The sequence below is a fragment of the Triticum urartu genome, chromosome 3A (assembly GCF_056163025.1).
Source record: "Triticum urartu cultivar PI428250 chromosome 3A, HENAU_Tu73, whole genome shotgun sequence".
NCBI classification, from domain to species: Eukaryota; Viridiplantae; Streptophyta; class Magnoliopsida; order Poales; family Poaceae; genus Triticum; species Triticum urartu.
The window spans coordinates 334,554,628-334,626,716 of record NC_141875.1 but is presented as its reverse complement, the minus strand read 5'-3'; the positions used below and the strand labels follow the sequence as shown (position 1 = coordinate 334,626,716).

The window sequence follows — 72,089 nt, the reverse complement described above, 5'->3', positions numbered from 1 at the left end:
CCCTAGGTCGGCCACCTCCTCCCCTCCTCCTTTATATACGGGGGCGGGAGGCACCCCAAAGACACATCAATTGTTCTTTAGCCGTGTGTGGTGCCCCCCTCCACAGTTTACCACCTCGGTCATATTGTCGTAGTGCTTAGGCGAAGCCCTGTGAGGATCACATCACCAACACCTTCGCCACGCCGTCGTGCTGGCGGAACTCTCCCTTGATCCTCTACTGGATCAAGAGCTCGAGGGACGTCATCGTGCTGAACATGTGCTAAACACAGAGGTGCCGTACGTTCGGTACTTGGATCGGTTGGATCGTGAAGATGTTCGACTACATCAACCGTGTTACATACCGCTTTCGCTTTCGATCTACGAGGGTACGTGGACACACTCTTCCGTCTTGTTTCTATGCTTCTCCTAGAGAGATCTTGCGTGATCGTAGGAATTTTTTTGAATTACTACGTTTCCAACACATACATATTAGGATATTTTGATGCATTCCATACTTTGCATGATTCCCATGATAGTGTACACCATATGCATTCCATGAATCACAATGCTCTAGATGTTACTAGGGATGCATTACACAATTTGAGTCTCCATTATGTTATACATAACAACAAACCTATCATGATGGATGACATGTTTCTATATCACACATCTCATTTATTTGAGCATTGGATATTTGGTGCTAACCAACAAAAGCATGTGCGCATCATAATGGACGATGTGTACATATACCACACACGCACAATTTTCCCTTTGTATTTGTTTTGTGTAGGTACTTATGAACACTCGTCAACCTCACAATCCCATGAGTTGACGAAACGGGCTCTTGAGAGCAACGAAGATTTGGGATTCCATGGATTATCCTTACCACCGCTCTCTTCGCGCAATGACTTCGCGCATTCCTTTTACTTGGCTCTCACACGGCTATGGGCTATATATTACTTTTCACATTATGCCCATTTTACCATGTTCAGTTTGCATGTTATGCTTGCTTCTATGCTTTTGCCATGCAATTGTGACCCTTGCTTGCACTTACCCATGATTCACCATTATACTACTCCTATGTCTATTTGCATGCTTGGTGGAGATACTTGTTGTTATTGCCATGTTATATACATGCTCTATGCTATTGTTGATTCTTGTGTTGGGAGAGTCATGATGTTCCATTGCTATTTACATAGGACTTCTTGCCAATACAATGAACTTACTTTGCTCTTATCTTGCTTTCATGCTTGTGCTATGTCATGTGAATTATTCATGCCCAATATTTGCACACATGACATGATTGCCATGATTACCTCTAGTACATTGCATCTTCGCACTACTAGCTTGGACCACTTGATCGCTATGATTGTTTTCCTTGTCGCATCACCCATGTTCCATTCTTACTCGCTTTCTTGGGTTGATGACATATATGTGCATGCCTCTCACATGATATATCTTGATCATTGTCGCTTGTCTCCATTAGTTGCAACTCTCATATCCACTTGTAGTGAGTGAAACCATGCTATGCTTATTGATCTTGGAGACTTTGGCGCCTTACTTGTGATGCATGCTTGTTTTATTGAGCCTATTGTATTTGGTTGTTCTCGCATCATATGCCTCCATACTATGAAATGCTCCCTTGTCCTTTCTTATGATGAGCATGATGCATACACTTGTTGGGTATCTTACCACATGAATCATAGGTTTTGCACTCCCGCTAACCTCATTTGTTTTTCCGAGTGTTTGTCATGTTCTTTCGGATTCACAAGGTGGTACCATCACGAGACAACTTCGTCATGTGAAGGCATACACGATGCGTGACACCAACATTTTCGACATTCTCATAAAGGTGAACTCCTTCCCTTTGAGCCATCCTCAAATACGCATATTGGATGGGTCATTCTTTCATTGTTGTTTCCTTCTTGTTGTCTACATGATACATCTCACTAATGGAGGAGTGACATTGGAGATGGACTCTATGGACCTTCAAGTTGAGGAGCGCTCGGACTTATTGGATGCACCTTCGAACCTCCACTCATGCCACGACATCGAGCATTGGGACATCAACACTCCTTTGGCACATTGCACCAACACCCCCATATTTGTTGATTGTGCTCACACATGTCATGCTCAATGGACATATCATACTCGCCACAAGTTTGCACCCATGCATGGATTGACTCACATTGTGCTTGCCTTGTTGCATCTTGTATTCCCATGTCATCCATGATATATGAGCTTGTGCATTTCCTTAGCAAATTTGTTGTGATCTTCCTTGATGGCATATTCATACATAATGATCACATTGCCCGCTATCAATTGCATGATAACATAATAGCATTGAGCACCAGTTACCATGTTCATGCTTTTGATACACCATCCCATTATGACATCATTTTGCACAATGGTAGAATATGTAGCTTTTGTGCGCCATGAAAAGCACCATACCAGTGAGTGCACGCTGAATGAATTTTCTCTGATGAATACATTACATATCATTCTACATCTTTTGGATAAGCATCATGTGTCTTGCCACGCACAATCTTGCCAAACGGACTCATACTTACATGATGGACACTTTGTGTGCGCTAACCATTGTATTTCCAAGTGTACTTTGTGTTTGCTCATTTTGCATGTACCACATACCGGAGACACCTTGGAATACTTGGATTGCGCAATATCTTCATCTACGTTCAACTACAAGTTCGTCCACGACAACCATTTCCATGGTGATGAGGATCACGATCCGAGGTCAGATCTTTCCCAAGGGGGGGAGATGGTGCGGAGCATCCTATGGTCATCCCCATGTACACTACGTCTACTCTTCAAGCCCCAAGAGGACATAAGACGAGACCTCAAGTATACGCCATTGGACACAAGGTTAATTCGCTCCTCTTTGAACCTTCACTTTCCACATGTGAGACATGTCTACTACCTCAAACATATGTGCTATGCTTGACTAGGAACCAAGAGGAAGACCATGAAGCGGCTAGGAGCATTCGACAAGACGGCGAGGAGTCGGAGCAAGAGAAGGAGCTGCCTGCAAGCTACAGCTCTCTGACATCCGATAGCCACCGGACGATCGGTCCATACCGAACGTCCGACGCCTGGAGTTTCCACCTGCCAGAACACCCATGGCTGCTAAAGTCTACAGCGTCTGGACGACCGACCAAGGCCGGACGTCTGACGACCATCAGCCATCGGACGACCGACATTGTTCAGAAATCTGGCGCCACCTCATCCGAGCCGAAACGTCAGAAGTCCAGCCTCCTCCGAACGACCAGACGCCGGCAAGCGACCGGACGATCAACACCCGTCGGACGTCCAACGTCTGTCTGCGCACAGTGTATCAAGGCCGAGGCCCATGTACCCCTTCGCCCCTCACTTACCCCTTCGTAGACCTAGACTATATATACTCCTCCACCTCCTCCATTTTAGGGGCAACAAAGGATTAGCTCATTTGAGAAATAGAGCTTTGCTCATCCACTTGGTTACTTCTCCATTGGAGTTCACGACCTCTTTGGAGAAGATCCCCCAAGCAGATTCAAGACCCCTCACGAGAAGACCCCCTTAAGGCCTCCGCACAGAGATGAACTAGTTACCCTATGTATCGTCCTTTGTTGACTTTGGATTGTGTATCTCTTTGTGTTTCTAGGATCTAGCACATGTGTAGTCCAATCTTGTTCGTTTGAGTGATTTCTCGCGTGTTTCTCTTCGTGTTCTTCGTGTTCTTCGTAGGATCCACTCCATTTCGTGAAAGATCGGGCATCTAGGGTTCTACCCTACATCAAGAATGTTCCATGTTTGCTATGTTCGAGGCATGTGACAGGTATGTGGATAGCATATTCGGATTCTTCTTATATTTCTGATCATTTTTCATATATAAATTATTTTCATCCGAGTTACAGATTATTTTATATGTTCTTTCAAAGTTTTAAACAATTTCTAGAATTCCTGGATTATTCTAAATTTGAAATTAAAAATAGAATATATTTTTTATACCCACTGTGGGCTACCCATAGTGGATGGCAGGTGGGCCACCGCTTAGTTAGCAACCTAGTCAGCAGTCCAATGGGTTGACTGTTGACCTGGTCACACTTACAAGCGGGGCCCCACTGCAAGTGACTCAATTAGTAAAACAAGGTTTATCTAGTTGATTAATTAGGTTAATTAGGGGTGGTCCCCGCAGTCATTGCAACATTTTAAAATGAAAGGATTATTTAGTCGGTGGGGGTCCACCTATCAGTGAAAGTTTAGGGGGGTACTTAGGCTTAGCCTAATCTTTTGTTAGGCCAGGCCCGCCGACACGTGGGCCAGCCAGCCAGTTTAAACACGCACGCACATAGCGTACGCCGGCGGCGAGCCCGACATGGTGGTGGCTCACCGAATTCGCTCACGGTGACCAAAATGGGCAATGGCGATAGTTAAACGCATGCACGCGAAGCGACACATCCACTGATGCTTGTAGGGTAAGCCGAGGACAATGGAAACGACGGCGGTGACCCCGCTTGACGATGGCCGGAGCACATGAAGACGAACTACATAGCTGAAGCTCGGAATCAAGCTTGAACCTTAGGGGAAAGATGCACTGGCTCACTTTGAGGGGGGAGATGAGCTCGGGGAGGTCCGGGGAGAACGAGGCGGCGTAGACCAGCATCGCATAGTCCGGTGGAAAGACCCGTCGATGTAGTCGTGGTGGTGCAGCCCTTGGCAAACGGGGACTCGGAGGAGAAGCGGTGGTCGATGGTGGTCCTCCCGGACAAGCTCCGGAGGCGTAGGGAGGCTGGTGGCTACCCGGGCGAGCAGGCAATGGCGGCGGCGCACTCTCAGACGGTTGCGGGGGCACAAGAAGAGGAGGGGAGAGAGAGTTGCGAGAGGGGAAAGTTTGGGAGGCGGCTAGGGTTCGTCTAGGGTCTCCGGGAGATGATTGGAGGCAATCTTATCCACACCCACGGTGGTGCAGTGCGAGGGTCGCAGCATGGCACTCGGGCGGCCTTTGCCCAGGCGGCGGCGGGAGGTAAGGGAAGGCCGGCTTCCGCGGGCTAGGCTGAAGTGTAGTTGCTTAGGGCCCAACTGTAGAGTAGGTTTCCCCCTTTTTCCTTCTTCTTTTCTGCTTCCTATTGTAGCCACTATTTTGCATTTTGTTTTGCCATCAAATGATTTTTGTAAAATGTGAAACTTGTCACATAATTATATTGTATTATTCTGGATTGGTACAAATTGTTTGGGGCCAATATAAATCCACATAAATTATGTTTTTAAATAAATGGTGTGGTTAAGTATTGTTGATCCACTATTTTAATAACCAGTGCATGAAATAATAGAGCGTTCGAGGAGTTTTTCAACTTGTAACATTGTTCATGGGTTTAGGAGCTCGAATGTTGATGAGGACATGACTACCTTGGATACGACCAAAAATATTGCATACATGTATATTTGTGAGGTGGATTCTAATGCAAACTATGCAATAATTTATTTATATCATCCAGGACAAAAATATTTCACAGACTTTTGTGAAATGTCAAATTGCAGGTGTATGGGACATTGCATCAAAAGATCAGGCCCCTCGCCTCTATCAAGTGGTATCAATTTTCAGGTTGCTTGGTGAGAATTTCCAACTTTCCCTAGATTATATTTATTTTCTTCCTTATTGTCCAAGAAAAAGCCACAAAAAGAAGTTAGATCTATTCATCCTTTGTCCAAACCAGTCCGAGCCTTTGCGAATTTCTTTTCATTGTTTGCACTATTGAATTATCGGTTGCATCGTCGTGTCGAGTTGCTGGTCTTAGTGTCTAGTTCCTTTAGAGTTTCAAGTTTTGTTCACATTAGTCACGCCGCCACTGCATCATTTTCCCTTCCACTGTCCACCATCAACTTCCGCCACGTGCTACCCACTGTTCATTGTCACAATCATAGTTGAGGTCGTTCACATCTTCCTTGATCCAATCTGCATCTTATCTAGTTGTTTTGGAAAGGGGGGAGAAAAAAAGAGAGAGAGAAAAAAGTTTAAAAAAGACAGAGAAAAAAAGAGAGAAAGAAAAATAAAAAAGTGTAAGAAAAAAGGAGAGAATAAAGAAAAACAAAATTCAGATCTATCTAGACTCAATCTCGTACCTGAATTCGGATTGGAATCTGTTTTGCGCACTGTTCAGTAAAACAGGTATAACTTCCTCGTACAAAGTCCATTTTGGCTCCGTGAGTACTCAAATTAAAGCTAGTGATGAGCCGCATCTAAGTAGGTTTAGAAGCTAGTTCAATATTTGACACCTCAAAATCGGCTTCTAAATAGGTCTTTTTTCCCTCCGAAGTTCGCAAACACAGCTTGTTCCAGTTTTTTAGACCAGTTTTAAAAAAAATTGACTCCTCATATCAACTCAGAATTGAGTGATTCTCTTTGCGTTTGAAATCTTGAGTCAGTTCCATTCTTGAGAAAAATTATCAGAAAATTGACACGGACTTTTCTAGAGGAAAGTTGGAGAGAAAGGTGTTGGTATATCCTGCTTGGCAGTTGTTTCACATGATTATCTTTACTGCCGTTGTTATCTTCACTTATATCTTGCTGTGCAGAGCTATTTTTATCCTTTATTGATGCTAGTTGTGCTACATCGTGGCCTCATTAGTGTTCTAGGCTCGCGTCTCTAGTCCGGTCTAGCCTAGGACCAGCACAGTATCGTCGTTGAGCGTTTATTCAACATTGCATCTCTGAATTGATTAGTGCTAATCTTTTGCTACCATATACTTAAGCATTCCAAGCTCCACATATTTCTACACCGGGTATACGTACGTTCCCCTGGCAATCGCTATACTCAATCTTCGGAGTTATTTGACACCGTTGATTGCCTGTCACTGCCTGGTGCATGGTAAGAACTTGTAAGATATTGATATTCGCTATACTGTGAGTGTTTTACCACCACATCCTAGCAGTTCATAGGAACATTATTCTCGGATTTTGTTTCTTGTTTTCTACTAACTATGGCAGGTTCCGGAGTTGTTAGTTCTTGGGCTTCATCGATCGTGGGAGATTTGCCATCACCTAAGAAAATACAACAACCGTCACAAGAGGAGCAACAACATCAGAATGCACATAATCAGGTTAATGTTTCTATGCCACCATTTACTGGTCGTTTAAGCCTGATTTATATATTGAATGGGAGTAAGAAATAAATGCTATATTTGCTTCTCATAATTTTGACGAGCATGGAAAATTTCAAGCTGCGTTTATTACTTTGAGTAGCTTTGCTTTAGTTTGGTGGAGTGAATACTGTCGGTTAAATCCTGATTTTGTACCTACTACTCGGGATGATTTAAGACTTGTCATGAGAGATAGATTCGTTGATGTTTATTATACTCGTGGCATGATTAAAAAATTACAACATTTAAAACAAGGCACTAACACGGTAACAAAATATTGTGATGATTTACAAACTACATTGTGGCACTCATTTTTAGAAGAAAGTGAAGAAGATTTTATGGATAGATTTTGGAGAGGATTAAACCGAGATATTCAAGAGATACTAATTCATGATGAGTGTTATCCTATGGATCATTTGTTTTGTCTTGCTTGCAAAGCTGAACAGGAAATAAAACGACGTGTTGCCCATGAGGAGAACAAGCGTGCGGTGCATATTCCAAGAGTTGATATAGATGTTTCTTCAGCTACTAGGCGTACTACGACAACCGCATCCATTGTTGCGAGGACTACATCATCTCCACCATGTGACACATCACCACCAAGAGTGCCTACATCGTCTGAGTTGATCATAAGAGGTAATGACAAAGGCACAGATTTTCCACTTTCACATGAGAATGATGCATGCCTAGTTAACTTGAATACATCATGTGTTGAGTTACCTATTGATTTGAGCACACCAGCTATTTTAGAGAATCATGTTACTATCATGAATGTGTCATGTGATCAAACAGCTAAAATACCAACAATTTTGAGTGCACCCATTGAATTAATTGTTGATGCAAAAGAACCAATGTTTAATCATTTTGATATGACCTCTAATCTTGGTGATGATTCTGTCTCAAATGACTTATTGCATGTTTGCTTATTTAAGCATGTTGTAGCATGTAAATTTGATGCTAGTAAGGTTTATTCACCAATGTTAGGATGGTTTAATGATGAACATTGTCAATCCTTTGAGATGAATAAGAGCTTCACTTATATGTGCAAATTGAGTTGCAATATTTTCATGCCTTCTAATACTTGTGATAATATTTTGGCTTTACATTTTATGAACTATGAAAGTTACTCATGTATACATGTGTCATATGTGGAAAAATTAAGGAAAGTAAAAATGGATGACATATACATATAAAACATATACACCTTATCTCTTTTGTTAGCCACATTTCAAGATTAAGCAACACCGAGGACGGCTTTGTTTTCAAGAAGAGGAGGATGACGAGCACATGACTACCTTGGATATGACCAAAAATATTGCATACATGTATATTTGTGAGGTGATTTCTAATGCAAACTATGCAATACTTTATTTATGTCATCCACGACAAAAATACTTCACAAACTTTTGTGCCATGTCTAATTGCAGGTGTATGGGACATTTGTGCAATCCACATATGAAGATAAGGGAAAGAGAGAAGTTCATATGTTGTTCAAAAATTCCTCTCACGTCACTTTTGGGCAAAGAGAAGATAGAGTCCAAGTCTCTCACGCCGTCAGGGGAAAAGTCAAGGTTTTCTTCCCCGACTCGCCTCCCACCCCCCTCCCCCCCGCGCCCTCGGCCGCTAGTAGCTATATCCCGGCGCCGCCCGCCGCCTTTCACCACTAGATAGCCATTCCACGCCAGAAAAATAGCAGAGCTTCGCCACGGCAGCCCCTCCAACGGCAGCTGGGCGTTTCCGGCCGCGGAGGGGCAGTTTAGCGGTGGGTACACGCCCACCGGGCGCAAGGTGTTCGGCGATTTGCCTGCCTCGAGGATGGACTCGGATGATGAGGAAGCGCTCGCCGCGCTGCTGGAGGAGGAAGCCAAGGCCGACGCCTAGGAAGAAGAGCATCTCATGGTGCTCGTCACCCTCGCCCAGCTGCTAGCGAGCAATGAAAAGCCGCGGCGAGGTGGCTCGGCGCCGGGGCGGGTGAAAGCAAAGAACCGACATCGTCTCGAAGGCTACTGCATGCTCTACTCCGACTACTTCTGTAACGCCCTCGATGCGGCTATAGCTCCCACGTGTCGAGGCACGACTTAGAGACATAACCGCATTGAAAGCAATGTCGCAAGTTAGGAAATCATCACAAACATCCCATGTAATATAAGTAATAAGGGGAGATACATAGTTGGCTTACACTCGCCACGTCACATCAAAGTACATAAATAACATCCATCAAACAAACACTCATGGCCCGACTACGGCGCCAAAATAGAAAAGAACCCAACATGCGACAAGGCCCTGATCGAACCCCAACTAGGCACCACTACTGATCATCAGGAAAAGACACGTAGTAACGCTGCGAGTCCTCGTCGAACTCCCACTTGAGCTCGTAATCGTCACCTGGAGCGGAATCACCTGGACCTGCATCTGGAGTTATAGTATCTATGAGCCACAGGGACTCAGCAGTCTCGCACCCTCGCGATTAAAACTATTTAAGCTTGTAGGAAGGATAAGGCAATGTAAGTGGAGCTGCAGCAAGCGACTAGCATATATGGTGGCTAACTTAAACGCAAAGGAGAGCGAGAAGAGGAGGCAAAGCACGAGCGAGATTCTAGAAGAACAACCTGCGCAAGCATAACTCCAACACCGTGTCCACTTCCCGGACTCCGCCGAGAAGGGGCCATCACGGTAACACATGCGGTTGATTCATTTTAATTAAGTTTAGTTCAAGTTATCTACAACCGGACATTAACAAATTCCCATCTGCCCATAACCGCGGGCACGGCTTTCGAAAGTTTAATCCCTGCAAGGGAGTCCCAACTTAGCCCATGACAAGCTCTCACGGTCAACGAAGGAATAGACCTCCACCCAAGACACACCGATCAGACTCGGTATCCCGGTACAATAAGACGATTCGACAGGTTAAAACAAGACCAGCAACACCGCCCGAATGTGCCGACAAATCCTGATAGGAGCTGCACATATCTCTTTCTCAGGGCACACTCAGATGAGCAAGACGTCGGGTAAGCCAGCCCAGAGTTGCCCCTGGTAGCCTCGGACATCGCTCAGTGGGACCAACACTCAGAAGAGCACTGGCCCGGGGGGGTTAAAATAAGATGACCCTTGAGTCTGTAGAACCCAAGGGAAGAAAAAGGCTAGGTGGCAAATGGTAAAACCAAGGTTGGGCATTGCTGGAAAAGCTTTAATCAAGGCGAACTACCAAGGGGTTCCCATTATAACCCAACCGCGTGAGGGACGCAAAATCCGGGAACATAACACCGATATGACGGAAACTAGGGCGGCAAGAGTGGAACAAAACACCAGGCGAGAGGCCGAGCCTTCCACCCTTTACCAAGTATATAGATGCATAAATATAACATAGCAATATAGTGATATCCCAACAAGTAAATAAATGGTTCCAACAAGGAACGGCTCCAATCTTCACCTGCAACTAGCAACGCTATAAGAGGGGCTGAGCAAAGCGGTAACATAGCCAACCAATGGTTTGCTAGGACATGGTGGGTTAGAGTTTCAACATGGAAATTGGGAGGCTCACAAGCAAAAGGTAGGCATCATAGCATTGCCATAGCAAGAGCGAGCAAAACTAGCATAGCAAAGATAGTAGTGATTTCGAGGGTATGATCATCTTGCCTGCAAAGCTGTCAGAGTTGTCTGGACCCTCACAAGCAAACTCAACGGGCTCATCATTAGCGAACTCGTCTCCCGGCTCTACCCAACAAGACAAACAAGCAACAAGAATACAATCAACCACGTGCAAGCTCGAACAATAAGATGTAAAGATGACATGCAATGCGGGATGCGATGCGGGATGCGAAATGCAAGACGTGACAGGAAAATCATGAACCTGGCCTCAACTTGGAAAACCAAGTGTGCACTGGATAGAGGGGATGAAATCGCTTGAAAACGATATAAAGATCATTGGAATCGGAGTTACGGTTTGGAAATGGCAAGCGTTTTACGAAATGAACCGGTCTGCGATTTACAGCAAGTAGGCATCTAAACGCAACGAAATGAACATGCTACAGCCACCAAACATGACAACAAAACACATGGCAGTGATGTACACAAGATGCTTAACAAAACACTAGCACTGAGCCATGGCCAAATCAACCATTATGAGGTTCAAACAAGCATGGCAAAAACGAATAAGCAAAACAGATTTCAGACTTAGTGAAATCAACACTAGTCTGAAATTTCAGACCATGATGCTCTCATCGGAGCGGCGAAACAACATGATACATAACCTCATTATGAAAAGTAAGAACATGGCATGGAGCTACTCAACAATCTTAACAAAAGTCCCAAAATGACCTGGGGCCAAAAGGGATCACAAAATATACTAACGAGCCCACGAACATAGATAAAACACAATCAGTTTTCAGACTAAGTGAAAACTGAGACATGCTGAAATATAACTCACGAAGGCATGTAAACGAGCTCGATGCACTCACTACGGTGCAAGTCATGACAAGGCAAGCATACATCCATTAAGAAGGCACAAAATTCTAGCTAGACATGGCAAGAACAATGGCATAGCATGCACGGATCAACTACAATAGCACCGGCAAAATCGCAAAAGAGTTAACGATCTGCCCAAATTCACAATGATGCAAAAGTAGAGCTCGATTGACTCAAGCTAGGGTGCACCAAACTTTCAAGTAAAGACATAGATGGATAGAGCATAACATGATTAACAAAAGTCCCTTACTGATCATCCTCAAAAGAGGCACGAATCAATAGGAAATAAGCTGAACATATGGCATCGCGAACTAAAATATCCTAGACTTAGTGAAAACAACTAAGTCCCTGAAAACTAATTTACCGGGTGCCTCACTTTGCAAGCTTGCACAAGTCACCACACACATCCTAAAAATGCATGGGTTGCACCTCTGGAAAGAAGACAAAATGCTTAACAAATCACGTCAAGGACTCACAGGCATATCATGCACACATTAATCATGGCAAAAATGACAAAAGTCTAGGATGAACTAATGGATCTGACATTTCGGGCATTAATATGGACTCAAATGAAAATGATGCAATGGAATGAAATTATGTACTCGTCGAGGCGAACATTTTGATATACTATATGTCCAAAACGGAGCTACGGATGCAAAGTTACGGGGCCTCGAACATAGGCATATGGATCAAGAATTCTGGGACTTAGACGAAATTTATACCCTGCGCAAAAAGTCAACGGGACGAGGGTATCCCGGGACGGCGGGATCCGGGCGGCGGGGCTGCGTTTGGATCGGGGAGTGGGTGGATCTGATCCCACTCCCGATCGGATCCGGTCCGGGGACGAGGAGGCCGGCGATGGCCGACGGTGGTGGCGGTGCGGGACGACGCCGGCGACCCGGCCGGCGAAGTCTGGCGGGTGCGCGCGGTCGCCGGTGCGCCCAGGCGGCGGCGAGGAGTGCGGGTGGCGCGGCAGCGGCTAGAGGCGGCGGGCGGCGCGGCAGCGGCTGGAGGCGGCGGATCCGGCGATGGGGCGGCCGGTCGGGCGGCGGACCGGTGCGGCGGCGACCGGCGATGCCGGCGGCGGCGGATGGCGAAGGAGGCGGCGGGGAGGCGCTGAGGGAGTCGGGCGGCGGCGTGGGCCTTGGGGGCCGGCCACGGGCCTGCCGGGCCTGACGGCGGGGATGTGGTCCGGCGCCACGTGGCGCGACCCGGGTGGCTGAGGCGGGCGGCGGCGGACGTTGTCCGGCCTGGCGCGGAGACGTCCGTCGGCGCGGAAGGATTTTTTTTGGGGGGGGGGGGTAGGGTTTGGACGGGGAAGACGAGATCCGAAAATGGAGGGGGGTATATATAGGCATAAGTGGAGCTAGGAGAGTCCGAATGAGGTGCGGTTTTCGGCCACGCGATCGTGATCGAACGCTCTAGGACATGGAGCAGAGTTTGGTGGGTTTTGGGCTAAATTGGAGGGGTGTTGGGCTGCAACACACACGGTGCCTTTTCGGTCCCTCGGTTAACCGTTGGAGTATCAAACGAAGTCCAAATGATACGAAACTTGGCAGGCGGTCTACCGGTAGTAAACCAAGGCCGCATGACAAGTCTCGGTCCAATCCGAAAATGTTTAAACCCCACACACGAAAGAAAGGAAGAAATGACCACCGGAGGAGAACGAAGCGCCGGAATGCAAAACGGACAACGGGGAAAATGCTCGAATGCAAGAGATGAACACGTATGCGAATGCAATGCACATGATGACATGATGCGAGATGCATGAAAACGAAAACAACACACGGAGACAAAGACCCGAACCCGAGAAATAAATATAACTTAGCGCCGGAAACGGCAAGAGTTGGAGTACAAATTGGGAAAGTTATCTCCGGGGCGTTACAACACTCCACCACTACGAAAAGATCTCGTCCCGAGATCTAGGACTGAAAGAACGCCGGGTACTCAGAACGGAGGTGATCCTCGCGTTCCCAGGTAGCTTCACGGTCGGAATGGTGAGACCACTTGACTTTGAGAAATTTGATTGACTTGTTGCGGGTCTTTCGTTCAGTCTCTTCAAGAATGGCAACTGGGTGCTCACGATAGGAGAGATCTTCTTGGAGCTCAATGTCCTCGAAGTTGACGGTGCGGTCAGGCGTCTTGAAGCACTTTCGAAGCTGAGAGACATGGAACACATCATAAACATTTGCAAAGTTTGAAGGAAGCTCGAGTTGATAGGCGAGGTCGCCTCTTTTGCTGACAATCTTGAAAGGTCCCACGTATCTAGGGGCAAGCTTCCCTTTGATACCGAAGCGACGAGTACCTTTCATAGGAGAGACGCGGAGGTAAACATGATCTCCGATCTCGAAAGCCAAATCACGGTGCTTACTATCATAGTAGCTCTTCTGGCGGGATTGGGCTGCTTTGAGGTTATCACGAATGACTTTGCACATTTCTTCTGCCTCTGTGATTAAGTCATTACCTAGCAGCTGACGTTCACCGGTTTCAGACCAGTTGAGAGGGGTGCGGCACTTCCTGCCATACAGAATTTCAAATGGGGCCTTGCCCGAACTTGCTTGAAAACTGTTGTTGTACGAGAATTCAGCATAAGGAAGACAATCCTCCCACTTCATGCCGAAGGAGATCACACAAGCCCTGAGCATATCTTCAAGAATCTGGTTGACACGCTCGACTTGACCGCTTGTTTGAGGATGGAAAGCAGTGCTGAAGCGGATGTTGGTGCCCATGGCCTTCTGAAAAGAATCCCAAAACTTGGAGGTAAAGATGCTGCCACGGTCTGAAGATATCACTTGAGGAATACCGTGCAGAGAGACAATACGAGAGGTATAGAGTTCCGCCAATTGAGCTGCAGTGATCGACTCTTTGATAGGCAGAAAGTGAGCCACTTTGGTGAGCTTGTCGATGACAACGAATATAGCATCATTGCCACGCTTGGACTTTGGAAACCCAGTCACGAAGTCCATTTTAATGTGGTCAAACTTCCATTCTGGAATGGCAAGAGGTTGGAGGAGACCTGCTGGGCTTTGGTGTTCTGCCTTCACTCTTCTGCAGACATCACACTCGTTCACAAATTGAGCGATCTCGCGCTTCATTCGAGTCCACCAATAAGCTTGCTTGAGATCCTGATACATCTTCGTACTCCCAGGGTGGATGGAGAGGAGAGAATTGTGAGCCTCGTTCATGATCACTTTACGAAGGTCACCTTTGGGTACAACAATTCGATCCTCAAAGAAGAGAGTGTCCTTGTCATCAAGGCGGTAGCAGTTGTACTTGGACTGACTCTTGGCAATCCCAAACTTCACCTTTTTCACCATAGCATCAAGTAGCTGGGCTTGGCGAATCTGGTCTTCTAAGGTAGGAGAGACTTGAAGGTTGGCGAGGAAACCTTGAGGAACAACTTGCAGATTCAGTTTGCGGAAAGCTTCACAAAGCTCGGGTTGATAAGGCTTAAGAATCAGACTGTTGCAATATGCTTTCCTGCTCAAAGAGTCAGCGATCACATTTGCCTTGCCTGGAGTATACTCGATACTCGGATTATACTCTTGAATCATCTCAACCCATCGAGTTTGCCTGAGGTTGAGATTAGGCTGGGTGAAGATGTACTTGAGACTCTTGTGATCAGTGAAAATGTCCATTTTTCTTCCCAATAGAAGATGTCTCCAAGTCAACAAAGCATGCACAACTGCCGCCAACTCGAGATCATGAGTGGGGTAGTTCTTCTCATTAGGCTTCAACTGGCGAGAGGTATAAGCAACAACTTTCTTCTCTTGCATCAAAACTGCACCGAGACCTTGGAGAGAGGCATCACAAAAGACCTCGTACGGTTTGGATTCATCAGGCGGAGTCAAGACTGGAGCAGTGATCAACTTCTCTTTCAAAGTGTTGAAAGCAATATCACACTCCGGAGACTAAACGTACTTGACGTGCTTCTGAAGAAGATTTGAGAGAGGCTTCGCAATCTTGGAAAAGTTTTCAACGAATCTTCTGCTATAGCTTGCGAGATCGAGGAAACTACGGAGTTGCTTCACATTCTGAGGAGGTTCCCAATTCACAATTGCAGACACCTTCTCAGGATTCACGGCAATGCCCTTGGCAGAGATGATATGACCAAGATAAAGAACCTCATCGAGCCAAAATTCACACTTGGAGAACTTGGCGTAGAACTGATGTTCCCTGAGCTTATCAAGAACCAAACGCAAGTGCTTGGCATGATCTTCCTTGTTCTTGGAGAAAACCAGAATGTCGTCGAGATAGACCAAAATGAAGTCATTGGTGTAGGCGTTGAAGATGAAGTTCATCATGCGAGAGAACGTCGGAGGAGCGTTGACGAGACCAAAAGACATGACAGTGTATTCATATGAACCAAAGCTTGTCCTGAATGCTGTCTTGGGAATATCTTGCTCACGGATACGAATCTGATGATAACCCATACGGAGATCAAGCTTGGAGAATACTTGGGCACCCTTGAGTTGTTCGAACAGCTCATTGATGTTGGGAAGTGGGTACTTGTTCTTGATGGTCTTCTTGTTCACTAGACGGTAATCAACACAAAGTCGTTCCGAACCATCCTTCTTCTTCACAAAAAGAACACCACAACCCCACGGAGAAGAACTAGGCCGGATGAGACCCAATCTTTCTTGCTCATCGAGTTGTTTCTTCAGCTCCTTCAACTCTTCAGGTCTGAGCTTGTAAGGACGTTTCCACACAGGTTCCGTGCCGGGCTCAAGATCAATCACAAATTCGACTGGCCGGTGCGGAGGCATTCCTGGGAGCTCTTCTGGAAAGACGTCTTGATACTCACAAATGACTGGAATTTGCGAGATAGCATCGAGTTCACCCTTCTCATTGAGAGAAAACAGACGGATGGTATCATCACGAGCGGCAAAGACAATTACATCCTCAGACAAATGAGTCAGTTGAATCTTCCTGGCTGCACAATCAAGCTGAGCCTTGTGCTTAGACAGCCAATCCATTCCGAGAATAAGATCGATATCCGAGTTACCAAGAACCATAGGAGAAGAAAGAAACTTGTAGTCGCCCAATGTGATAGAAATATCCGGAGCCATCATTTTGGTGTTCATGAACAAACCCGGAGAAGAAACCGCTATCGGCTTAGGCAAATCAATAGTATGCACGTCATGCATGGATGCAAAAGGCTTCGATAAAAATGATAAAGATGCACCCGTGTCAAAAAAGAACTCTTGCGGGAATGTCATTAACAGGAAGGTTACCCATGATCACATCTGGTGAGTCCTTTGCCTGAGCTGCATTCAGCAAGTTGACCTTGGCGGACTTGGGATTATGCTTGACCACAGCTGTACTTACCGATCTCACAGGAGGAGGAGGAGGAAGACGCCTCTGGTTGGTACACTTGTTGGCATAGTGACCCTTCTGTTGGCACTTGTTGCACGTGACCTCTGAAAGCGGACGGTGGTACGGAGCACTCGGTCTTGGAGGTTGATACGAAGACTTGTTCTGAAAGCCAGGGTTGGGTGGGTGGGAAGAACCAATGCCACCTTTGCTCTTCTGCTGATACGGCTGACGGAACGGAGGAGGAGGAAGCCAAAACTTCTGCTGCTTGGTCACTTGAGTAGAGGAAGAAGGAGTAGCATCTCTGACTTGCTTCTTGGAAGCATCACACCTCAACTGAGTAGCCTCTTGCTTCAGTGCCATGTTGTAGAACTCATCGTATCTCAACGGCTCAAAGAGGACAAGAGCGAGCTGAATTTCTTCACGAAGACCACCCCTGAACTGATATATCATGCTCTTCTCATCAGGAACATCCTGCTTGGCAAAGCGGGCGAGCTTCTGGAACAACTTGTTGTAGTCATAGACAGACAAAGAACCTTGCTTCAGATTGCGGAATTCCTGACGCATACTTTCAACCACACTTTGAGGGATGTGATGAGCTTATCTTGATGGAAATCATCCCAAGTGATCAAGCGTCCACCTCTGGAATCCTTGTACTGCTGGAACCATTCTGCTGCCTGATCTTTGAGCTGGAAAGAAGCGAACTTGACGAAATCTTCAGGCCTGACGTTGCTGCATTCAAAATGCTTGCCCAAATCCACAAGCCAATCATCAGCATCGGAAGCCTCAACACAACTGTTGAACGTCTTTGGACCATTTGCGAGGAACCGGTTCAGTGCAGCAAAGTGGTGCTGATTGTTGCCTTGATTCCCTTGCCTTCCTTGATTGTGCTCTTGGAGGATTTGCATGATCAACTGTGTGTTTGCATTAGTAGCGGCCATCACAGCTTGCCATGCTTCCGGAGGAGGAGGAGGAGGTGGCAGATCAGGATTCAGAGTCGTGCGCGTTGGAGGATCCATCCTGAAGAGGTTGACTACCATTAGCACATTGATAGACAAAATATTGAAGCTGAATCCAACGAAATGAAAATTGCAACATAAAGTCTTCACATCCGAACAAAATGAACGAATGTATTTCTCTTGAAGTGGTCACATATCCCTAAATTGCAAAGCCACGAAGAATAAGGTAGAAGAATTAAATCAACAAGGATACGGCTCAAGAACGAGTAATCGATAAGAAATCCCAATCTCAAACCAATATCCGTGGAAGAAGAACTAGAGCTACAAGAATTCCCACCTATGAAACTCCCGAAATTTTCCGGTTATGCAATCAGGTGTTGGGGATACAGGGGAAGCATAATATCTCACCCAAACTAGCAATACCTACATCCAGCTGTATCCATCCTTCAACACATAACCAAGAAACCTTCGGAAACCATCTACCTCAACCTTCGAAAAGCATCCGTTATACAAGTTATGGCGATACTCCCGAACTCCCGCCCCGGTACTGGGTGGCGTCGAGGTTATCTCACCAACGAACTGCATAAAAGAGATTTTCGATGTCGGCGAACATATCTCAAGTATTCCAGAATTGCAACGATAAAATTATGATGACAACACCTCAGAGCTCAACTCCCCGGGACACTTCCACTAAACCCCTGACAGGAGGCACCAAGACAGTATTCTCATCATAAGCCATTGGAACAAATCCAAGATACTCGCGTGATCCTAAAAAAATTAGTGAAATTAGAGAAGAGAAGAGTCAAAACTCTACGTCAGGATGCCTTACCAGAGCGATGAGGAGACTGGGAAGTAAAAAGAATTCCTAAGCTCTCCGATATATAATTCCTAAATGACTCAAAACATTTTCTAGACACAACTCGGCTGCTAAAAACGATCAAGCAATGGGGCTCCTAAGGTCGGGGAAGGCTCTGATTACCAACTTGTAACGCCCTCGATGCGGCTATAGCTCCCACGTGTCGAGGCACGACTTAGAGACATAACCGCATTGAAAGCAATGTCGCAAGTTAGGAAATCATCACAAACATCCCATGTAATATAAGTAATAAGGGGAGATACATAGTTGGCTTACACTCGCCACGTCACATCAAAGTACATAAATAACATCCATCAAACAAACACTCATGGCCCGACTACGGCGCCAAAATAGAAAAGAACCCAACATGCGACAAGGCCCTGATCGAACCCCAACTAGGCACCACTACTGATCATCAGGAAAAGACACGTAGTAACGCTGCGAGTCCTCGTCGAACTCCCACTTGAGCTCGTAATCGTCACCTAGAGCGGAATCACCTGGACCTGCATCTAGAGTTATAGTATCTGTGAGCCACAGGGACTCAGCAATCTCGCACCCTCGCGATCAAAACTATTTAAGCTTGTAGGAAGGATAAGGCAATGTAAGTGGAGCTGCAGCAAGCGACTAGCATATATGGTGGCTAACTTAAACGCAAAGGAGAGCGAGAAGAGGAGGCAAAGCACGAGCGAGATTCTAGAAGAACAACCTGCGCAAGCATAACTCCAACACCGTGTGCACTTCCCGGACTCCGCCGAGAAGGGGCCATCACGGTAACACATGCGGTTGATTCATTTTAATTAAGTTTAGTTCAAGTTATCTACAACCGGACATTAACAAATTCCCATCTGCCCATAACCGTGGGCACGGCTTTCGAAAGTTCAATCCCTGCAGGGGAGTCCCAACTTAGCCCATGACAAGCTCTCACGGTCAACGAAGGAATAGACCTCCACCCAAGACACACCGATCAGACTCGGTATCCCGGTACAACAAGACGATTCGACAGGTTAAAACAAGACCAGCAACACCGCTCGAATGTGCCGACAAATCCCGATAGGAGCTGCACATATCTCTTTCTCAGGGCACACTCAGATGAGCAAGACGTCGGGTAAGCCAGCCCAGAGTTGCCCCTGGTAGCCTCGGACATCGCTCAGTGGGACCAACACTCAGAAGAGCACTGGCCCGGGGGGGTTAAAATAAGATGACCCTTGAGTCTGTAGAACCCAAGGGAAGAAAAAGGCTAGGTGGCAAATGGTAAAACCAAGGTTGGGCATTGCTGGAAAAGCTTTAATCAAGGCGAACTACCAAGGGGTTCCCATTATAACCCAACCGCGTGAGGGACGCAAAATCCGGGAACATAACACCGATATGACGGAAACTAGGGCGGCAAGAGTGGAACAAAACACCAGGCGAGAGGCCGAGCCTTCCACCCTTTACCAAGTATATAGATGCATAAATATAACATAGCAATATAGTGATATCCCAACAAGTAAATAAATGGTTCCAACAAGGAACGGCTCCAATCTTCACCTACAACTAGCAACGCTATAAGAGGGGCTGAGCAAAGCGGTAACATAGCCAATCAATGGTTTGCTAGGACATGGTGGGTTAGAGGTTCAACATGGCAATTGGGAGGCTGACAAGCAAAAGGTAGGCATCGTAGCATTGGCATAGCAAGAGCGAGCAAAACTAGCATACCAAAGATAGTAGTGATTTCGAGGATATGATCATCTTGCCTGCAAAGCTGTCAGAGTTGTCTGGACCGTCACAAGCAAACTCAACGGGCTCCTCGTTAGCGAACTCGTCTCCCGGATCTACCCAACAAGACAAACAAGCAACAAGAATACAATCAACCACGTGCAAGGTCGAACAATAAGATGCAAAGATGACATGCAATGCGGGGTGCGATGCGGGATGCGAAATGCAAGACGTGACAGGAAAAGCATGAACCTGGCCTCAACTTGGAAAACCAAGTGTACCACTGGATAGAGGGGATGAAATCGCTTGAAAACGATATAAAGATCATTGGAATCGGAGTTACGGTTTGGAAATGGCAAGCGTTTTACGAAATGAACCGGTCTGCGATTTACAGCAAGTAGGCATCTAAACGCAACAAAATGAACATGCTACAGCCACCAAACATGACAACAAAATACGTGGCAGTGATGTACACAAGATGCTTAACAAAACACTAGCACTGAGCCACGGCCAAATCAACCATTATGAGGTTCAAACAAGCATGGCAAAAACGAATAAGCAAAACAGATTTCAGACTTAGTGAAATCAACACTACTCTGAAATTTCAGACCATGATGCTCTCATCGGAGCGGCGAAACAACATGATACATAACCTCATTATGAAAAGTAAGAACATGGCATGGAGCTACTCAACAATCTTAACAAAAGTCCCAAAATGACCTGGGGCCAAAAGGGATCACAAAATATACTAACGAGCCCACGAACATAGATAAAACACAATCAGTTTTCAGACTAAGTGAAAACTGAGACATGCTGAAATATAACTCACGAAGGCATGTAAACGAGCTCGATGCACTCACTACGGTGCAAGTCATGACAAGGCAAGCATACATCCATTAAGAAGGCACAAAATTCTAGCTAGACATGGCAAGAACAATGGCATAGCATGCACGGATCAACTACAATAGCACCGGCAAAATCGCAAAAGAGTTAACGATCTGCCCAAATTCACAATGATGCAAAAGTAGAGCTCGATTGACTCAAGCTAGGGTGCACCAAACTTTCAAGTAAAGACATGGATGGATAGAGCATAACATGATTAACAAAAGTCCCTTACTGATCATCCTCAAAAGAGGCACGGATCAATAGGAAATAAGCTGAACATATGGCATCGCGAACTAAAATATCCCAGACTTAGTGAAAACAACTAAGTCCCTGAAAACTGATTTACCGGGTGCCTCACTTTGCAAGCTTTCATAAGTCACCACACACATCCTAAAAATGCATGGGTTGCACCTCTGGAAAGAAGACAAAATGCTTAACAAATCATGTCAAGGACTCACAGGCATATCATGCACACATTAATCATGGCAAAAATGATAAAAGTTTAGGATGAACTAACGGATCTGACACTTAACTCACGAAGCCTCCTTTTAACAGCATTTCGGGCATTAATATGAACTCAAATGAAAATGATGCAATGTAGTGAAATGATGTACTCGTCGAGACGAACATTTTGATATACTATATGTCCAAAATGGAGCTACGGATGCAAAGTTACAGGGCCTCGAACATAGGCATATGGATCAAGAATTCTGGGACTTAGACGAAATTTATACCCTGCGCAAAAAGTCAACGGGACGAGGGTATCCCGGGACGGCGGGATCCGGGCGGCGGGGCTGCGTTTGGATCGGGGAGTGGGTGGATCTGATCCCACTCCCGATCGGATCCGATCCGGGGACGAGGAGGCCGGCGATGGCCGACGGTGGTGGCGGTGCGGGACGGCGCCGGCGACCCGGCCGGCGAAGTCCGGCGGGTGGGCGCGGTCGTCGGTGCGCCCAGGCGGCGGCGAGGAGCGCGGGCGGCGCGGCAGCGGCTAGAGGCGGCGGGCGGCGCGGCAGCGGCTGGAGGCGGCAGATCCGGCGATGGGGCGGCCGGTCGGGCGGCGGACCGGTGCGGCGGCGACCGGCGATGCCGGCGGCGGATGGCGAAGGAGGCGGCGGGGAGGCGCTGAGGGAGTCGGGCGGCGGCGTGGGCCTTGGGGGCCGGCCACGGGCCTGCCGGGCCTGACGGCGGGGATGTGGTCCGGCGCCACGTGGCGCGACCCGGGTGGCTGAGGCGGGCGGCGGCGGACGTTGTCCGGCCTAGCGCGGACACGTCCATCGGCGCGGAAGGATTTTATTTTTGGGGTAGGGTTTGGACGGGGAAGACGAGATCCGAAAATGGAGGGGGTATATATAGGCATAAGTGGAGCTAGGAGAGTCCGAATGAGGTGCGGTTTTCGGCCACGCGATCGTGATCGAACGCTCTAGGACATGGAGCAGAGTTTGGTGGGTTTTGGGCTAAATTGGAGGGGTGTTGTGCTGCAACACATACGGTGCCTTTTCAGTCCCTCGGTTAACCGTTGGAGTATCAAACGAAGTCCAAATGATACAAAACTTGGCAGACGGTCTACCGGTAGTAAACCAAGGCCGCATGACAAGTCTCGGTCCAATCCGGAAATGTTTAAACCCCACACACGAAAGAAAGGAAGAAATGACCACCGGAGGAGAACGAAGCGCCGGAATGCAAAACGGACAACGGGGAAAATGCTCGAATGCAAGATATGAACACGTATGCGAATGCAATGCACATGATGACATGATGCGAGATGCATGAAAACGAAAACAACACACAGAGACAAAGACCCGAACCCGAGAAATAAATATAACTTAGCACCGGAAACGGCAAGAGTTGGAGTACAAATTGGGAAAGTTATATCCGGGGCGTTACAACTTCGTCGATGCTTCACTTCACGGCGAGAAAACATTTCGGTGTCATTATCGGATGAGCCAAAAGTTCTTCCTCGGGATTGTGAATTCCGTCCGGGAGTTCGACAACTACTTCAAGTGCAAGATGGATTGCACCGGCGCCCTTGGATTCACCTCCATCCAGAAGTGCACGACAACGATGAGGATGCTTGCATACGGAGCTCCCGGTGATTCAGTCAACGACTATGGGCGCATGGCCGAGTCCACCAGCATAGAGTGTTTCTACAAGTTTTGTCGGGCAGTGGTGGCTGTGTTTGGACCGCAATACTTGAGAACACCCAATGCGGAAGACACTACTCGGATCCTAGAACAGAATGCAACAGGAGGATTTCCTGGGATGCTTGGAAGCATCGACTACATGCATTGGAAACGGAAGAATTACCCATTTGCTTGGAAGGGGATGTACAAAGGCGCAAAAGGCGGTTGCAGTGTGGTACTTGAGGCGGTGGCCACACAGGACCTCTGGATTTGGCACTCCTTCTTTGGTATGCCAGGAACTCACAATGACATCAACGTGCTGCAATGCTCTCCTGTCTTTGCCAAGCTTGTTGAAGGTCATTCTCCTCCGGTGAATTTCGAGATCAATGGGCGGCACTACAACAAGGGGTACTATCTAGCTGATGGCATCTATCCGAGATGGTCAACATTTGTGAAGAGTATCTCAAACCCTGTGCCAGGAGGCAAGAACGCCTGGTTTGCGAAGGTTCAGGAGGCTTGTAGGAAGGATGTCGAGCGGGCATTTGGTGTGCTCCAATCTCGATTTGTTGTTGTCTGCTACCCCGCTCAGACCTGGTCGAAAAATCAAATGTGGGAGATTATGACTTGTTGTGCCATCTTGCACAACATGATCATCGAGAGCGAACAAGAAGACCCAGTGTTTGACATTGAACCATACTACAGGCAGGGTCCTCTAGCCGAAGTTGATCACCAGCTACCGGCAACCTGGACTGCCTATCTCAGTATGCGTCAGGAGATCCGAGACCCACAGGTGCATCATCAACTGCAGCAAGATCTGATAGAGCATCTATGGAGGCTCAAGGGCGACGTCGGGCACGACATGTGATGAAATATGAGTTTTTATTTGTTGAACTATATAATTTGTATTGAACTATTTGTTGTTGTACTATTTTCTTGAAGTATTTGATATTTCTGTGATGAAATATGTGCATAATTGAACGCCGAACAACGGCGAACCACGCCGAATATGGGCCTATTGTCGCCCATATGGGCCCTTTATTCGCCAAAATGGGGCTGAAAAGTGAGCCTATATCGGCGCCTGGGGGCGACGACTGGGCGCGAAACCGCCCCTAGCGCCGATTGTATCGCCGGCTCGCCCCCAGGGGGCAATTTTTATGCGTCGGGGGGCGGCTGGAGATGCTCTAAGCATGCTTTAACCCTTGGGTTTGGATGCCATGTCTGGTTAGGCCAACCAGGGGAAATTCTTTTCATAGTTGTAAACGCTCTGGAAGGTTAATAAAGCTTAGCAAGAGTGTCTCAAAAAAACTTTTTTCCATTTTTGTTTATATTTTTAAATATTATACATACATACATACATATATAGAAAGAAAATTCATCCTACTACTGGGTGTAGCTACACCCATTTATCATATACTACCATGTGGTAGTATATAGTCTACTTCATTATTTTTATTATGTTCATATACTATATCTAAGATACTTCAAAGTAAGTTATATGAAAAAATTACAGGTGAGCTCATGGTTTTATTGTATTTGTGAAATACATACATATTTGTACGTGAAATAGAGTATGCATAAAATATGATGCATACTACCAAAAAAGTAGTATATATACTACCTAAACATTCTTATATACTACATACTACATGTACATATTCTCCGATATGATAGATACTATCCAGAACGTATGCAACAAAAGTAGGAGTAAATACACCCGGTAGTAGGAAAAATTAGTTAAGGGTCGCTAAACTTTTAACGGTTTAAAAGTTATCAAAAAATATGAAATAAATATGGGAGCATCTTTCTAATGTAATAAGATGATCCAACGGAGGGATTGTCAAAATATGCATCTATGTGTCCTCGGTAAAAATAATAAGAATTTCAGCTCACTCTATATATGTATGTATGTATGTATAATATTTAAAAATATATATACTATTCGTCACCCAGGATGAGAAATAGTTATTCTTCACCCCCCTCTATTTTACCATCAATGCACCGTAATTTTACGTTCCGTAAGTTTTTGTCTTATTTCCGACGCAAAGAGAGATCGTAAGAAAATATATAATCGCCGTAAAAAATATTTTATGTGATGTAAAATTACAAACGTAAAAACATAGTCTAAAATACACATAAACTACAAATTTTCTTGTCTTATGACCTATATTTTTATTTTCTTATGTCAAATTTTACGTAGTGAATCAATAGAAATGTAACTATTTGAATTCCAAACGTAATTTAATTATGAAATGATCGTAAGATTACCTCAGGTGAAGAATAACTTATTCTGCACCTTGGGTGATGAATAGTAACACTATATATATAGACACACACACACACATACATACATACATATATACATTCGAAAATATTAACCAAGCTTTTAAAAAAGGTTATGTATAAAGAAAATGTTTCTTATGTATATAAAATGTAAAATATGTATGAAAAAGTTGATCATGTCTTAAGAAACAATGATGATCAAGTATTTAAAAAATGTTAAATGTGTATAAAACTTAAAAGAATAATAGCTATTATTTCGGAAATCGTCAATACCGGAAAAGTCCATAAAATTTAGGAACATTAGAATTTTCATTAAAATAGACTTTGTCAGTATATGGAAATATATACAAAATATAAAATGTGTATTTTTTGAAAGATGTATAAAAAAGTTTCGGGTGTATATGAAAAAAATAAATCATACATTAAATAAAAGTAGACATCAAACAACATATATTTTAAAAATTGAATTATTTATTTGCAAAATTTAAACATGTATGTAAAAAAATTCCTGATGTATATGAAAAAGGTACTTTGTGTGTGAAAAATAATTGTTTGTTACAAATTAAAAATGTTCACCGTGTATTGACAAAATGTTGACCATATATTTAAAAATATTAATCTTATATTTGAAGAATGTTAAACATATATTAAAAATGTATTGTATATATACCAAAAATGTATTGTATGAAAAAGATAGATAAACAATTGTTTTCAAAAAATCTTACTCATGTGTTTCAAAATGATAAGCATGTATAACAAGTGTTTATGATGTGTAAGAAAATTGAATGTATACTGAAAAAGGTTGACATGTGTTGAAAAAAAGCAACTGATGAAAATCGCCAAAAAAAATAGAAAAATGAAGAAACTCAATAAAAAAAGAAAAATATAAAATTAAAACTGATGATAATTAATGGAAAAGAATGGAAACAATAAAAACCGGGAAAGAAAGAAAAACAAATAAAGCTGAGAAAATCAAGCCAGTAATGAAGAAAAATGAAGAAGGATATAAAAGCAAAAGGAGGAAAACCGAGAAAGAAAGAAAAAACTAGTTAAAGCCGTGAAAGAAACGAAGGAAAACTGGTAAAACGAACAAAAAGATGAAAAAGAACATGTGTAAAAACAAAAACAAATGAAAAGGAAGTCGAAGCGATCAAGCGATCAAGCGAAAGCGAACGAATCGTTAGAAATAGAGAAAAAGAAGACGGAAATGTGATGTCCCGTAGCTACACATGGAGGAAACCCTTCAGGGTAAAGCGAGATATAGTCGTCGAGCGCCTCCCTGTCTCACTTTACACGAGACAGAGGGAGGCCTCGCGTGGGGGGACGCATGAGATGGTCCAGTTCAGGCGCACAGGAGGCCGCGCTTAATTTTTTGTTTGTTTTTGTTTTTCTTTATTACTTATTTTTTACTTTTGTTTATACTTCCAAATATTCTAAATGAATATATTACAAAAAACACTTTACATAAAACATTTGAAAAATATTAACCAAGCATTTAAAAAATGTTAAATGCGTATAGAGAAAATGTTTCTCATGTATACAAAAAATACAATATGTATGAAAAAATATGATCATGTATTTAAAAAAATCAAACATTTGAAGAAATATTAAACAAGTATTGAAAATGTTAATTAAGCATTTGAAAATGTTAGACGTGTATATAAAAAATGTTGACCATGTATTAAAAATATATTAATAAAGCATTTTAGAAATGTGTATAGAAAAAATGTTGATCATGTATTGGAAAAACTGTTAATCTTGTTTTCGAATAATGTTAATGAAGCATTTGAAAATGCTAAATGTGTATCTGTCGATGTATTAAAAAATGTTAATCTTGCATTATAAAAATGTAAATTAAGCATTTGAAAATGTTAAAAATATGTATACAAAAAATATTGATCATGTATACAAAAAATATTAAATGTATATTTGAAAAATGTATTACTCCTAGATATATACAGGAAATGTACAATGTTTATAGAAAAAAGTAGACATAAAAAATATAAGATTTCAAAAAATATTAATCATGTATTTTGAAATGTTAAATCTGTATATATAAAATGTTTCTGATGTATACAAATAATGTTAAATGCGTACTGAAAACCAAGAAAAACTGGAAAAAAAAGTAAACAAAGAACAAGAAAAACCGAAGATAACCGAGAAAGAAACAGAAAAACTATAGAGAAATAGAAAGAAAAAAACCAATGAAAACCAGGAAGAACCAAAGAAAACCGGTAGAAACAATTAAAAATGATCAAAATGATGAAAAAAAAGAAAACCGAGAAACGTAAAGATAAATAGAAGAAAATAAAAAAAACTCTACTACTTAAAAAGAACGTAAGATTCCCATTTCATCTTTCTTCGCACCGCCCCTTGGTCTAATCTTTCATGTAATATGATAATTAATCACCTTAATTTACTTAAATTCTGAATCAATTCCAATTTACTTACCAAACTTCTAATTAAAATATAAGGTAATTCACGATTAGAATATAATGAACATTTATTTACACAATCGTATTATTACTGACAGGTAAATCGCAAGCTAACATATTAAAATATTTATATCCCGTTGCAATACACATTGTTCCGGTTCTTCAAAAATATTATAGAAGCCTTGGAAAGTTGTCTGCAGCTGGATGACCTATCTAGGAATCACGAGTGAATCACAAGAAACCACTACATCGAAAGCTAGGTTAGCAAAAAAGCACAACCATACATATTTTTTTGGCAAAAAATACCATGTCTATCGTAATCTATCTCTATCTCTTCTCTACCATCTCTATACCATTTAAAAAAGAACGTAAGGTTCCCATTTCATTTTTCTTTCCACTACCCCTTCGTCCAACCTTCCATGTATCTCTACTCCTAATGTCTCGGTTGGTAGTCCGTGTTCCAGGTTTTATTCTCGTCCCACCTCACCCGGTCTTTTTTGGTACTTCTTTGGTACTTGCTCCCACCTCTCGCTCAGCCCTGAAAAACCGAAGAAAACCCCGTGATCGAGTGCCAAACACTCCCAACCTCCCATCGCAATTGTACCACCTAGTTCAAAAAAACCATCGAAAACAAACCGGCGAAAAATAACCAGCGACAAAAAAACGCCCAAATCTGTGTCCGCCTCCGCCCTTCGATCGAGGTCTCCTGTTCCTCGTGCGAGGAACAGTGGCCCGACTCTGCCCTCCTTCGCCCGCCGCCGCCTTTCGATCCTTCACCGCCACCGCTCCATCCCTGCGTCACCGCACGTCAAAACCGCCGGACTCCACTAATCCGGCGCTGGTCCCGTTCAGGACCCTCCACTGAACGCTTACAGGATCCGGCGCCGATCCCTAAGAGGACCCGTCGCCGAAGGCGTCAAGGATCCGCCGCAAAACACCGCAAGGGTTCGGCGCTGATCCTGGACCAGATACGCCGCCGGCCTCCGTCCCGAACACGTCCGGGATCCGATATACAGGTATTATTAGATACAGCAGTCACATGTCATACATCATTCGCATCTCATACATCTCACATCTCGTACATCCATCGCATGTCGTACAGCCATGGCATTATCATTTTACTCCTCATGCGAGTGCTTTCACGGAGATGCTTTCACATAGTAGATGCAAATTTCATGGCTTCCATAAGTACTTTATCTCTAATCACCACTTGAAGACATCCAAAAGCTTGTGCTTCTGCCATACCAAACGAAATCAGTTAGAAATCTTCCAGCTTATTAAGAACACTGCAATACTGCAAGTTTGTTTTCTGTTCTACACATCTTAGGGTTTGGAATTGGCAATTAGGGTTGTTTTTCGTGATTTGTGACACACTGGGGCACAAGCCAATTTGTTCAACAATAAATGGCACAGAAGCAAACACAAACAATAACTCACCTTGTCTGCAACAAGTATTGCATGGTGCTAATCGTGTGAGATATGAATTCCTGGGACTAAACCTTTGTTGACTTCCACCTGTGCATACTAAAGAGATCCTATTGTCAATACATTTTTGCAACTTAACTATATACAGTATGTCAAATAGCCTATTTTTAGTTACATAGTACAGCAGAATAATACAATGCAAACGCGGTTACCTATAATGCATGAAGCAAGCCAAGCACTCCATGGGAATATGAGAAAGGACCCTGCAGATGAAATGGTGCATAAGCAACCGTGACTAGGAACAGAATGATAAACTATGAAAGCGTTCAAGTAATTTACCATATTGTGCATGCGCCATCTCTCTTGCTTTCATCTTGAATCTACCATCTCCATCCGAGTCAGGTTTCCTTTATGTGTCTTCCAGGCCTCAAGACGGAGGTAGCGGTCATTCCAGTTGCGAATGGGTAATGCAAAAAGCAAAGCCGGTGAACATCAAAAGGAAGAGGACGTAGCTACAGGTATTAAGCACTGCACTAGTTTTACATGCATTTCTGACAGTAACAAGCTTTTTGCATAAGAATGTACAGGTCAAGGGAGTGAACAAAATGTAGAATACAGTCCAACCTTGATACCCTTTGATGAGAAACATGAAGCTATTTACGCGACGCAACATGGTATATAACTGTATGAAATAAACTGGCTGGTATTGCCTGACGTGCATATCTGACAATGTCATGCATCATGCTTAATGTTCCGCAGCCCCTACGAACGAGACAAATCTGGAAGAATATAATCAAAGCAACGTAACCGTGGCTGCAATTGTTGACCCAATATACACGACTGAAACAGGTAGCTACTTCATACAGTTAGCTACTTCATTGAAGATATAATTTTTTTCTGCATGCATACGAGGCATACATTGGTTTTGTAATCATGCTGACTCGAGCTCTACATATGGATCAGAATGGGTAATGCCTGGACAACATGATGCAGACAACACAGCTTTCGAAAAGGCTGAAACTGGATCTTTAATTAATGAATGTAAAAAATACGCTGAGGAAGCAAGGGATCAGTACAATGCACGGAAGCGTGCTGCTTATCGGAAGAAAAAAGATAATGATATTGTTAACTTACAAGATAAGAATCAGCCTATACTTGCTAAATCTGGTGAGTTGATTAACGTGATGTTGCTGGCTGCTCTTAGTTTGATGTTCATATATATATTTTGCACATGATACGTTGTATTAACCTACATCCTTGATTAGAGATGATATGATGCTAATACTATGTTGCACATCAGATCATAGGGATCTTATCAACGCTCGTAGGCGGGCGGCTTATCACAATATCAAGCCAGGTTGTTTGGATAAACATAGTTTCAATGGGCAGTCAGCCTGTTGCCAATCTCTATGTGATATCACAAATGTTCTCGAAGACAGGGAGATAAGTAAACCCAGACGAGATTATCATGGTTGGTAAATTGATCCACGTCCCGTTTGTGCTGTGTTTGCACGAAGGTAGTCACTTTTTACGCAACTTAAATAATTATTACCGACCTAGCTTGTTGAATCATATAATTCAGCTAGCTCGGACTATACCTCAGTCTCGCCTAATGATGCAACATACCCTCATGAAGCTACGGGCGCATCCGATGCCCGTTGTGTGAGAGATAAAGAAGGTAATATGATATCATAATCTCCATGTTCATTAGATGCAAAGTCTTTGTTTTCTCATTTGGCTTTAGAGATAATGACATGAATGGCATCGTTATGTGACTTTAATGGCACCAAACTATATACGCGAATGACAGAAGTTTTTTGCAAAATAGACCAAATAAACGCACTGGAAATGGCTTTTAGTCGGCGTAAAAAACATCCTAATGTCCGAGATGAAAATGCACATGCCCTTCATTCATCAGGTGAGCTTATATTGTTTTAACATGAGGGTCCGTACCATCTAAACCGTTAAGCTGACATATGATTGGACATCCGCGTTTAACCAGACAACCCAACTAGCTCTAACTATACATCAATCTCGCATGACGCGTCAACATTTCCTGGTACAACTACGGTCACTTATGGTCTCATTAATGACATAGAGCTACAAGGTAAACATATTTTGCCTACTCATTCAGCAATGCCTCTCATGTATCTGTTATATTATCTAATATTGGGGTTTGCCCTGTATGACACCAGATGCAAATGTAATCTTGAATGAGACCAGACGTACAGAGCATAAAATGGAAGAAGAGCGCAAGAGAGACCATAGAAACGCATTGAGGAGGGCTTCATATCGGCGGAAAAAACAACCCAATGTGCGAGATGAAAATGCACTGACCCTTCTTTTATCAGGTACTCCCTCCGTAAACTAATATAAGAGCGTTTAAATCACTATTTTAGTGATCTAAACGCTCTTATATTAATTTACAGAGGGAGTAATTTTAAAATGTTAAAACATTGTACTCAGTACCGTCTTAACCACTAAGCATTAATATGTTTTGTAATATCTGGTTCACCAGACAACCCAACCAGCACTACAACATTTCCGAGTTCAAATGTTGTCTCATCTGGACTAATCAATGACAACGAGCTTCAAGGTAAACATTGCTTGCATGTATCTGTTTTATTATCTAATTTTCGGGAATGTTCTGAATGACACCAGATATGAGTGTAATCTTGCCTGACACCACAGAAACAGAGCAACAAACGGAAGAAGAACGCAAGAGAGACCATAGAAACGCTCTGAGGAGGGCTTCCTATCGGCGGAAGAAACAACATAATGTCCAAGTTGAACATGCACAGACCCTTAATTTATCAGGTAAGCTTATTATGATTTAACCATTATGGTCAGAACCGTCTTACTAATTTAGCATTAATATGTTTGGATTAATTTGGTTCAACAGACAACCCCACTAACTCTAACTATACCTCAATCGAGTATGAGGCGTCAGAATTTCCTGATACAACTACGGTATCATCTGGGATCTTTAATTACAACGATCTACATGGTAATCAATCTTTTTCCTACTAAAACAGCAATTGCGAAAATTTGATTGGTATGATCACTAATTTTCGGGATTGTGTGAAATGTATCCAGATGTGAATTTGAATGACACACAAGTAACAGAGCAGAAAACAGAAGATGAACGCAAGAGAGATCATAGAAACGCCCTGCGGCGAGCTGCTTATTGCAGGAACAAGGCTAAGCGTATCGAAGATCAAAACAAACGTCCATCTGATACTTCAGGTATACGCTTACGTTCAGTATCCCTTTCGTTGTCAGGCCCTACTAATCAAGATGGCACTCCTCAGAGCCGATAAATCAAACTGGTCTAACTATGTTTTGAAAAATATGATTGAACCAGATGATATGAAAAGCTCTAGCGTTACAGAACCAATGAATGAGGGAGCAACATGTCCCCCTTCAACTGTAGACGCGTCTGTCATTCAGGACACTGTTCTAGCAAGGAGGCAAAGAGACAATGAGCGGAAACGTAACTTAACAAACAAGCAAAGGGAGCAGAAAAACGCAAGTAGGCAGAGCATGCCATCAGAAGAAAAATGACAATTTAACGGTGGAGGTCAGAGAAACAATGAATGAAAATATACGAGTGAAGCGCATGCAGCGCCGCAAAAGCATGACGGTGATTGAGAAGGGGGAGTCAAGTGCACATAGGAAGGCCAATTATGAAAGAAGGAAAAAAAACACCATGCAAAGATGCATCGCAATCCCCCTTACAGGCCTAGCAAACTCAACCTCTGAATGTCCCACTTCCCCAATCCACGCATCACCCGTCTCCCGGGCCGCACTAGATGATTCATCTGATGGTGATCCCGGGACGAACATGCCGAGATACACTGCCGGTGCTGATGGTATGAAATTGCGATTGTCAGTTTCTTATGCTCTTTCTCACCATGTCGTTCTAACATGATCCTGTCTTTTGCCGCATTCTGTACGACGACAATGCAGAAGAAGTTGATGCATTCCAACGTGGCACCATGGGCGATGAGCAGGAAACACACGACGTGATTGATGAGGAGTACTACATGTTTTGCAACGAAGGTATTGCCAACTCTACGCCATGACACTGTGTAGATTTATTGTTGTGTCCTGTATTATTTGTTACTGTTTTCAACGTGATTTTTTAACAATTGCCCATAGGATCCGATAATGACATGTTGGATGATGACGAGGAAGCGAGCATGTCTAGCGCTAAACCTAGCAAGATTGATCCATTTGACGTTGTCTACTCAAACATTCCAGACCGCACTCACATCCTGAAACTTGACGAAGATTGCAAACACTGCAATGCCAGGAAGTTTGAGTCTGAGACTGGCGGCTTCTGCTGTCGCAATGGCCAAATCCAGCTTAAGCAGCCGGAACCAATCCCAGAGCTTATGAGGCTATGGTCCAGCATGGATGCAGATTCTAGACATTTTCGGGATAACATACGGTTCTTCAACGGGCATTTCGCCTTCACAACCCTTGGCGTCAGCCTAGATGAAAACTACACGAACATGAAGTCTGGGGTGTACACATTCCGAGCACACGGTACCATCTACCACAATGTCCATTCTTTCGGGCCTAGCTCCCGTCCAGAACATCTACAATTGTACTTCTATGACGACGACCCTAACCTAAATCATCGTAAGGCGGCCACCAAGCAATTAGACCAGGATGTCGTCAAGAGGTTAGTAGACATACTCAAAGAAAACCCATACTCCCAGCAATTTAGGAGTTTGGGTTCCCACAAGGACAACCTTGATGATTATAGGATAGACCTAAACACCGATAAGAGGCTTGACCAAAGAAGATATAATAGACCGGTGTCATCTGAGGTCGCTGCTATTTGGGTTGAAGGCACTGAGCTAGCAAAAAGGTTTGACCGCAGGATAACACTTTGTGGTAACAACAACGAAAGGCATAGTATACGTGTGACCTCAGGGGCATATGACCCGTTGTCTTATCCATTATTCTATCCAATGGGGGAGCTAGGTTGGCATCCGAAGCTACCTAAACGTAATGTTTCTTGGGAGCTTGTACAAAATCATGGCTTGTGTCATGATGATGAGGATGATGCAGGTATGTCTTTTGTGTATCAATTTGTTACAAATAATTTCTTGTTTCTAAAAATAATGCTCACGCGATGGCACTCAAACTTGTGCAGAGGGGAAATAGCAGGTTATGCGTCTCCGTGAGAGACTACTACTGTTACATGCTGCAAACACGGCCTGCGATCTTCAATCCAATACTCTGTGGAGCACGCCTACTGCAGCAATGGGCGGTTGACATGTACATCAAGATTGAGAGCTGTTGGTTGAGGTGGTACAGGAAGAACCAGACGCAGATCCGTGCTGATTTGTATAAAGGAGTTGTTGATGCGATCACATCGGGGGAGACGCGAGCAAGCGCTGTTGGGGTGAGAATAGTGCTCCCTGGAACTTACCCTGGTGGCGATCGCGACATGAAGAAGAGACAAATGGATGCCATGGCAATTGTCCATACATACGGGAAGCCTGACATCTTCTTGACCATGACTTGCAACCCTAAATGGGAAGAGATAACAAATGAGTTGCTTCCTGGACAGACGGCGCAAGACCGACCTGATATTGTGTCTCGCGTGTTCTATGGCAAACTAGAGGCTATGAAAGACTTGTTGCTCAAGAAGATGGTCATGGGTGTTGTTGTTGCTTATGTTTACGTAGTCGAGTTCCAGAAGAGAGGCCTCCCCCACGCACATTTTTTGTTGATCATGGATTCAAATTATAAGCTTCTTGTCCCAGAGCAGTATGACCGGCTCATTTCCGCAGAGCTCCCAGACAAACAGAAGTATCCGGAATTGTATGCAATGATGGCAAAACATATGATGCACGGACCATGCGGTGCTCTCAACCCGAAGAATGTTTGCATGCAAGATAATGAATGCAAGTGCAGATACCCGCGGCCGTTCAATGAGAACACGATACAAGGCAAGGACTCATACCCAGTTTATCGGCGTAGAGACGATGGTAGACGTGCTAAGGTTCGAGGGAAAATGTTGGACAACCGATGGGTTGTGCCATATAACCCTTACCTTCTGCGGATGTTTAATTGCCACATCAACGTCGAGGTCTGCTCTAGCATAAAGGCTGTAAAATACATTTATAAGTACATTTATAAGGGACATGATAAGGCTTCTTTCAGCATCGACCAGCCAGACGCTGATGGCAACATTGATGAGATCAAGAGATACGTTGACGCAAGATGGGTCACCCCTCCGGAGGCTATGTGGAGGATATTTGGTTTCCCACTGTGTGCCAATCACCTGCCTGTCTTGCAGTTGCCTCTTCATCTCCCGAATATGCACAAGGTTGCATTCAATGCACAGGCTGACTTGAAGAATGTTGTATCCTCCGAGAATGCTTCAAAATCCATGTTAACGGAGTATTTCAAGGCAAACGAAGAACACCCTTGGGCAAGGCATATATTGTACAAGGATTTCCCCGGAAGCTTCACGTGGGAGAAGAAAAAGAAGTTCTGGAAGAGGCGGGTGGAGCGTTTTCAAATAGGTCGTATCGTGTCTGCCAATCCTGCCGAGGGGGAGCGATACTACCTTCGTGTGTTGTTGAACCATGTTCCGGGGAAAACATCATTTGAGGACTTGCTCACTGTCGACAGCGTGGTATGTGGGAGCTTTAGAGAGGCTGGTGAAAGGTTGGGACTCATCGAGGCAGACAACACGCTCGACGACTGTCTTACTGAGGCGGAGCAGTGGGCTATGCCATGTTCTCTTAGGAGGCTCTTTGCAACAATATTGGTGCACTGCGAGCCAGGCGACGTGCGCGGTTTATGGGATAGACACCTCGAGCCTATGTCCGATGACTACCATCGGACACGCACGTCCCCGAACAAGGTGGAGCAGATGGTGTTGCTTGACATTAGGGGTATGTTGCAGTCTATGGGTAAAGACATTATTGATTTCGCTCTTCCAACGATTGATGATGCGTTTGACCCAACCGAGGGCGAGGCCAAAGAGATCATCGAGGAATCAACTGTTGAGTTTGATGAAAGTGACACTAAATTGTCATCTTCCCTGAATTTTGAGCAAAGGGCTGCATACGACGAAATACTAGCGGCTGTTGAACGCGGTGATGGGGGTATATTCTTTGTTGATGGCCCTGGAGGTACGGGGAAGACCTTCCTCTACAGGGTGATGCTCGCCAAGGTGAGGCGCGAGGGCAAGATTGCTATCGCTACCGCGACGTCGGGCGTCGCTGCTTCTATCATGCCTGGCGGCAGGACTGCCCACTCAAGGTTCAAAATCCCACTGAGTTGCGATGATGGAGCGTCGTGCAGCTTCACCAAGCAGAGTGGGACCGCCAAGCTGCTAAGGATGGCCTCATTGATACTATGGGACGAGGCCAGCATGACTAAGCGACAAGTGGTTGAGGCATTAGACAATAGCATGCGCGACATCATGGGAATACACGACCTACCCTTTGGAGGAAAGACTGTTGTTTTTGGCGGGGACTTTAGGCAGGTGCTTCCGGTCGTCAGAAGGGGGTCACGCGGCCAGATAATTGATGCAAGCCTCCGAAGTTCTCATCTATGGAAGAGTATGCGGCAGCTTCGGCTCATCACCAACATGAGGGCTGGTAATGACACGTGGTTTGCAGATTACTTGCTCAGGGTCGGTAATGGCACTGAGGAAGCCGACGACCAATGCAACATACTACTCCCTGATGATATTTGTCTGCCATCTACAGGCGAGGTTGACGACCTGGAGAAGCTGATTGACCACGTGTTTCCAAGTCTAGATGAAAACATGGCAGATTCGAGTTACATGACATCTCGCGCAATCCTTTCCACGACAAATGACAACGTCGACAAGATAAACATCCGCATGATAGAACGTTTCCAAGGAGATGAAGTAATCTACCATAGCTTTGACAGTGCGGAGGACGACCCATATGGCTACTATGCTCCTGAGTTTCTAAACGGATTGACTCCCAATGGTCTTCCTCCGCATGCACTCAAACTAAAGCTGAACTGCCCTGTGATACTTCTAAGGAACATTGATCCAGCTAACGGTCTGTGTAACGGGACTAGGCTTGTTGTTAGAGGTTTTGAGAGGAACACCATTGATGCAGAAATCGTGATTGGACAACACGCTGGTAGGAGGGTCTTCCTTCCTCGAATACCTCTATGCCCATCTGACAACGACATGTTTCCTTTCAAGTTTAAGAGGAAGCAATTTCCTATAAGGCTTAGCTTTGCTATGACGATTAACAAGGCTCAAGGGCAGACCATCCCAATTGTTGGTGTGTATCTACCTAATCCAGTGTTCTCTCATGGTCAACTCTATGTTGCTTTGTCTCGAGCCACCGCGAAGAGAAACATTAAAATACTTATTCAGAAGGAGAAGCCAAAGGATAAGGCCAAGAAGCAACTTAACAACCCGAAGAAGTGTAAAAGACCGACCGTGTCCTTGCTGACCTCAATGAAGAACATCGTCTACAAGGAAGTACTTACAGGCTGAAGTCTGTTCTTATAAGACCTGCTGTATTTATATATGCAATTTACTCTTCCGATGGTCAAGAATTGCTGTAATTCGGTTCTATGACATATTTTTTCATTTGGTATCTTGGTTGTTAGAGGTATACACCAATCAGTTCAAGTAATAACTGCATTTCAATAAATGTATATTGTGCTATGTGTAATCTGACATTGTACATGTCACACATGTTGGGGAACGTAGCAGAAAACAAAAATTTTCCTACGGTTTCACCAAGATCCATCTATGAGTTCATCTAGCAACGAGTGATCGGATACATCTACATACCTTTGTAGATCGCGAGCAGAAGCGTTCAAAGAACGGGGATGATGTAGTCGAACACGACGTGATCCAAATCACCGGAGATCCTAGCACCGAACGGACGGCACCTCCGCGTTCAACACACGTACGGTTAGCGTAACGTCTCCTTCTTCTTGATCCAGCAAGGGGAAAGGAGAGGTTGAGGAAGATGGCTCCAGCAACAGCACGACGGCGTGGTGATGGTGAAGCTGCAGTACTCCGTCAGGGCTTCACCAAGCACTATGGAGGAGGAGGGGTTGTTGGAGAGGGAGAAGGAGGCAACCAAAGGCATGGATGAAAAGCCCTCCTCCCCCCACTATATATAGGAGGGCCAAGGGGGGGGGCGCCGGCCCTAGGAGATCCAATCTCCTAGGGGGGCGCCGGCCAAGGGAGGTTTCCCTCCCCCCCAAGGCACCTAGGAGGTGCCTTCCACCAGTGGGACTCTTCCCTTTTGTGAACCCTAGGCTCATGGGCCTATTGGGGCTGGTGCCCTTGGCCCATGTAGGCCAAGGCGCACCCCCTACAGCCCATGTGGCCCCCCGGGGCAGGTGGCCCCACCCGGTGGACCCCCTGGGACCCTTCCGGTGGTCCCGGTACAATACCGATAACCCCGAAACTTGTCCCGATGGCCGAAATAGCACTTCCTATATATAATTCTTTACCTCCGGACCATTCCGGAACTCCTCGTGACGTCCGGGATCTCATCCGGGACTCCGAACAACATTCGGGTTACTGCATATACATATCCCTACAAACCTAGCGTCACCAAACCTTAAGTGTGTAGACCCTACGGGTTCGGGAGACATGCAGACATGACCGAGACGACTCTCCGGTCAATAACCAACAGCGGGATCTGGATACCCATGTTGGCTCCCACATGCTCCACGATGATCTCATCGGATGAACCACGATGTCGAGGATTCAAGCAACTCCGTATGCAATTCCCTTTGTCAATCGATATGTTACTTGCCCGAGATTCGATCGTCGGTATCCCAATACCTCGTTCAATCTCGTTACCGGCAAGTCACTTTACTCGTACCGTAATGCATGATCCCGTGACCAGACACTTGGTCACTTTGAGCTCATAATGATGATGCATTACCGAGTGGGCCCAGTGATACCTCTCCGTCATACAGAGTGACAAATCCCAGTCTTGATCCGTGTCAACCCAACAGACACTTTCGGAGATACCCGTAGTCTACCTTTATAGTCACCCAGTTACGTTGTGACGTTTGGTATACCCAAAGCACTCCTACGGTATCCGGGAGTTACACGATCTCATGGTCTAAGGAAAAGATACTTGACATTGGAAAAACTCTAGCAAACGAACTATACGATCTTTATGCTATGTTTAGGATTGGGTCTTGTCCATCACATCATTCTCCTAATGATGTGATCTCGTTATCAATGACATCCAATGTCCATAGTCAGGAAACCATGACTATCTGTCGATCAACGAACTAGTCAACTAGAGGCTTACTAGGGACATGTTGGTGTCTGTTATTCACACATGTATTACGATTTCCAGATAACACAATTATAGCATGAATAAAGACAATTATCATGAACAAGGAAATATAATAATAATGCTTTTATTATTGCCTCTAGGGCATATTTCCAACAGTCTCCCACTTGCACTAGAGTCAATAATCTAGTTACATTGTGATGAATCGAACACCCATGGAATTCTGGTGTTGATCATGTTTTACCCTAGGGAGAGGTTTAGTCAACGGATCTGCTACATTCAGGTCCGTATGTACTTTACAAATATCTATGTCTCCATCTTGAACATTTTCACGAATGGAGTTGAAACGACGCTTGATGTGCCTTGTCTTCTTGTGAAACCTGGGCTCCTTGGCAAGTGCAATAGCTCCAGTGTTGTCACAGAAGAGTTTGATTGGCCCCGACGCATTGGGTATGACTCCTAGGTTGGTGATGAACTCCTTCACCCATATTGCTTCATGTGCTGCCTCCGAGGCTGCCATGTACTCCGCTTCACATGTAGATCCTGCCACGACACTCTGCTTGCAACTGCACCAGCTTACTGCCCCACCATTCAAAATATACACGTATCCGGTTTGTGACTTTGAGTCATCCAGATCTGTGTCGAAGGTAGCGTCGACGTAACCCTTTACGACGAGCTCTTCGTCACCTCCATAAACGAGAAACATTTCCTTAGTCCTTTTCAGGTACTTCAGGATATTCTTGACCGCTGTCCAGTGTTCCTTGCCGAGATTACTTTGGTACCTTCCTACCAAACTTACGGCAAGGTTTACATCAGGTCTGGTACACAGCATGGCATACATAATAGAACCTATGGCTGAGGCATAGGGGATGACGCTCATCTCTTCTATATCTTCTGCCGTGGTCGGACATTAAGCTGAGCTCATTTTCACACCTTGCAACACAGGCAAGAACCCCTTCTTAGACTGATCCATATTGAACTTCTTCAATATCTTATCAAGGTATGTGCTTTGTGAAAGACCTATGAGGCGTCTTGATCTATCTCTATAGATCTTGATGCCTAATATATAAGCAGCTTCTCCAAGGTCCTTCATTGAAAAACTCTTATTCAAGTAGGCCTTGATGCTGTCCAAGAGTTCTATATCATTTCCCATCAAAAGTATGTCATCTACATATAGTATGAGAAATGCTACAGAGCTCCCACTCACTTTCTTGTAAACGCAGGCTTCTCCATAAGTCTGCGTAAACCCAAACGCTTTGATCATCTCATCAAAGCGAATGTTCCAACTCCGAGATGCTTGCACCAGCCCATAAATCGAGCGTTGGAGCTTGCACACCTTGTTAGCATTCTTAGGATCGACAAAACCTTCCGGCTACATCATATACAATTCTTCCTTAAGGAAACCATTAAGGAATGCCGTTTTGACATCCATTTGCCATATTTCATAATCGTAGAATGCGGCAATTGCTAACATGATTCGGACGGACTTTAGCTTCGCTACCGGTGAGAAAGTCTCATCGTAGTCAACCCCTTGAACTTGTCGATAACCCTTAGCGACAAGCCTAGCTTTATAGATGGTCACATTACCATCCGCGTCTGTCTTCTTCTTAAAGATCCATTTATTTTCTATGGCTCGCCGTTCAACGGGCAAGTCAGTCAAAGTCCATACTTCGTTTTCATACATGGATCCTATCTCGAATTTCATGGCTTCTAGCCATTTGTCGGAATCCGGGCCCGCCATCGCTTCTTCATAGTTCGAAGGTTCACCGTTGTCTAACAACATGATTTCCAAGACAGGGTTGCCGTACCACTCTGGTGCGGAACGTGTCCTTGTGGACCTTCGAATTTCAGTAGGAGTTTGATCAGAAGTATCTTGATCATCATCAATAACTTCCTCTCTAGTCGGTGCAGGCACCCCAGGAACATTTTCTTGAGTTGCGCCATTTTCCGGTTCAAGAGGTAACACTTCATCAAGTTCTACTTTCCTCCCACTTACTTCTTTCGAGAGAAACTCTTTCTCTAGAAAGAATCCATTCTTGGCAACAAAGATCTTGCCTTCGGATCTGAGGTAGAAGGTATACCCAACAGTTTCTTTAGGGTATCCTATGAAGACGCATTTTTCCGACTTGGGTTCGAGCTTTTCAGGTTGAAGTTTCTTGACATAAGCATCGCATCCCCAAACTTTTAGAAACGACAGCTTAGGTTTCTTCCCAAATCATAATTCAAACGGTATCGTCTCAACGGATTTCAACGGAGCCCTATTTAAAGTGAATGCGGCAGTCTCTAAAGCATAGCCCCAAAAAGATAGCGGTAAATCGGTAAGAGACATCATAGATCGTACCATATCTAATAAAGTGCGATTACGACGTTCGGACACAGCATTACGCTGAGGTGTTCCAGGCGGCGTGAGTTGTGAAACTATTCCACATTTTCTTAAGTGTGTGCCAAATTCGTGACTCAAGTATTCTCCTCCACGATCTGATCGTAGAAACTTGATTTTCCTGTCACGTTGATTCTCAACCTCACTCTGAAATTCCTTGGAACTTTTCAAAGGTTTCAGACTTGTGTTTCATTAAGTAGATATACCCATATCTACTCAAATCATCAGTGAGGGTGAGGACATAACGATAGCCACCGCGAGCCTCAACACTCATTGGACCGCACACATCAGTATGTATGATTTTCAATAAGTTGGTTGCTCGCTCCATTGTTCCTGAAAACGGAGTCTTGGTCATCTTACCCATGAGGCATGGTTCGCACGTGTCAAATGATTCGTAATCAAGAGACTCTAAAAGTCCATCTGCATGGAGCTTCTTCATGCGTTTGACACCTATGTGACCAAGGCGGCAGTGCCACAAGTATGTGGGACTATCATTATCAACTTTACATCTTTTGGTACTCACACTATGAATATGTGTAGCATTATGCTCGAGATTCATTAAGAATAAACCATTCACCATAGGAGCATGACCATAAAACATATCTCTCATATAAATAGAACAACCATTATTTTCGGATTTAAATGAGTAGCCATCTCGAATTAAACGAGATCCGATACAATGTTCATGCTCAAAGCTGGCACTAAATAACAATTATTAAGGTTTAAAACTAATCCCGAAGGTAAATGTAGAGGTAGCGTGCCGACGGCGATCACATTGACCTTGGAACCATTCCCGACGCGCATCGTCACCTCGTCCTTTACCAGTCTCTGCTTATTCCGCAGCCCCTGCTTTGAGTTACAAATGTGAGCAACTGCACCGGTATCAAATACCCAGGAGCTACTACGGGTACTAGTAAGGTACACATCAATTACATGTATATCATATATACCTTTTGTTTTGCCGGCCTTCTTGTCCGCTAAGTATTTGGGGCAGTTCCGCTTCCAGTGACCACTTCCCTTGCAATAAAAGCACTCAGTCTCGGGCTTGGGTCCATTCTTTGACTTCTTCCCAGCAGCTTGCTTGCCGGACGCGGCAACTCCTTTGTCGTCCTTCTTGAAGTTCTTTTTACCCTTGCCCTTCTTGAACTTAGTGGTTTTATTCACCATCAACACTTGATGTTCCTTCTTGACTTCTACCTCTGCTGATTTCAGCATTGAAAATACCTCAGGAATGGTCTTTTCCATCCCCTGCATATTGAAGTTCATCACAAAGCTCTTGTAGCTTGATGGAAGCGACTGGAGGATTCTGTCAATGACCGCATCATCCGGGAGATTAACTCCCAGCTGAGTCAAGCGGTTATGTAACCCAAACATAGTAAGTATGTGCTCACTGACAGAACTATTTTCCTCCATCTTACAGCTGAAGAATTTGTCGGAGACTTCATATCTCTCGACCCGGGCATGAGCTTGAAAAATCATTTTCAGCTCTTCGAACATCTCATATGCTCCATGTCTCTCAAAACGCTTTTGGAGCCCCGGCTCTAGGCTGTAAAGCATGCCACACTGAACGAGGGAGTAGTCATCGACACGTGTCTGTCAAGCGTTCATAACGTCTTGGTTCTGTGGGACGGGTGCGTCACCTAGCGGTGCTTGTAGGACATATTCTTTCTTGGCAGCTATGAGGATGATCCTCAGGTTCCGGACCCAGTCTGTATAGTTGCTGCCATCGTCTTTCAGCTTGGTTTTCTCTAGGAACGCATTGAAGTTGAGGACTACGTTGGCCATTTGATCTACAAGACATATTGCAAAGATTTTTAGACTAAGTTCATGATAATAAAGTTCATTTAATCAAATTATTCAATGAACTCCCACTTAGATAGACATCCCTCTGCTAGTCATCTAAGTATAATATGATCCGAGTCAACTAGGCCGTGTCCGATCATCACGTGAGACGAACTAGTCAACGTCGGTGAACATCTTCATGTTGATCGTATCTTCTATACGACTCATGCTCGACCTTTCGGTCTTCTGTGTTCCGAGGCCATGTCTATACACATGCTAGGCTCGTCAAGTCAACCTAAGTGTTTGCATGTGTAAATCTGTCTTACACCCATTGTATGTGAACGTTTGAATCAAACATCCGATCATCACGTGGTGCATTGAAACAACAAACTGTCGCAACGGTGCACAGTTAGGGGGAACACTTTCTTGAAATTATTATGAGGGATCATCTTATTTACTACCGTTGTTCTAAGTAAACAAGATGCAAAACATGATAAACATCAAATGCAATCAAATAATAATAGTGACATGATATGGCCATTATCACATAGCTCCTTTGATCTCCATCTTGGGGCTCCATGATCATCTTGTCACCGGCTTGACACCATGATCTCCATCATCATGATCCCCATCATCGTGTCTCCATGAAGTTGCTCGCCAACTATTACTTCTACTACTATGGCTAACGTGTTTAGCAATAAAGTAAAGTAATTTACATGGCGTTTCTCAATGACACGCAGGTCATACAAAAAATAAAGACAACTCCTATGGCTCCTGCCGGTTGTCATACTCATCGACATGCAAGTCGTGATTCCTATTACAATAGCATGAACAACTCATACATCACATATATATCATTCATCATTCATCACAACTTTGGCCATATCATATCACAAAGCACTTGCTGCAAAAACAAGTTAGACGTCCTCTAATTGTTGTTGCAAGTTTTACGTGGCTGAATTAGGGTTCTAGCAAGAACGTTTTCTTACCTACGTGAAAGCCACAACGTGTTTTGTCAACTTCTATTTACCCTTCATAAGGACCCTTTTCATCGAATCCGCTCCAACTAAAACGGGAGAGACAGACACCCGCCAGCCACCTTATGCAACTAGTGCATGTTAGTCGGTGGAACCGGTCTCACGTAAGCGTACGTGTAAGGTTGGTCCGGGTCGCTTCATCCCACAATACCGTTGAAGCAAGATAAGACTAGTAGCGGCAAGAAAGTTGACAACATCTACGCCCACAACAAATTGTGTTCTACTCGCGCAAGAAGAACTACGCATAGACCTAGCTCATGATGCCACTGTGGGGAACGTAGCAGAAAACAAAAAATTTCCTACAGTTTCACCAAGATCCATCTATGAGTTCATCTAGCAACGAGTGATCGGATACATCTACATACCTTTGTAGATCGCGAGCGGAAGCGTTCAAAGAACGGGGATGATGTAGTCGAACACGACGTGATCCAAATCACCGGAGATCCTAGCGCCGAACGGACGGCACCTCCGCGTTCAACACACGTACGGTTAGCATAACGTCTCCTTCTTGATCCAGCAAGGGGAAAGGAGGGGTTGAGGAAGATGGCTCCAGCAACAGCACGACGGCGTGGTGATGGTGAAGCTGCAGTACTCCGTCAGGGCTTCGCCAAGCACTATGGAGGAGGAGAGGTTGTTGGAGAGGGAGAAGGAGGCAACCAAAGGCATGGATGAAAAGCCCTCCTTCCCCCACTATATATAGGAGGGCCAGGGGGGCGCCGGCCCTAGGAGATCCAATCTCCTAGGGGGTGCGGCGGCCAAGGGAGGTTTCCCTCCCCCCCAAGGCACCTAGGAGGTGCCTTCCACCAGTGGGACTCTTCCCTTTTGTGAACCCTAGGCTCATGGGCCTATTGGGCTGGTGCCCTTGGCCCATGTAGGCCAAGGCGCACCCCCTACAGCCCATGTGGCCCCCCGGGGCAGGTGGCCCCACCCGGTGGACCCCCCGGGACCCTTCCGGTGGTCCCGGTACAATACCGATAACCCCGAAACTTGTCCCGATGGCCGAAATAGCACTTCCTATATATAATTCTTTACCTCCGGACCATTCTGGAACTCCTCGTGACGTCCGGGATCTCATCCGGGACTCCGAACAACATTCGGGTTACTGCATATACATATCCCTACAACCCTAGCGTCACCAAACCTTAAGTGTGTAGACCCTACGGGTTCGGGAGACATGCAGACATGACCGAGACGACTCTCCGGTCAATAACCAACAGCGGGATCTGGATACCCATGTTGGCTCCCACATGCTCCACGATGATCTCATCGGATGAACCACGATGTCGAGGATTCAAGCAACTCCGTATGCAATTCCCTTTGTCAATCGATATGTTACTTGCCCGAGATTCGATCGTCGGTATCCCAATACCTCGTTCAATCTCGTTACCGGCAAGTCACTTTACTCGTACCGTAATGCATGATCCCGTGACCAGACACTTGGTCACTTTGAGCTCATAATGATGATGCATTACCGAGTGGGCCCAGTGATACCTCTCCGTCATACAGAGTGACAAATCCCAGTCTTGATCCGTGTCAACCCAACAGACACTTTCGGAGATACCCGTAGTCTACCTTTATAGTCACCCAGTTACGTTGTGACGTTTGGTATACCCAAAGCACTCCTACGGTATCCGGGAGTTACACGATCTCATGGTCTAAGGAAAAGATACTTGACATTGGAAAAACTCTAGCAAACGAACTATACGATCTTTATGCTATGTTTAGGATTGGGTCTTGTCCATCACATCATTCTCCTAATGATGTGATCTCGTTATCAATGACATCCAATGTCCATAGTCAGGAAACCATGACTATCTGTCGATCAACGAACTAGTCAACTAGAGGCTTACTAGGGACATGTTGGTGTCTGTTATTCACACATGTATTACGATTTCCAGATAACACAATTATAGCATGAATAAAGACAATTATCATGAACAAGGAAATATAATAATAATGCTTTTATTATTGCCTCTAGGGCATATTTCCAACAACACATCGTACTGTGTTATGTGTAATACTAGAATCAGAAATAATGATTGGCTTCATGAAGATCTGCATCATGTTTAATTATTATTTTTACCTTTATCACTGTTATTTGCTTTCCACTATCGCAATGTTTCTGGCAATGTACATGTCACACAGCGTACCGTGTTATTTGTAATCTGAGATTCCGAAATAATGTGTGGCTTCATATAGAGCATATTCCGAAATAATGTTTTAGTACATACAGGATTAGGTCATAACAATGTATTTTTAATGATCATATCTTTAAATGTCACATGAAAATAGAACATATCCTAACTTTTCTAACCATTTTCTGTTATTTGCTTGAGGAACAAGCAACATGAATATTTGTATTCAAGCTCCCAACAAAGTTACTACTGTTGTCACAGAAATATAGTTCTGTTGTGTGTATACTTAATTTCCCAAGATGTAGATTTTATTCTTATCTTACATGTTAGTTTTTTTCTTTTTCTGCTTGTGAAAAACTCAGTTTAAAAAAATAGGTCCTCATTCTAAAGGAGTAACTTCTTGAACCAGCAGTAGATATTGTGTCGGGAAGGACGAGGAGCAGGAGCATTGGTTCAGATTTTCTCTGCTGGCCTTGTGTTTGTTTACCGATTATTGGCTTGACATGAAGATTGATCAGGTGTGTGGATGTCATGTGCATGTTCTTCTTAGTTTCAATACACTTTAATTGGATTATACTTCAAGTACTCCGAGTACTTGCTCTTGTAAACTGACAACTACGTTTTTGTTTGCATTTTAACCCTTGTCAGTATGTTTTCCAAGCTACATGGCATGTTGCAACGCTCTTCGGAGTCAAACCCTTGGGATGGTCCCTCAAACATGATGGGTCTAGCTATTACAAATTAACCAAGATCAGCAAGACTAAGAAAATACATGTTTGACACTATTTGAGATGGTCCCTCAAACAGCCACGCCGCCACACCTGTCGACCCCTACGCAGCACACCCACCCCTGCGGTTGGCCAGCGTGGCGGTGGCGGCCCGGCTCCAGCGCGCCGGCGACCGCGGCGGAGGCCCCGGAGGCGGTCGTCGGGGCGGGCGGTGCGAGGTGGGAGCCGATGGGCGCGCGGGAGTACTACGACTACCGGCGGGCCATCTACGGCGACATCACGCACAAGGCCATCCTCGTCGACGCTGCCGGCACCATCCTCGCCCCCACCGAGTCCATGGCCCAGGTCGGCCTACGCCCTTCCCCCATATACCGCAACTCCAATTCATGTTCCTCTGTTTGTTCCACTCAATTCTGCTGGTCGTTCCCATGGTTGACGGAGGCTTGCATGTTTTCTATGCGGTGCACATGCTGAGACAATGCGTGGCATTTGGATCGACCTGATCCGTGCTCCCATAGCCCGTTCCGTTCGTGTATGTTCGTAGATTCGGGTTGTGAGAACCTGGGCAGATTTGTTTCTGCTATTCATTTCTGGGTTGTGTGGATTTGTTTCTTCATGCATAACGAATTACTGATAAAGATCTCCCTTTCCTCTGTTAATTGGGTATGCATATGGTGGTTTGATTAATATGGCTTGTGTTCTAAATGTTAATTCAGGTGTACAGAACAATTCAGGTGTACAGAACAGTAGGCGAAAAGTATGGGGTGAAGTACTCGGAGGACGAGATCTTGATGAGGACCTCGAGGCCTCGGAGAGCCCCTCCGAACAAGACGCGCACGGGAGCTCTGCCTTGATGGGGAAAGCAGCGGAGTTGGTGCAGTGGCGAATGTGGGCGGGGTCGGCCGTGGAGGGAGACTTGCTGGTTGGAGCAGTAGGAGCAAGAAGGTTGAGGCGGTTCAGGTTTGTCTCTATCTTCCTCCCCCCCCCCCCTCTTTCCCCCCTTGTCTCATGGATGAGGTCGTTGGTGCACGCAAGGAGTGGGTCGAACACGAATCGTAGCAAGAGCAAGGAGCTAGACGTGGTTCATGGTTTACCTTTAGTTCCTCTCTCTCTAGATCTCTTGACATGGGTCTTTTTGTCCATATAATGAGCCATGAAGTTGTAAGTTCATGTTCTTTATATTTGTACATATATTTAACTGCATTAGTGAATGTTCTGGGTCTGATACAGTAGCTAAGCTTAGGTGATTCCTCATGTTCTATGTGGATCGCATAGAAAATAGAAATCCTAATTTCTGAAAATAGACTGAATCATGTATATATTTGCAGGGCAAGACAAGAACATTTAGTTGGATCCAGAGTATTGAGATTGCAGAGGACTCAACAAAGGGTCTGCACTTATTCTATAAATTCAGTATCACGTTAGTGCCTCTGTTTAGTGATTATATAGAACTACCTTTTGAACTTGCAGAAATTGAATGCATATAAGAATCGAGGACCTTTACTGTGGATGCATGATGATGATCATCCACCGAGCAGCACATCATCTTGGAAAAGCATATGCGAATTTCTGCTAGGTTTGCTTCTCCGGTTGTCCCTCCCATCAACTCTCTCAGCTCCCAAACCATTAACCCCGTCCTGGTTGTTCCTATATTTTCTTTTTGTTTTGTTTTTACCAATGCACTTTTCTTGACATGTTTTAATGTGTTCCTTCCTACGGCCAGCTCGACCATTTGCTCCGCAGGGAGTTTTTAGCTCAGAAGGAGCAAATAATTTGAGAATGCATTGGTCTTTTCTGCGATCTATTGTTCCTAAGTCATAACTTGTTCCTTTTCTTTTTCTTAGCTGCATGTTTTCATCCAAGTCAGAATTTTTATGTGCACTTGATAACTAACCATGCTTGTACAGAGACACATAATACAGCACATTCGTTCCATAGGTAGGTGTAGGGTTAACCAATAATAATTGCCTCCATTTTATTTTCTAAAACTTACATTCAAAATATGTCCCTTTAGGGGATCCCCTAGAGTGTACAACATACCAGTATGCAAGGACTAATCAGTAGTCTTGTATGCTTTTTTTTGTGCTTACATGTCTAAAATTTGTTAAGATGGATGTCAAGCATGCTTTAGTTGTAGATTCCCTAAGTTCATTGTGTCACACCCTAGTTTAGTTCAAGCATTAGAGTGTGCATCATGTTTAATTTTCTCCAAAATTTGAAATGGGGAAGACAGAACCCCCAACACCCCCCTCCCCGAAACAACTAGGGTTTACTAAAATTATTTTCAATGAACCTGAAATGCCCTTCTAAAAAGTTCACTCCCTTTGCCTTGGGTTAGAACCTCTGGCAAAATTGGTGCACAATTTTCTAGGTCAACAGAAGGTCATTGAATTAAATCATAAGTATTTAAGTTTGGGCATTAAATGCTATAGAATAATTTAAATGCTCAAATAATTCTGAAAATAAATGTTTGCTGTTCAAAATTTTCTAAACAGAGCCCACAATTATTTTCAGGATTTTTAGAAACATTTTAGTATTTTTAATAAAGCCCAACAGTTGCAGTTAAATAGAAAAAGAAAAAGAAATCAAAAAAAAGAGAGAGAGGGAAACTACCTGGGCTTTACCTGTGTTGCCTTACCTGTGTTGGCCCAGCCCACCTGGCTCGGCCCAGCCGACTGGCCAGCGCCAGTCACCCCCTACCTCGCACCAGAAGGCAAGGGCGCGTGCTCGCCGCGCGCCGACCACGCGCCGGCCACCTCCTGCTTCTGCCGACGCCCTGGAGACGTCCAGGGATGCCACGCCAACCCCCACGTCCCCCTCTCATCCTCCCTCACTTTCCCCCTCGTCTCCCTCACCCTCTCCCGCGATGGCCGAGCGCGTTCCTCGCCGCCGTTCGCCGTAGACGTCACCAGAGCCACCCCCTCGCCCCTCCGACATGCCCAATAGCTCCGCCTCGTCGCCCTGGACCTCTCCGCTGACCCACGCGACTCCAAACACCGCCGAACGCCGTCTCCGCCCTCGTCTTCAACCTCGGGCACCCGAGCCGTCTCCGGTCGATTCGCCGCCGCCAGGACCTCCCCGAGCTCGCTGACCCCCTCTCCGACCTCGCTGTGAGCTCCTCTTCCTCTCCCCCTAGCTCCCGTGCTCGTTTGGCCTCTGTAGTCGCCACTTCCACCGCACCCGAACGCTCCCCGCCGCCGGCCATGGCGCCGTCATGGCCAGAGCCACAGTGACTCAAAGCCAAGCTCACCGTTGTGCTCAGCGCAGCACCAGGAGCCCGTAGCCACCACCAGCTCTTTCTCCCGTGCACCGTAGCGTCGAAACCAACCCCGTCCGAACTCTGGCCGCCGCTGTCGAGCTCGCCGGCGTCGTTTCCGGCGTCCCCGTGTCCAACCACTTGCACCACTGGATGCGGCAGCTCCCCAGCTACGCGTAGCACGTCTCCACCGGCGATTTGGTCACCGGAGGACCAAATCTGAAGCTCTCCGCCGTCTCGGCCTCGCCTGCGACTCAACGCCGGCGGGATTAGCCCCGCTGACCAGGGGTTTGACCCCAGGTTGACTTCCCTGAGTCAATGACAAGTGGGCCCCCTGCTAACTAAATCAAATTAGTTTAACTAAAAATAATTAATTTAATTAACTACTGACATGCGGGACCCACTGGTCAGGTTGACCTGGATGTCCCCATTGACCACTGACGTCACCCTGACGTAATGCTGACGCAGTAATTAAATTACTGGAATTATTCTTATACAGGAAATTCCAGAAAATAGTTCAAACTTCAAAAATTCATAGAAAATCAACCATAGCTCCAAATGCGAAGATTTATATATGAAAAATGATCAGAAAAATTCAATCTATCCATCTTTAATGGTTTCATGCATGACAAAACAAGTTTACCTTGCTGTTTAAGCAGAATAAGGTAATGCACTAATAAGGCCATGTTTAATGAGCTAATATTTGAATCTTTGATTCAAATGAGTTCATCCCCTTCTGTTTTATCTTGCATTAGGCCAAGACACATTCATATTGCCATGTCATAGCATGCATCATATTGTTGCATATCGTCATGTGTTGATTGTGTTCCGATGTGTTCTTCGTGGTAGGTTCTGCCTCCGAGGATATTCACGAGTATCCAACTGAAGGGGCAGTATCCCACTACCACTCCATCAGGCAAGCAACCCATTGATCATTCCGATACAAACACATGTTCTCGCTTCTGCTCTTGTTTACTGCATTAAGACAACGCGTTTCAAACTGCTGTGTGCTACGGTAGTTGAACCCTTATCCTCTGCATGACCTGTCATTGCCACAGTAACTAGATGAAACCCACTAGCATGTGTAGGAGTTGATTGAGCCATGTATGTGATTCCTACCTTGCTATGCCTGCTATGCTTAGAGTTGTGTCAGGTCTGGTGCATCTGGGTGATGGGCTAGAGTGAAATGCTTATGTCGGTAACGTGAGGGATGTGTTGAACATGTTTTGGTAAAGGTATCGATGAGAGGCCATGTAGGAGTACATGGTGGGTTGTTTCATTGGGACCGTCCATAAGAACTGAGATCTGTATGTGTGATTTAAGATGCAGTTACTACCGTACATTGGGCCCGAAACCAATGGACCCTCTCGGCTTCTTAATCACCCTAGTACTCTGTCCAGGAGTTGCAAATAGTTTCTGGTGTTTGTAGGTTATGTGTTGGCGGTCGTGCGTAGCGCTGACCCTAGGGGTGGGCTATGTTGCGGTAGATACACCGTGGCACGGTGTACCGAGTCACCCGTTTGGTGTCTCGGGAACCCTGTTCACATCGTTCGGGGTCGTATGTGGAAACCTCGGTCGGACTCCCTGCGGATGGAACCTGAATAGGCGATAAACCTGGACTAGAGACTTAAGTGTTTAGATAGGCCGTGGCCGACACCCTCGCTGGGCTTCCGCTTGAAGGTTGCCGAGTACATGTCGTGTAAACGGCGGTAAGTCGTGAAAGCGTGTATGAAGAAGTACACCCCTGCAGGGTATAAAACTATTCGAATAGCCACGTCCGCAGTAAAGGACTACTTGGTTTCCTATACAGTTCATAGACAAGTTAATGGATACTACTAAAAGACTCAAGATAAGTGTGAGTACCGAGGATGGCCCTCTCGTAGGATGACGAGGGAGGATCCATGGTGGAGTATTGTGTTGGTGAGTAGTGGACTCATGTGCGAAAACTATTTTACTAGTGAAGTTCCGTAGGATAGCTTAGCCAAGAGTCAAAGCTGGCTTGCTGCAATAACCCCACCACCCTCTTGAGAATGAGCATGTATATTAGGTTCTGATGTAAGACTTGCTGAGTACCTTTGTACTCATGATTGCTTAATTACTGTTTTCAGACGACAACACTGCCCCCTCCGATTGGTTCTACGTAGACCTTGACGTCGACGAGTGACTAGCCACCCAGGTGGTGATCCTGGCCATGGAGGGCCCTATGTAGATAGACAGGCTTCGAGAAGCCTTCTTTCTTTCTAGCGTCTGTACTCAGACTAGTTGCTTCCGCATGTGCTTGTATGATTGTATGACTTGAGTGTCGGGTCATGTGACCCCTATCTGTATGAACATGTTATGTATGGCTCTCTGGAGCCTTTAGATAAAGTACTTGAGTTGTAGAGTTTTGCTGTGATGCCATGTTGTATGTACTCATATCAGGCATATTGTGTGTATGATTGAAATGCTTGGTATGAGTGGGATCCGACAATCTAGTTGTTTATCTTTGGCAGCCTTTCTTATGGGGGAAATGTAGTCTAGTGCTCCTCGAGCCATAGTAGTCCGCTACAGCCCGGTTCACTGGAGTCCTGCTAGCCCAGCACTACTGTTCAGGACACTTGACTGGCCGGCATGTGTTTCACTTCGTTCCTATGTCTGTCCCTTCGGGGAAATGTCACGCGGTGACTTCCGGAGTCCTGCCTAGCCTGCTACAGCCCAGTTTCCCCGGAGTCCTATTAGCCCAGTGCTACAGCCCGGAATCACTCGCTGATGACCGACATGCTCGATGTGATTCATGTATGCTTGTCTCCATAGGTCTGTGCCGCTTTGGTTTCATGACTAGCCATGTCGGCCCGGGTTCTCTGTCATATGGATGCTAGCGACACTATCATATACGTGAGCCAAAAGGCGCAAACGGTCCCGGGCCATGGTAAGGCGACACCCGTGGGATACCATGCGTGAGGCCGCAAAGTGATATGAGGTGTTACCGCCTAGATCGATGTGGCTTGGAATCGGGGTCCTGACAGCGTTGGTATCAGAGCCGGACTGCCTGTAGGTTCGTTGAGCCAAACTGGTCGATGTCGAGTCTACAAATGCTTTAGTTATATGTAGGGAAATTGATTGTGGGAGGGAACGTAAGGCTCTTTTACTCCTTTACCTTATGCCCTCTGATCTGAGTCATTCTCTTCTCATTCAACGTGGGTTAAGGACTAGGCTCTCTTCTTCTATCAGGTTCACGTGTTACTAATCCGTAGTAGCTTATAGGATTGTTGTTACAAGTCCCAGTTTAGTTTCTACTATTTTTTTAGTATGTTGCTAATTGGATCAGAACCTTGATATGATGTTGTTGAGTGGTATTGCAGACTATTGTGGATGTCTCAAATCTTTTTCTGAGCATTTACAGCTGCTTTGCTGTCCAATTTTCCCTAGAAATTCTAATGTCTTTGCTTTGTGGTTGTGCTTTCAGATGGCCAACCGTGTTCAAAACCAAGTGGTTTGCCTGACCCGGTGCCTCGACGTGCCCGGTCATACTGCTATGTTAGTCCGGGTAATGATCGAGACGGGTTACCGCTGGTATCCCGAATATACTGTCGAAGAGCAGTTCGCGACTTTAATCAAAGCCAATATTTCTGCACCGTCAGGATATTTCCCTCTTATCCTGGATCTACCGAGCCCCTTCACTGTTCCTATGGACTCGGGGTTACTGTTGAGATGGCTGTGCAGGATGCTGCCTATTCCATGATGACCATCATGCGAGTCCCGACTGGTCTGCTTCGGAACACCGACTTCCGTTACATGCCAGCTTCACTTCCGGGAGCGCAAGGGTATCTTCAGGCTATCTATGCTGACTCCACTCAGGAGGACTCATTAACTCGTACCACTGCTGAGATGCTCGAAGATAAGGACCGAGAGAATCGGGCCTTGAGGCTGGAGCTTTTCAATACCCGTGCTGATCATTGGGCCACATTGACTCGGTTTGCACCTGCGGTGCAAGCTGGATGTATGGATACAAGGGATCTGTATCCTGTGAGATCTGCTCTTCCAGACATGGTGGATTAGCGTGATGTGGGAAGCATCACCCCACCCCGTGGTCCCCGCAGGCCACCGTTTGTTGGTCCAAGACCTCATCCTAGTCCCTATGGTCCACAGGCTCCTCAGGACCGTCTGTTCTCGGATGATCACGTTGAACTTCCAGACTATGGAGGTGACTTCTATGAGGACTACTACGGAGCTGTCTGAGTTAGTAGTAGTATCACTAGTATTGTAGTAGTTGTATCTCCACTGTCCTGCGTGACTTGTGAAATATGACTTTGTGTGTAATCAATTCCGGAGGTGTAGACAAATAATGTATAGGAGCTTGGAATGCCTCCGATGAGATGTAACGTCTTTCATCATAGTTGTACTGTAGCCTGGGCTTGTACTAAACTATGTATGATGTGTATGACCGTTGGTATATATATGACAATTTTATATTACCATGACATACGGATGAACATCTCTGCATTCCGTGTTATCCATTACATTCTGCACTTTCTTGCTAAGTTTGAGCCATCATTGTCTAAACCGTTGTCTTGTTTTCTCCTAGGATGGTCAACACCCGCAGCAACCCTGCTGCCCCGGAGCAGGGGGAAGCCAGTGCAGCTAGGGGTGAAAATCTGCATCACCCGCCTTCTCTGGCCGAAGTGATGCTGGAGGCGGAAAGAAACAAGCGTGAGACTAACCGCCTGCTAGAGCGGATTGAGTAGAACACTACACGCCATCAGCTAAATGACTTGGTGTCAATCAATGACTTTATCAAGTTGTACCCACCAAAGTTTAACCATTCCGTCGAGCCCCTCGATGCGGATGACTGGCTTCACAGCATCACCCACAAGCTACGTTCTGCCAACGTAGCCGAAGCCGACAAGGTTACTTATGCTGCTTATCACCTCGAAGGCCCTGCTATCCTTTGGTGGGAAAACTTCGAAGCTATGCGCCCGATCGGCTAAATCACTACTTGGGCTGAATTCAGTGAGGCTTTCCGTGAGCATCACATTCCGGAAGGTCTCGTGGATCGCAAGAGGGAGGAGTTCTGCAACTTCACCCAAAAAAGACTGACTGTGGATGCTTATAGTCGTGAATTTAGGAATCTGGCACGTTATGCCCCTGAAGAGGTGTCTACTGACGCTAAGAAGCAGGCAAGGTTCCGCAAGGGACTTAGCCCTGAGCTTAGCCGCGATCTTCGTCTGCACGAGTGCACCTCCTTTTAGAAGTTGGAATAAAGCCATCAGTGCTGAGATAGGCCAGACTGATCATGACGCTTCACGCAAGCACTCCCGTGATTTTGGCTCTTCATCCGGCTCTGGAGCTCAGAAGCGCCGGGTGTGGATCCCAAGCACGGCACTGCCACCCAGGTGCATCCCGAGGCCATCCTTTGAGGCGCCTCGTCCCAACCAGCAATTTGCACCGCCCAAACCCTATGGTGGCCCCACTGCTAATGCTGCTCCATGCCCCAATGTGGTGACATGCTTTAAGTGTGGAGAGCCGGGTCACTATAGTCGAGAGTGTCCCCAGAACAACCCCAATCAGACTGGAAAGTCCGTTGGCCGTGGTAAGCCCGCGGGAAAGACATTCTACGCCAAGCCGTCCACCATTGCCCGTGGCCATGTCAACTATGTTTCAGCCGAGGAGGCTCATGAGGATTCTAACGTCGTCCTTGGTATGCTCCTTGTTAACTGCCATCCGGCATATGTTCTTTTCGATACTGGAGCATCTCATTCATTCATATCCGAGAACTATGCTCGATTGCATAACACGACATTCTGTGACATGCCCACTTCCATGGTAATTCAAACTCCAGGTTCCAAATGGCAAACTTCTAGAGTAAGCCATGGGAACGAAATTCTTGTCGATAGACTTGTCTTTCTTGCATCCTTAATAGCTCTCAAGTCCTCGGACATAAACATCATCTTGGGTATGGACTGGATGTCAGCTCATTATGCTAAGATTGATTGTGCCACTAGAACCTTTCAACTTACTCACCCATCGGGCAAGACAGTCAATGTCTTAACTCGAGTGGCCAAGTGCCAGCTTTACTCCCTAAATGCCAACCCCCTTCTAGACCTTGAGGATGTTCCGGTAGTCCGAGACTTTCCGGATGTCTTTCCAGAAGAACTGCCAGGTGTACCACCTGACAGGGATGTCGAGTTTGTGATAGACCTTGTTCCAGGAACCGTTTCAATTTCTAGAAGACCCTACAAGATGGCACCCTTAAAATTAGCCGAGCTTAAGAACCAACTCGATGAGTCCTTGAAAAAGGGTTTCATCCGTCCTAGTTCCTCTCCTTGGGCTTGCCCCATCCTCTTCGTCAAGAAGAAGGATGGAACGGATCGAATGGTTGTGGATTACCGACCTGTCAATTTGGTCACCATCAAGAACAAATACCCACTTCCCAGGATCAACGATCTTTATGATCAGCTCGCTGGATCCTCAGTCTTTTCCAAGATGGATTTGAGGTTGGGCTACCATCAAATCAAAATCAGAAACGGGGACATTCCCAAAACGGCCTTTGTTACTCGTTATGGCCAATACGAGTACACCGTTATGTCCTTCGGTTTAACCAATGCCCCAGCTACCTTCTCTCGGTTAATGAACTCGGTCTTCATGGAGTACTTGGATAAATTCGTCGTAGTATACCTCGATGACATACTCATCTACTCCAAGAATGAAAAGGAACATGCCGAACATTTAAGGCTGGTATTGATGAAACTTCGAGAGCATCGCCTTTACGCCAAATTCTCCAAGTGTGAATTTTGGTTGCCAGAAGTGGCCTATCTAGGCCATGTAATCTCTGGCAAGGGTATTGCTGTCAATCCCGAGCGAGTTCAAGCCGTCCTTGATTGGACTCCACCTGAGACGGTCAAGCAAGTTCGGAGCTTCCTTGGCTTAGCGAGCTATTGCCGCCGCTTCGTCGAGAATTTCTCCAAGGTTGCTAAACCTCTAACTGAACTCCTCAAGAAAGATAAAAAATTCCAGTGGACTCCACAGTGCGAGTTCAGCTTTCAGGAACTGAGAAGACGCCTGACATCTGCTCCCGTACTGGTACCGCCAGATTTATCCAAGGACTTTATTATCTATTACGACGCCTCGCGACAAGGACTAGGTTGCATACTCATGCAGGATCGTCAGGTAATTGCCTATGCTTCACGGCAATTACACCCACATGAGGAAAATTATCCCACACATGATCTAGAGCTTGCAGCTGTAGTCCATACACTTAAAACCTGGCGACATTACCTTCTCGGTAATCGTTGCGAGATCTTCACCGATCACCAAAGTTTGAAATATATCTTCACCCAACCAGATTTGAATCTCAGGCAAAGACGTTGGGTCGAGTTGATTTCGGATTACGACTTAGGAATAACTTACACCCCGGGCAAAGCCAATGTCATGGCTGATACGCTAAGCCGTAAGTCCTATTATAACAACCTGATATTATAACAAAGTCAACCACTTCTCCATGAGGAATTTCGTAAGCTTAATCTTCACATTGTTCCTTGAGGATTCCTATCCACCCTGGTGGCGAAACCTACCCTTACAGATCAGATCATCAAGACACAGAAGGTAGATCCGGGAATCTCCCGTATTACAAGAAACATTAAGAAAGGAGTCGCGAATTGTTTCTCCATTGATGATCAAGGTATCGTATACTTTGAAAATCTCCTAGTGGTTCCAAAGGCACGAAACCTGAGGCGGCTGATCCTTAAGGAAGCTCATGAATCCCCTCTCACCATTCATCCCGGTAGTACCAAAATGTATCAAGACCTACGCCAGAGGTTTTGGTGGACTAGGATGAAGAGAGAAATCGCTCAATACATTGCTAATTGCGACGTTTGCCGTCATGTTAAAGCAGAGCATCAACGGCCTGCTGGCACCCTTCAACCTTTGGCTATTCCTGAATGGAAATGGGATAAAATCAGTATGGATTTCATCACTGGGTTTCCCAGGACCAAGAGAGGGAATAATGCCATCTTCGTCGTGATCGACCGACTTTCCAAAGTAGCCCACTTTCTACCTGTTTGTGAGAGTATCACCGCTAGCCAGCTAGCCGATTTATACATCTCCCGAATAGTGTCTCTTCATGGTGTTCTATTGGAAATTAACTCAGACCGTGGGAGTCTCTTCACCTCTCGATTTTGGGAAAGTTTCCAAAATGCTATGGGAACTCGTCTCTCTTTTAGTACCGCCTCCCATCCTCAATCAAGTGGTCAAGTAGAGCGAGTCAATCAAATTCTGGAAGATATGCTCCGAGCTTCTGTCATCTCGTTCGGAATGAGTTGGGAGAATTGCCTTCCATTCGCGGAGTTTGCTTATAACAATAGTTATCAAGCCAGCTTGGGCAAGGCTCCTTTCGAAGTTCTCTATGGACGAAAATGTCGAACGCCTCTTAACTGGTCAGAAACCGGAGAAAGACAACTCTTTGGCCCGGATATGATTCAAGAAGCAGAAGAGAAGGTTCGCATTATTCGTGAGAAATTGAAAACAGCCCAATCTCGTCAAAAAAGTCAATATGATCGTAAACATAAGCCTATGACTTATAAAGTCGACGAGAAGGCTTACCTTCGGGTTACTCCGTTAAAGGGAACCCATCGTTTCGGTATCAAAGGCAAATTGGCTCCTCGTTATATTGGACCCTTTCGCATTCTTGCCAAACGAGAAGTTGCCTACCAATTGAAACTACTTCCGCATCTTTCCAGAGTTCACGATGTTTTCCACGTTTCACAACTCAGGCGTTGCTTCGCGGATCCTATCCGTGAAGTGGACCACGAAACGCTTGATCTACAAGATAACCTCTCCTATCGGGAATATCCCGTTCGTATCCTTGATCAAGCCGAGCGTACCACTCGACGTCGTAATATCAAGTTTCTCAAGGTTCAATGGTCACACCATTCCGAAAAAGAAACCACTTGAGAAAGGGAGGATCGTCTTCGACTCGAGTACCCCACCTTCTTCCCGGAGGATCCTAAATCTCAGGACGAGATTCTTTTGAGTGGGGGTGAGTTGTCACACCCTAGTTTAGTTCAAGCATTAGAGTGTGCATCATGTTTAATTTCCTCCTAAATTTGAAATGGGGAAGACAGAACCCCCAACACCCCCCTGGAAACAACTAGGGTTTACTAAAATTATTTTCAATGAACCTGAAATGCCCTTCTAAAAAGTTCACTCCCTTTGTCTTAGGTTAGAACCTCTGGCAAAATTGGTGCACAATTTTCTAGGTCAACAGAAGGTCATTGAATTAAATCATAAGTATTTGTGTTTGGGCATTTAAATGCTATAAAATAATTTAAATACTCAAATAATTCTGGAAATAAATGTTTGCGGTTGAAAATTTTCTAAACAAAGCCCACAATTATTTTCAGGATTTTTGGAAACATTTTAGTATTTTTAATAAAGCCCAACAGTTGCAATTAAATAGAAAAAAATAAAAAAGAGAAAGAGGGAAACCACCTGGGCCTTACCTGTGCTGGCCCAGCCGACCTGGCTCGGCCCAGCCGACTGGCCAGCGCCAGTCACCCCCTACCTCGCGCCAGAAGGCAGGGGCGCGTGCTCGCCGCGCACCGGCCACACGCCGGCCACCTCCTGCTTCTGCCGACGCCCTGGAGACGTCCAGGGATGCCACGCCGACCCCCACGCCCCCCTCTCATCCTCCCTCACTCTCCCCCTCGTCTCCCTCACCCTCTCCCGCGATGGTCGAGCGCGTTCCTCGTCGCCGTTCGCCGTAGACGTCACCAGAGCCACCCCCTCGCCCCTCCGACATGCCCAATAGCTCCGCCTCGTCGCCCTGGACCTCTCCGCTAACCCACGCGACTCCAAACGCCGCTGAACGTCGTCTTCGCCCTCGTCTTCAACCTCGGGCACCCGAGTCGTCTCCGGTCGATTCGCCGCCGCCAGGACCTCCCCGAGCTCGCTGACCCCCTCTCCGACCCCGCTGTGAGCTCCTCTTCCTCTCCCCTAGCTCCCGTGCTCGTTTGGCCTCTGTAGTCGCCACTTCCACCGCACCCGAACGCTCCCCGCCGCCGGCCATGGCGCCGTCGTGGCCAGAGCCACAGTGGCTCAAAGCCAAGCTCATCGTTGTGCTCAGCGCAGCACCAGGAGCCCGTAGCCACCACCAGCTCTTTCTCCCGTGCACCGTAGCGTCGAAACCAACCCCGTCCGAACTCCGGCCGCCGCTGTCGAGCTCGCCGGCGTCGTTTCCGGCGTCCCCGTGTCCAACCACTTGCACCACTGGATGCGGCAGCTCCCTAGCTACGCGTAGCACGTCTCCACCGGCGATTTGGTCACCGGAGGACCAAATCCGAAGCTCTCCGCCGTCTCGGCCTCGCCGGCGGCTTAACGCCGGCGGGATTAGCCCCGCTGACCAGGGGTTTGACCCCAGGTTGACTTCCCTGAGTCAATGACAAGTGGGCCCCCCTGCTAACTAAATCAAATTAGTTTAACTAAAAATAATTAGTTTAATTAACTACTGACACGCGGGACCCACTGGTCAGGTTGACCTGGACGTCCCCGTTGACCACTGACGTCACCCTGACGTAATGCTGACGCAGTAATTAAATTACTGGAATTATTTTTATACAGGAAATTTCAGAAAATAGTTCAAACTTCAAAAATTCATAGAAAATCAACCATAGCTCCAAATGCAAAGATTTATATATGAAAAATGATCAGAAAAAATTCAATCTATCCATCTGTAATGGTTTCATGCATGACAAAACAAGTTTACCTTGCTGTTTAAGCAGAATAAGGTAATGCATTAATAAGGCCATGTTTAATGAGCTAATATTTGAATCTTTGATTCAAATGAGTTCATCCCCTTCTGTTTTATCTTGCATTAGGCCAAGACACATTCATATTGCCATGTCATAGCATGCATCATATTGTTGCATATCGTCATGTGTTGATTGTGTTCCGATGTGTTCTTCGTGGTAGGTTCTGTCTCCAAGGATATTCACGAGTATCCAACTGAAGGGCAGTATCCCACTACCACTCCATCAGGCAAGCAACCCATTGATCATTCCGATACAAACCCATGTTCTCGCTTCTGCTCTTGTTTACTGCATTAAGACAACGCGTTTCAAACTGCTGTGTGCTACGGTAGTTGAACCCTTATCCTCTGCATGACCTGTCACTGCCACAGTAACTAGATGAAACCCACTAGCATGTGTAGGAGTTGATTAAGCCATGTATGTGATTCCTACCTTGCTATGCCTGCTATGCTTAGAGTTGTGTCAGGTCTGGTTCATCTGGGTGATGGGCTAGAGTGAAATGCTTATGTCGGTAACGTGAGGGATGTGTTAAACATGTTTTGATAAAGGTATCGATGAGAGGCCATGTAGGAGTACATGGTGGGTTGTTTCATTGAGACCGTCCATAAGAACTGAGATCTGTATGTGTGATTTAAGATGCAGTTACTACCATACATTGGGCCCGAAACCAATGGACCCTCTCGGCTTCTTAATCACCCTAGTACTCTGTCCAGGAGTTGCAAATAGTTTCTGGTGTTTGTAGGTTATGTGTTGGCGGCCGTGCGTAGCGCTGACCCTAGGGGTGGGCTATGTTGCGGTAGATACACCGTGGCACGGTGTACCGAGTCACCCGTTTGGTGTCTCGGAAACCCTGTTCACATCGTTCGGGGCCGTATGTGGAAACCTCGGCCGGACTCCCTGCGGATGGAACCTGGATAGGCGATAAACCTGGACTAGAGACTTAAGTGTTTAGGTAGGCTGTGGCCGACACCCTCGCTGGGCTTCCGCTTGAAGGTTGCCGAGTACATGTCGTGTAAACGGCGGTAAGTGGTGAAAGCGTGTATGAAGAAGTACACCCCTGTAGGGTATAAAACTATTCGAATAGCCGCGTCCGCGGTAAAGGACTACTTGGTTTCCTATACAGTTCATAAACAAGTTAATGGATACTACTAAAAGACTCGAGATAAGTGTGAGTACCGAGGATGGCCCTCTCGTAGGATGACGAGGGAGGATCCACGGTGGAGTATTGTGTTGGTGAGTAGTGGACTCGTGTGCGAAAACTATTTTACTAGTGAAGTTCCGTAGGATAGCTTAGCCAAGAGTCAAAGCTGGCTTGCTGCAATAACCCCACCACCCTCTTGAGAATGAGCATGTATATTAGGTTCTGATGTAAGACTTGCTGAGTACCTTTGTACTCGTGATTGCTTAATTACTGTTTTCAGACGACAACACCGCCCCCTCCGATGGGTTCTACGTAGACCTTGACGTCGACGAGTGACTAGCCACCCAGGTGGTGATCCTGGCCATGGAGGGCCCTATATAGATAGACAGGCTTCGAGAAGCCTTCTTTCTTTCTAGTGTCTATACTCAGACTAGTTGCTTCCGCATGTGCTTGTATGATTGTATGACTTGAGTGTCGGGTCATGTGACCCCTATCTGTATGAACATGTTATGTATGGCTCTCTGGAGCCTTTAGATAAAGTACTTGAGTTGTAGAGTTTTGTTGTGATGCCATGTTGTATGTACTCATATCGGGCATATTGTGTGTATGATTGAAATGCTTGGTATGAGTGGGATCCGACAATCTAGTTTTTTATCCTTGGCATCCTTTCTTATGGGGAAATGTAGTCTAGTGTTCCTCGAGCCATAGTAGTCCGCTACAGCCCGGTTCACCGGAGCCCCGCTAGCCCAGCACTACTGTTCAGGACACTTGACTGGCCGGCATGTGTTTCACTTCGTTCCTATGTCTGTCCCTTCGGGGAAATGTCACGCGGTGACTTCCGGAGTCCTGCCTAGCCTACTACAGCCCGGTTTCCCCGGAGTCCTGTTAGCCCAGTGCTACAGCCCGGAATCACTCGCTGATGACCGACATGCTCGATGTAATTCATGTGTGCCTGTCTCCATAGGTCTGTGCCGCTTTGGGTTCACGACTAGCCATGTCGGACCGGGTTCTCTGTCATATGGATGCTAGCGACACTATCATATACGTGAGCCAAAAGGCGCAAACGGTCCCGGGCCATGGTAAGGCGACACCTGTGGGATACCGTGCGTGAGGCCGCAAAGTGATATGAGGTGTTACCGGCTAGATCGATGTGGCTTGGAATCGGGGTCCTGACACATTGTTTGATTGTCGTAAAGCGTCCACGTATAATAACTTTTGTGTGGTATAACCCTTCAGCTTATTAGTTGACCGTTTACATGTTCGAATAACCTTACCTCATGCTAAAGCCGAAAAGGTGGTCAGGTAGAGAGTCTCAACTCACCATTGGATCAAAACTATTTAGTAAGCTATTGTTCTCTATTTTCTCAGCGAATGAGCACAAATTCAGAAGGGTACACAAAAGAACCCATGTACAAAGTCTCTACTCTTTTACCAGGCTATCCACCGTCTACACACCAGGATTCACAAAGGATGCTAGCAAAGTGATAAAATTTGGATGTTTTTGGAACTATAGCATCACAAGCCCAATAAGAGAAAAAGCAAACATCATGAAGAATGCATTAGGATAATGATTTTACCTTGGGGTTATACTCTACATTGCGTGCCTGGAGAGCTATTGCTTCTAGTTCCAATTTACAGACCAGGTTGACCGTTGACACAATATTCTTATCATCAGATCAGACACCCGAAAGCAGAGTATACCCAGGAGAAATCAGACCAGTAAATAGCTCTGGCTCATACTGTCAAGCAACCATATAAAATATCAGTTCCAAAACAAGGAAAGAGACAATTTCTTGGAAAGAAAGAAAAAATATCATACATGATAAAATAGTGCTGACAGAACAGATTTCAACTTAGTAACTTACAGAGTTACACTTCAGAAAGCGTCGTGAGAATATATGAGGCCCTGAAGCCTGATAGCCAGTTTCAAATAACGTAAGATCTCAGTGCTCCAGTTTTAATGTGAAAAGGGTACTGATATGCTTTTATATACTAGAAAAGCTAGGTATGAGATGCCTCTGGTATCTACGTACCACTGTGTAACTCTGGAGTGAGGCAATTGTAATCATATAGTAGATCACTACATTTTAGGCTTAGGGTGTGTTTCAGAGAGCTCCACCCCACCCTCGACTTAAGTTAACTTCCAAACTCCACTCTACTTCTAAAGTTCTAAACTCTCAAGCTATGTAAGCTCCAGATTCACATTACATGGAACGTTTTTGTTTTAGTACCAATTACCCTTCTTTTTAATTTTTGTTTACAGGTGGTTGCTCTAGGGCCTTCACTACTGCTATTTTCTGTTCTCTAAGAGACAAATTACGAAGCAAATCAAACAGTACAAATATATTAGAGGTTGTATTCATTAGTTCATGTATATCCAAAAATTAATAATTATTACCCTAAGAGAAATTAGTAGTTATAGCTATCAGCAAGAATTCATGAAACCAACAGAAATCAAATATCATGTAGGAGTATATTGTTTTCAGTTTTCTTGTCGAACAACATTTATTAATAGTTCACTATGTATCACTCAGTTGATTTGGTACTACACACTGGACCGCTTGAACGTCTGAACAAGCACGAGGATAGCTTTTGAGTGTGGACCAATTGTCTGAATCAATTACTAAGTAACTGATGTTGCCTGAACTCTGAATAAAAATGCATAGACACTCATGTAGCCTGAATTTTCATCAGGTAATTCCCCCATTCATTCATTCAGATCCATTCAACATCAACCGAATTTAAGAACACAGATTATATACAACCTGAACGAACACCACAAAAAACGAAGAAATAGACAACCAAACAGTAATCAGGAATCCACCATGTCAGAATATGGAAACTCACCAGTAGTAGACTGCTCTGTAGCCTCACTGGAACAACTCGAGCGGCATGAGGAAGGAGGCAGAGCTGTGGCTGGATGCAAATGAGAAGGGCGACCGGGGAGATGAGACCACCACGCGACGAGCAGGAGAGTCAGCAGCGCCACAGCGGAGCGCGGCGGCCGGGGAGTGGGGCATGCGGCCGGCGGGAGCAGCTAACCTGCGGCGGCGGCAGGCCGCAAGATGCGTGACAGCTTCTCCCACGACCAGCTCTAAGGGAGGTAGTGCCACCTAGATCCAGACAGCGAGCTCTTCCGTCCATCCAAGTCGAATCTGACTGCCGAGGATCGCGGATCTGCGAGCGCGTGGGCTCGGCGCCTAGCAGTGGCGCGAGAGGTCGTACGGCGGCGGAGGGATCGAACCGCCGGGTGACGGCGCCGAGAGAACGTTCGGCGAGATGAGAGAGGAAGAGAGTGAGGCAGTGACAGGAGTCTGCGTGAGTTTGCCTTTTCTTTTTCTAGAAACTTTTTTAACATACTGTGCAGCAGCGCCGTATCCGAACCATCTGGTGCATTGCACGCAAACACACAAGCCGTCGTCAAACAAAGAAAAAAAATCTCTTCCGCATGCTGTGCATTCTGATGTTCATTTTGCACCCCTCGCTGCAGTCTACTACGACTATGCTTTGCTAGATTGTTGTGAGGCTTGCCTCTCTTTGCTCTCCTATGTACAGTACGTGACTGCCAATTAGCATCATCATGTTATCGGTAGTAGGCCATCAATTTGCTTATTTATGCCAGTCAGTCCTATAAGCATCCATCACCACATAAATAACTTTTTAGGGCATGTACGTATTATCATATCATCAGTTCGAGCTCTGAAGGATGGCCTGATTTTGGCGGGTATCGTTGGCTGCCATAAAGTAATTCTTGAAGCTGATTGTATGGAGTTGATTGACGTAATGGTCAATGAGGGTAATTTGCTAGGACCAGCAGCGGCCATCTATGAAGAATGTTCCTTCCTTAGTTGAAAATTTTCTTCTATTACTTTTAATCATTGTCATAGAGAGGCCAAAACGGTGGCGGACGTTTTAGCTAGCAAGGCGGGGTGCGATCGATCCATTGTTTGGCAATCGGAGCCTCCGGATTTCTTGTTGATGTTTTGGAAAACGATGCATCCATATTTGAGCCTGAAATATAAAACACCATGTTGGCGTATTGCCCTAAAAAATATCATCAGTTTACTTGTGTTGTTTATATAATGATCAAATGTTAGGAGAACTTACCCAATTGTTTGAAACAATCGCCACTTTTTCCTACATAGCTAATGTACTACTTTGAAGAGTATCTTTCTTTTAGAAAGAAAAGGGCACCATATTGTTTAGGATAACTGCAATTTTTTCATTGTATATCAAATTATTTCGAGAAAACGTTATCGCCTTTTTAAGAAACAATTGCCACATTTTGTTTACACAGCCACCGCACACAAAGATGGTGGTGTGCACATCTTCCTATGAGAACTTCCGAATATTTTTTTAGAATATTTTTTATATAACAGATTTCTTTGAACTGTTTTATATAACAGATTGGGGAGCCTGTGTATGTTTGCTATATTCCAGTTTCCTGCTGAAGCCCAAACTAAAGCATTGTAATATTTTTTTAAAGGTCATCCCACGAGGTACTTAATTTCACTGTGGTTATGATCATTTCATTTTTATTGGTTGTAACTAATTTGACTCACGCGTGATAGATTATGCCTGCGCCCTTGAAGCTACATTTATATGGTCACGTAAATCACTGGTTGGTATTCTAAAGATATTAACTTCGACAGGTAAATCATTGGTTGGTATTTCAACGAGCCAGGACAGTTGAATACTTGAAAATCATTACTTGTATTATTTCTTTGTAATAACATCAAAGATAATGATCAGCGATAGTGTATTCATCTACCTAATTGCTTCATCCATTTTGCACGGTGAGTATTTTATAATGCATATTCTTACATATTGCACATAATAGCCTCATGCTAACAACATATATTGCTCATGTGGGATAGTTACAATCTTTGTACACTTGCTTAAATACCATGTGAATTACGCCAAAGACAACATATCTAAGTTATACATGAATTTCTTAAGCGTGTCAAAGTAGATATGTTACATTACTTAGCTGAATCATTGTTTTCTATACTTCATACAAGTACGGCCTGTTATAACATTTTGGCCATCGCGGGTGGCCCAAATTTTGGGGAGCCTGAGCTGGTTGCATGGTTAGATTTTACGGAGTCTATTGGGCGCCGCTTGGATGTATGAGTGACAAACACCGTGGGAATGAAGCTAAAGACAACTTTTCTGATATTGTTAAAAAATTTCTTAAATGCATCATCTAGATATTGATAATTTTGTAATAGATGTTTAGATGAAACATCGCTCAGTTTGTTACGTGGACATGTCGTTAGTCTTTTTTTTGTTATCAATTTTCATTGCAAAATGGACTTCAATTGTTCAGCAATTGTGTTCGTGTTATATTGTTTATGCATGTGAAATTTAACATGTAACTCTTGTAAACTTTGTCAAGAGCCCGTGGCAACGCACGGGCACTCTACTAGTATATGATAATCAATCACCTTAATTTACTTACTTTCTGAATCAATTCCACTTTAATTTACTTACCAAACTTCTAATCACAATATAAGATAATTCGCGATCAAAAATTGATGAATATTTATTTACACAATCGTATTATTATTGAGAGGTAAATCACAATCTAACGTAGTAGAATATTTATATCCCGTTGCAACGCATGGACATTGTTCTAGTTTTTTTTTTGAGGGGGGCGGACATTGTTCTAGTCTACTATCTACTACCACTATAAAAGCACGAGAGGACGGAGAACCAATTCATCCTATCCATTAATGCAGCAGATCATAGGGCTCAAAATCATCCCGTGTTTAACGCTAAACAAACGCCGGTCTCCCCGCTTCCCACCTCCACTCGCCCTTAAAAAAAAGAAAAACAAACCGCTCCTGCCTCCTCTCTCGCACGACCCCCACGCGCCCGCCGTCGCCGCCCCTCCCTCGAACGAAACTCACGCGGCAGGCAGCTCTCGCATGCCTCCCCCTCCCCGTGTCTCACCGGCGAAGAGGGATACGTGCCGTGCCCGGCCGCCGCCCTGTGCGGTTGATTCCAGCGAGGGTGCTCCCTTAGTCTGGTCGACGCTGCACTCTCACGTCTCCTCCCTGTCCCTTTCTTCCTCTTCCTCGGCGCAGGACGCTGGGTCGCCGTATTGCCGTATTGGGCAACAGTTCGCCGCTACACCGCACGAGGAGGGCGACGCTTGGGCCGCCGCTGAGCCGGACGAGGTCTCCGTCCGGGTCTGCTGCCAAGCTTGTGGCTGGCCACTTGGCTCGCCGCCCGTCTCACCTTACAGCAAGCACCACTAGGAGTCTGGGACTCCCCATCCAGCTCGCTCTTTGCTACATCTTGCCGCTCCCAATCCAGGTCGCCACATGCCTCTGGACCAGGTATTTAATACTACAGGATTAATGTCTTGCAACTGCACATAGAAATTGATATTGCTCGATCTGGTATTTAAGGAACTCTCACTGATGCGTACAAATATTCAATTGGTAGCTACTAGCTACCTGAAATAGAGGTTGAATCTTGTGCACGAGTTTGGCTTATTGGGTTTCATTTTGTTTTGCTTTGTACAATTCTTCCAATGGAAATGCTGAACATTTGTAGATGGATAGATTTTCACCTAATGTTTTGTTGTAGCATACACATTGAGGCAAGCTAACATCGACAAGCAGAAATCGGACGCCTCAAGTTCACGAAGTTAATGGCAAAAAAGAGAACTTACTAGACTTGATGACTGCACAATGGAATTATCGATTTTTATGTGTGCCATTCAAAAGATGTTGCGGCTTTAACTAAAACATATCTGTAAGCCTTGGAGCTTGAACATTGGCTTATCCCAAGAAGAATCAAGTTTGATTGTACAGTACATGTTGTTTCTCTATGCAGAATTCCAAAGGTACTTCATATACGACTCTTCATGATGCAAAAAATAATAATATTTATGGCTGGACCACTAATTGTATAGTTTGGTTAAAAATCATTTAGTAGACTGTAGCAACTTTGATTTTAGGTGTTGAAGTATCCTGACATTGGAAGCACATTGTAGCAAACTTGTACTAACTTGTTGATAAAAAATGATTGCCTTTCAAAGTTTCAATGAACTTCTCACTGGACATTTTGTCGCATTGGCCTGAATCTGTATGTTGCATCATTTGTTCACAATGAAAACTGTATGTACCTGCATTGGATGGTGTATTTGTAGGAAGGTTATCCTTTCTTCAAGGACTGTAAGTTTCCTGGGAAGTGTTCCTTTTTCTGAAAAACTCTTTGTTTGTCCACTGTAATATTTTGTTTACATAAGTTTTCTCTTTCCTTTTGTGGGCATAATGTCGAGACAATAATATTCAGAAAGTTGTTGTTTTAGGGAAACTACTAACTCCATATGTCAGACCCATATAATTGTTCAGCATGCATAGTGTTCCTATGTCTATGATGTTTTTGTTTCCTTTTATATCGCAGTACTCTTCATTTTGGCCATGCCTTCAAACTGAACCAAAAATGGTTTGTCTGATGACATGTTTCAGGAGATTGTTGATATCAAACAGTAGATATGAGGGTGACCATTTTTTGCAAGTTTTGCCTGAGGAATCTTTTTGCAGTTGATAAGACATGGGCTGGACTTACTTCCGTCTGCAATATTTTTGCTAAAGTGATTCAAGGTATGTTCGATTGCTTACTTAGGATGGTTATACTGAACCTCTTCGGGAACCAAGAAAGACATTATGTATGTACAAATAACATGGGCATAAAGTTCGTTTTTACGTTGAAAATCTATATATGCAATTTTCTGTAACAATCGAAAATTCATTCATTCACTTTGTGAGATGTCACACAACACCATGCTCCAAATTGTTGTCTATTTGATCCTTGTGTCAGAATCATAGACTCGTGCATAATTGCATATATACTGTGACTGGGCGCCAGTACATTTGCAACATTCTAAAGTTAGTTTGTTGTGATTTTTTTACCAAAACTTTTCTTCTACAATTTATATGCATGCAGAGGATCTTCAATTGGTTTCATCATTTATCTAGGCTATATATGGAAGGTTGCGTAATCATAGATGGTCTTACTTATGGGTAGGGGAGTTTCTAAAGGGTTAATAGGGCGTGCCAAACCCCTTTTTGTGGCCATGTTCATGTCTGAGCATGAAAAAGAAACACCAAGGCCCTATTTTGATTATCGTTTTTCTTTTAAATACACAGTTACCACGGCATGAATGTCCTTGTGATGACGGTGGTGTGTGTGATTGCATGAGGATTGTAGGTCTGCAACAATGATGATGGCAATGCCAATTCAGTTGTGGTTGCAGAGTATTGATCTAATACTCATCTGAGTTTTTTCTTAAATCTAATAAGCAAATAGATGATCATGAAGGGATGTTTAACTATAAACACATGAACTCATTTCTTGGTATACTGAAGTGTTATTCTGACAGGTGACTATGTGGAGCTTTTGAAGGAAAAGGATAAACCAAGAAGCCTGGGCGATCGTCTATTGGCGGCAACCTGGTATACATGACCTCATTGACCTGCCTGAATCTTTTGATGATAGATCATTAATATGTCATAGAGGTAAAAAAAGAAATTCTGCACTCGGTACAACTGAGCATTTTATTATGGAAGTGATGGACAATCTCTTGCATTGTCTTGTGGCTGGCCATGTACGTATTTCACCTATAAGCATAACACATAGGCTGGCATAACTCTAGAAAGGTTATTTTTAGTCTAAAAGCATATGTATTTTTTACACTCCTAACACTTACAATTCATTTTTTTTATATTTATAGTAGTCAAGATGTGCATTTCGTGTGCTTAACTACTGTATAAAGAGTGCTAGCTTGCTCCTATGTTTTGTTCAATTTTGGTTAGAACATCTAGATGGTGATAAAAAAAGAAGAGAGTACTTTTTTCCCGTGAATATACATGTTGCGTACTATTCCATTGATAGAGGCAATTAAGGGTTGTGTTCCTTGAGCTGAGCTGCGTACACTGCATGGCGCAGACAAGGACACGGTTAAGCAGAAGGCATGGGGATGCTCAG

The 72,089-nt window shown here is 45.0% G+C and overlaps 2 protein-coding genes and 3 long non-coding RNA genes across 5 annotated transcripts; 3 read left to right on the top strand and 2 right to left on the bottom strand.

Annotated features, from left to right (window-relative positions):
• The first annotated feature begins 33,137 nt into the window (after positions 1-33,137).
• On the top strand, positions 33,138-35,054 carry LOC147979631 (uncharacterized). The gene has a single exon (XM_087547024.1). It carries the CDS (start codon positions 33,724-33,726, stop codon positions 34,744-34,746), a length of 1,023 nt encoding a protein of 340 aa, XP_087403150.1. The 5' UTR covers positions 33,138-33,723; the 3' UTR covers positions 34,747-35,054.
• On the top strand, positions 34,839-38,066 carry LOC147979630 (uncharacterized). The gene has a single exon (XM_087515286.1). It carries the CDS (start codon positions 34,839-34,841, stop codon positions 38,064-38,066), a length of 3,228 nt encoding a protein of 1,075 aa, XP_087371412.1.
• Positions 38,067-42,984: 4,918 nt separating this feature from the next.
• LOC147979629 (uncharacterized) lies at positions 42,985-48,641 on the bottom strand. Its single transcript, XR_015618867.1, has 2 exons — positions 43,177-48,641; positions 42,985-43,072 (listed from the first exon to the last, which is right to left on the bottom strand). It is a non-coding gene; the product is annotated as an uncharacterized LOC147979629 (long non-coding RNA).
• Positions 48,642-64,409: 15,768 nt separating this feature from the next.
• Positions 64,410-66,602, bottom strand: LOC125548367 (uncharacterized). The gene is made up of 2 exons (XR_007301037.2): positions 65,934-66,602; positions 64,410-64,825 (listed from the first exon to the last, which is right to left on the bottom strand). It is a non-coding gene; the product is annotated as an uncharacterized LOC125548367 (long non-coding RNA).
• Positions 66,603-69,231: 2,629 nt separating this feature from the next.
• Positions 69,232-71,738, top strand: LOC147979628 (uncharacterized). Its single transcript, XR_015599722.1, has 4 exons — positions 69,232-69,430; positions 69,684-69,942; positions 70,571-70,705; positions 71,485-71,738. It is a non-coding gene; the product is annotated as an uncharacterized LOC147979628 (long non-coding RNA).
• Positions 71,739-72,089: the final 351 nt, after the last annotated feature.

Excerpts from the sequence above, each read along its gene's own strand:
- LOC147979630 (XM_087515286.1), top strand. The coding sequence starts at position 34,839 with ATGTACATCAAGATTGAGAGCTGTTGGTTGAGGTGGTACAGGAAGAAC.
- LOC147979631 (XM_087547024.1), top strand. The coding sequence starts at position 33,724 with ATGTTGGATGATGACGAGGAAGCGAGCATGTCTAGCGCTAAACCTAGC.